Source organism: Geotrypetes seraphini, chromosome 1, assembly GCF_902459505.1.
Source record: "Geotrypetes seraphini chromosome 1, aGeoSer1.1, whole genome shotgun sequence".
NCBI lineage: Eukaryota > Metazoa > Chordata > Amphibia > Gymnophiona > Dermophiidae > Geotrypetes > Geotrypetes seraphini.
The window spans coordinates 377,458,754-377,530,842 of record NC_047084.1 but is presented as its reverse complement, the minus strand read 5'-3'; the positions used below and the strand labels follow the sequence as shown (position 1 = coordinate 377,530,842).

Here is a 72,089-nt window from a genome sequence, read left to right as displayed (position 1 = left end):
ATGTACATCTGAACCACAAAACAAGCTAAATATACAACTGAACACATAGAAAGCTAAATGTACACATCAACTACAAAGCAGCTAAAATGTACACATGAACCACAAAGCAGCTAAGTGTACAAATGAGCTACAAAGTGAGAACAAATCAGAGCGGGTTTTATACCACTGCAGGAGAATTGTTAATGGGGTCTGCTTAAAGGCAGGAGTGTAGCAAGGACAAGAGAAGGAGGAGATAGAGAGAGAAATAAGGAAAATATGCATCGACTTTGTTGTATATTATAAATTTAGCTATTGTGGCCTCCTCATCTCCCCTTATAGCCACACCCATGCCTCCGAGCACTTTTAGAATGAACTACAAAGCAACTCAATTTACGATGAACTACCAAGTGCGGGTTAATTATGCCAGCGCAGGACAATTGTTAATAGGGTATGCTTAAAGGCAGGAGTGTAGCAAGGACAAGAGAGGGAGTAGGTAGAGAGAGAAATAAGGAATACAAGCATTGACTTGGTAGTACATTATAAATTTAGCTGTTGTGGCCTCCTCATCTCCCCTTATAGCCACACCCACACCTCCAAATCTTTTAGAATAAACTACAAAGCAACTAAATTTAGAATAAACAACAAAGTTGGAAAAAATCAGTAGTTTTTAGGCCAGGGCAGGAGAATTGTTAATGAAGGGGGTAAGAGAGTAGCAAGGCAAGAGAGGGAGGAAGTAGAGAGAGAAATAAGAGGTCAATGTAGAAATGAACCACAAAGCAGCTCAATGTACACATCAACCACAAAGCAGCTCAATGTACACAATAACCACAAAGCACCTAAACATACACAAGAACCAGAAAAAACCTAAACGTACACAAGAACCAGAAAACACCTAAAATGTACATCTGAACCACAAAACAAGCTAAATATACAACTGAACACATAGAAAGCTAAATGTACACATCAACTACAAATCAGCTAAAATGTACACATGAACCACAAAGCAGCTAAGTGTACAAATGAGCTACAAAGTGAGAACAAATCAGAGCGGGTTTTATACCACTGCAGGAGAATTGTTAATGGGGTCTGCTTAAAGGCAGGAGTGTAGCAAGGACAAGAGAGGGAGGAGATAAAGAGAGAAATAAGGAAAATATGCATCGACTTTGTTGTATATTATAAATTTAGCTATTGTGGCCTCCTCATCTCCCCTTATAGCCACACCCATGCCTCCGATCACTTTTAGAATGAACTACAAAGCAACTCAATTTACGATGAACTACCAAGTGCGGGTTAATTATGCCAGCGCAGGACAATTGTTAATAGGGTATGCTTAAAGGCAGGAGTGTAGCAAGGACAAGAGAGGGAGTAGGTAGAGAGAGAAATAAGGAATACAAGCATTGACTTGGTAGTACATTATAAATTTAGCTGTTGTGGCCTCCTCATCTCCCCTTATAGCCACACCCACACCTCCAAATCTTTTAGAATAAACTACAAAGCAACTAAATTTAGAATAAACAACAAAGTTGGAAAAAATCAGTAGTTTTTAGGCCAGGGCAGGAGAATTGTTAATGAAGGGGGTAAGAGAGTAGCAAGGCAAGAGAGGGAGGAAGTAGAGAGAGAAATAAGAGGTCAATGTAGAAATGAACCACAAAGCAGCTCAATGTACACATCAACCACAAAGCAGCTCAATGTACACAATAACCACAAAGCACCTAAACATACACAAGAACCAGAAAAAACCTAAACGTACACAAGAACCAGAAAACACCTAAAATGTACATCTGAACCACAAAACAAGCTAAATATACAACTGAACACATAGAAAGCTAAATGTACACATCAACTACAAAGCAGCTAAAATGTACACATGAACCACAAAGCAGCTAAGTGTACAAATGAGCTACAAAGTGAGAACAAATCAGAGCGGGTTTTATACCACTGCAGGAGAATTGTTAATGGGGTCTGCTTAAAGGCAGGAGTGTAGCAAGGACAAGAGAAGGAGGAGATAGAGAGAGAAATAAGGAAAATATGCATCGACTTTGTTGTATATTATAAATTTAGCTATTGTGGCCTCCTCATCTCCCCTTATAGCCACACCCATGCCTCCGAGCACTTTTAGAATGAACTACAAAGCAACTCAATTTACGATGAACTACCAAGTGCGGGTTAATTATGCCAGCGCAGGACAATTGTTAATAGGGTATGCTTAAAGGCAGGAGTGTAGCAAGGACAAGAGAGGGAGTAGGTAGAGAGAGAAATAAGGAATACAAGCATTGACTTGGTAGTACATTATAAATTTAGCTGTTGTGGCCTCCTCATCTCCCCTTATAGCCACACCCACACCTCCAAATCTTTTAGAATAAACTACAAAGCAACTAAATTTAGAATAAACAACAAAGTTGGAAAAAATCAGTAGTTTTTAGGCCAGGGCAGGAGAATTGTTAATGAAGGGGGTAAGAGAGTAGCAAGGCAAGAGAGGGAGGAAGTAGAGAGAGAAATAAGAGGTCAATGTAGAAATGAACCACAAAGCAGCTCAATGTACACATCAACCACAAAGCAGCTCAATGTACACAATAACCACAAAGCACCTAAACATACACAAGAACCAGAAAAAACCTAAACGTACACAAGAACCAGAAAACACCTAAAATGTACATCTGAACCACAAAACAAGCTAAATATACAACTGAACACATAGAAAGCTAAATGTACACATCAACTACAAAGCAGCTAAAATGTACACATGAACCACAAAGCAGCTAAGTGTACAAATGAGCTACAAAGTGAGAACAAATCAGAGCGGGTTTTATACCACTGCAGGAGAATTGTTAATGGGGTCTGCTTAAAGGCAGGAGTGTAGCAAGGACAAGAGAAGGAGGAGATAAGAGAGAGAAATAAGGAAAATATGCATCGACTTTGTTGTATATTATAAATTTAGCTATTGTGGCCTCCTCATCTCCCCTTATAGCCACACCCATGCCTCCGAGCACTTTTAGAATGAACTACAAAGCAACTCAATTTACGATGAACTACCAAGTGCGGGTTAATTATGCCAGCGCAGGACAATTGTTAATAGGGTATGCTTAAAGGCAGGAGTGTAGCAAGGACAAGAGAGGGAGTAGGTAGAGAGAGAAATAAGGAATACAAGCATTGACTTGGTAGTACATTATAAATTTAGCTGTTGTGGCCTCCTCATCTCCCCTTATAGCCACACCCACACCTCCAAATCTTTTAGAATAAACTACAAAGCAACTAAATTTAGAATAAACAACAAAGTTGGAAAAAATCAGTAGTTTTTAGGCCAGGGCAGGAGAATTGTTAATGAAGGGGGTAAGAGAGTAGCAAGACAAGAGAGGGAGGAAGTAGAGAGAGAAATAAGAGGTCAATGTAGAAATGAACCACAAAGCAGCTCAATGTACACATCAACCACAAAGCAGCTCAATGTACACAATAACCACAAAGCACCTAAACATACACAAGAACCAGAAAAAACCTAAACGAACACAAGAACCAGAAAACACCTAAAATGTACATCTGAACCACAAAACAAGCTAAATATACAACTGAACACATAGAAAGCTAAATGTACACATCAACTACAAAGCAGCTAAAATGTACACATGAACCACAAAGCAGCTAAGTGTACAAATGAGCTACAAAGTGAGAACAAATCAGAGCGGGTTTTATACCACTGCAGGAGAATTGTTAATGGGGTCTGCTTAAAGGCAGGAGTGTAGCAAGGACAAGAGAAGGAGGAGATAGAGAGAGAAATAAGGAAAATATGCATCGACTTTGTTGTATATTATAAATTTAGCTATTGTGGCCTCCTCATCTCCCCATATAGCCACACCCATGCCTCCGATCACTTTTAGAATGAACTACAAAGCAACTCAATTTATGATGAACTACCAAGTGCGGGTTAATTATGCCAGCGCAAGAGAATTGTTAATAGGGTATGCTTAAAGGCAGGAGTGTAGCAAGGACAAGAGAGGTAGTAGGTAGAGAGAGAAATAAGGAATACAAGCATTGACTTGGTAGTACATTATAAATTTAGCTGTTGTGGCCTCCTCATCTCCCCTTATAGCCACACCCACACCTCCAAATCTTTTAGAATAAACTACAAAGTAACTAAATTTAGAATAAACAACAAAGATGGAAAAAATCAGTAGTTTTTAGGCCAGGGCAGGAGAATTGTTAATGAAGGGGGTAACAGAGTAGCAAGGCAAGAGAGGGAGGAAGTAAAGAGAGAAATAAGAGGTCAATGTAGAAATGAACCACAAAGCAGCTCAATGTACACATCAACCACAAAGCAGCTCAAAGTACACAATAACCACAAAGCACCTAAACATACACAAGAAACAGAAAAAATCTAAACGTACACAAGAACCAGAAAACACCTAAAATGTACATCTGAACCACAAAACAAGCTAAATATACAACTGAACACATAGAAAGCTAAATGTACACATCAACTACAAAGCAGCTAAAATGTACACATGAACCACAAAGCAGCTAAGTGTACAAATGAGCTACAAAGTGAGAACAAATCAGAGCGGGTTTTATACCACTGTAGGAGAATTGTTAATGGGGTCTGCTTAAAGGCAGGAGTGTAGCAAGGACAAGAGAAGGGAGGAGATAAAGAGAGAAATAAGGAAAATATGCATCGACTTTGTTGTATATTATAAATTTAGCTATTGTGGCCTCCTCATCTCCCCTTATAGCCACACCCATGCCTCCGATCACTTTTAGAATGAACTACAAAGCAACTCAATTTACGATGAACTACCAAGTGCGGGTTAATTATGCCAGCGCAGGACAATTGTTAATAGGGTATGCTTAAAGGCAGGAGTGTAGCAAGGACAAGAGAGGGAGTAGGTAGAGAGAGAAATAAGGAATACAAGCATTGACTTGGTAGTACATTATAAATTTAGCTGTTGTGGCCTCCTCATCTCCCCTTATAGCCACACCCACACCTCCAAATCTTTTAGAATAAACTACAAAGCAACTAAATTTAGAATAAACAACAAAGTTGGAAAAAAGTCAGTAGTTTTTAGGCCAGGGCAGGAGAATTGTTAATGAAGGGGGTAAGAGAGTAGCAAGGCAAGAGAGGGAGGAAGTAGAGAGAGAAATAAGAGGTCAATGTAGAAATGAACCACAAAGCAGCTCAATGTACACATCAACCACAAAGCAGCTCAATGTACACAATAACCACAAAGCACCTAAACATACACAAGAACCAGAAAAAACCTAAACGAACACAAGAACCAGAAAACACCTAAAATGTACATCTGAACCACAAAACAAGCTAAATATACAACTGAACACATAGAAAGCTAAATGTACACATCAACTACAAAGCAGCTAAAATGTACACATGAACCACAAAGCAGCTAAGTGTACAAATGAGCTACAAAGTGAGAACAAATCAGAGCAGGTTTTATACCACTGCAGGAGAATTGTTAATGGGGTCTGCTTAAAGGCAGGAGTGTAGCAAGGACAAGAGCAGGAGGAGATAGAGAGAGAAATAAGGAAAATATGCATCGACTTTGTTGTATATTATAAATTTAGCTATTGTGGCCTCCTCATCTCCCCTTATAGCCACACCCATGCCTCCGAGCACTTTTAGAATGAACTACAAAGCAACTCAATTTACGATGAACTACCAAGTGCGGGTTAATTATGACAGCGCAGGACAATTGTTAATAGGGTATGCTTAAAGGCAGGAGTGTAGCAAGGACAAGAGAGGGAGTAGGTAGAGAGAGAAATAAGGAATACAAGCATTGACTTGGTAGTACATTACAAATTTAGCTGTTGTGGCCTCCTCATCTCCCCTTATAGCCACACCCACACCTCCAAATCTTTTAGAATAAACTACAAAGCAACTAAATTTAGAATAAACAACAAAGTTGGAAAAAGTCAGTAGTTTTTAGGCCAGGGCAGGAGAATTGTTAATGAAGGGGGTAAGAGAGTAGCAAGGCAAGAGAGGGAGGAAGTAGAGAGAGAAATAAGAGGTCAATGTAGAAATGAACCACAAAGCAGCTCAATGTACACATCAACCACAAAGCACCTAAACATACACAAGAACCAGAAAAAACCTAAACGTACACAAGAACCAGAAAAAACCTAAACGTACACAAGAACCAGAAAACACCTAAAATGTACATCTGAACCACAAAACAAGCTAAATATACAACTGAACACATAGAAAGCTAAATGTACACATCAACTACAAAGCAGCTAAAATGTACACATGAACCACAAAGCAGCTAAGTGTACAAATGAGCTACAAAGTGAGAACAAATCAGAGCGGGTTTTATACCACTGCAGGAGAATTGTTAATGGGGTCTGCTTAAAGGCAGGAGTGTAGCAAGGACAAGAGAAGGAGGACAGAGAGAGAGAAATAAGGAAAATATGCATCGACTTTGTTGCATATTATAAATTTAGCTATTGTGGCCTCCTCATCTCCCCTTATAGCCACACCCATGCCTCCGAGCACTTTTAGAATGAACTACAAAGCAACTCAATTTACGATGAACTACCAAGTGCGGGTTAATTATGCCAGCGCAGGACAATTGTTAATAGGGTATGCTTAAAGGCAGGAGTGTAGCAAGGACAAGAGAGGGAGTAGGTAGAGAGAGAAATAAGGAATACAAGCATTGACTTGGTAGTACATTATAAATTTAGCTGTTGTGGCCTCCTCATCTCCCCTTATAGCCACACCCACACCTCCAAATCTTTTAGAATAAACTACAAAGCAACTAAATTTAGAATAAACAACAAAGTTGGAAAAAATCAGTAGTTTTTAGGCCAGGGCAGGAGAATTGTTAATGAAGGGGGTAAGAGAGTAGCAACGCAAGAGAGGGAGGAAGTAGAGAGAGAAATAAGAGGTCAATGTAGAAATGAACCACAAAGCAGCTCAATGTACACATCAACCACAAAGCAGCTCAATGTACACAATAACCACAAAGCACCTAAACATACACAAGAACCAGAAAAAACCTAAACGTACACAAGAACCAGAAAACACCTAAAATGTACATCTGAACCACAAAACAAGCTAAATATACAACTGAACACATAGAAAGCTAAATGTACACATCAACTACAAAGCAGCTAAAATGTACACATGAACCACAAAGCAGCTAAGTGTACAAATGAGCTACAAAGTGAGAACAAATCAGAGCAGGTTTTATACCACTGCAGGAGAATTGTTAATGGGGTCTGCTTAAAGGCAGGAGTGTAGCAAGGACAAGAGAAGGAGGAGATAGAGAGAGAAATAAGGAAAATATGCATCGACTTTGTTGTATATTATAAATTTAGCTATTGTGGCCTCCTCATCTCCCCTTATAGCCACACCCATGCCTCCGAGCACTTTTAGAATGAACTACAAAGCAACTCAATTTACGATGAACTACCAAGTGCGGGTTAATTATGCCAGCGCAGGAGAATTGTTAATAGGGTATGCTTAAAGGCAGGAGTGTAGCAAGGACAAGAGAGGGAGTAGGTAGAGAGAGAAATAAGGAATACAAGCATTGACTTGGTAGTACATTATAAATTTAGCTGTTGTGGCCTCCTCATCTCCCCTTATAGCCACACCCACACCTCCAAATCTTTTAGAATAAACTACAAAGCAACTAAATTTAGAATAAACAACAAAGTTGGAAAAAATCAGTAGTTTTTAGGCCAGGGCAGGAGAATTGTTAATGAAGGGGGTAAGAGAGTAGCAAGGCAAGAGAGGGAGGAAATAGAGAGAGAAATAAGAGGTCAATGTAGAAATGAACCAGAAAGCAGCTCAATGTACACATCAACCACAAAGCAGCTCAATGTACACAATAACAACAAAGCACCTAAACGTACACAAGAACCAGAAAGAACCTAAACGTACACAAGAACCAGAAAACACCTAAAATGTACATCTGAACCACAAAACAAGCTAAATATACAACTGAACACATAGAAAGCTAAATGTACACATCAACTACAAAGCAGCTAAAATGTACACATGAACCACAAAGCAGCTAAGTGTACAAATGAGCTACAAAGTGAGAACAAATCAGAGCGGGTTTTATACCACTGTAGGAAAATTCTTAATGGGGTCTGCTTAAAGGCAGGAGTGTAGCAAGGACAAGAGAGGGAGGAGATAGAGAGAGAAATAAGGAAAATATGCATCGACTTTGTTGTATATTATAAATTTAGCTATTGTGGCCTCCTCATCTCCCCTTATAGCCACACCCATTCCTCCGATCACTTTTAGAATGAACTACAAAGCAACTCAATTTACGATGAACTACCAAGTGCGGGTTAATTATGCCAGCGCAGGAGAATTGTTAATAGGGTATGCTTAAAGGCAGGAGTGTAGCAAGGACAAGAGAGGGAGTAGGTAGAGAGAGAAATAAGGAATACAAGCATTGACTTGGTAGTACATTATAAATTTAGCTGTTGTGGCCTCCTCATCTCCCCTTATAGCCACACCCACACCTCCAAATCTTTTAGAATAAACTACAAAGCAACTAAATTTAGAATAAACAACAAAGTTGGAAAAAGTCAGTAGTTTTTAGGCCAGGGCAGGAGAATTGTTAATGAAGGGGGTAAGAGAGTAGCAAGGCAAGAGAGGGAGGAAGTAGAGAGAGAAATAAGAGGTCAATGTAGAAATGAACCACAAAGCAGCTCAATGTACACATCAACCACAAAGCACCTAAACATACACAAGAACCAGAAAAAACCTAAACGTACACAAGAACCAGAAAACACCTAAAATGTACATCTGAACCACAAAACAAGCTAAATATACAACTGAACACATAGAAAGCTAAATGTACACATCAACTACAAAGCAGCTAAAATGTACACATGAACCACAAAGCAGCTAAGTGTACAAATGAGCTAAAAAGTGAGAACAAATCAGAGCGGGTTTTATAACACTGCAGGAGAATTGTTAATGGGGTCTGCTTAAAGGCAGGAGTGTAGCAAGGACAAGTGAGGGAGGACATAGAGAAAGAAATAAGGAAAATACGCATCGACTTTGTTGTATATTAAAAATTTAGCTGTTGTGGCCTCCTCATCTCCCCTTATAGCCACACCCATGCCTCCAATCACTTTTAGAACGAACCAGAAAGCAACTGAATTTACGATGAACTACCAAGTGCGGGTTAATTATACCAGCGCAGGAGAATTGTTAATGGGGTATGCTTAAATGCAGGAGTGTAGCAAGGACAAGAGAGGGAGTAGGTAGAGAGAAATAAGGAATACAAGCATTGACTTGGTAGTACATTATAAATTTAGCTGTTGTGGCCTCCTCATCTCCCCTTATAGCCACACCCACACCTCCAACTCTTTTAGAATAAACTACAAAGCAACTAAATTTAGAATAAACAACAAAGTTGGAAAAAATCAGTAGTTTTTAGGCCAGGGCAGGAGAATTGTTAATGAAGGAGGTATGAGAGTAGCAAGGCAAGAGAGGGAGGAGGTAGAGAGAGAAATAAGAGGTCAATGTAGAAATGAACCACTAAGTAGCTCAATGTACACATCAACCACAAAGCAGCTCAATGTACACAATAACAACAAAGCACCTAAACGTACACAAGAACCAGAAAGAACCTAAACGTACACAAGAACCAGAAAACACATAAAATGTACATCTGAACCACAAAACAAGCTAAATATACAACTGAACACATAGAAAGCTAAATGTACACATCAACTACAAAGCAGCTAAAATGTACACATGAACCACAAAGCAGCTAAGTGTACAAATGAGCTAAAAAGTGAGAACAAATCAGAGCGGGTTTTATAACACTGCAGGAGAATTGTTAATGGGGTCTGCTTAAAGGCAGGAGTGTAGCAAGGACAAGTGAGGGAGGACATAGAGAAAGAAATAAGGAAAATACGCATCGACCTTGTTGTATATTATAAATTTAGCTGTTGTGGCCTCCTCATCTCCCCTTATAGCCACACCCATGCCTCCATTCACTTTTAGAACGAACCAGAAAGCAACTGAATTTACGATGAACTACCAAGTGCGGGTTAATTATGCCAGCGCAGGAGAATTGTTAATGGGGTATGCTTAAAAGCAGGAGTGTAGCAAGGACAAGAGAGGGAGTAGGTAGAGAGAAATAAGGAATACAAGCATTGACTTGGTAGTACATTATAAATTTAGCTGTTGTGACCTCCTCATCTCCCCTTATAGCCACACCCACACCTCCAAATCTTTTAGAATAAACTACAAAGGAACTAAATTTAGAATAAACAACAAAGTTGGAAAAAATCAGTACAGTTTTTAGGCCAGGGCAGGAGAATTGTTAATGAAGGAGGTAAGAGAGTAGCAAGGCAAGAGTAGCAAGGCAAGAGAGGGTAGAGAGAGAAATAAGAGGTTAATGTAGAAATGAACCACAAAGCAGCTCAATGTACACATCAACCACAAAGCAGCTCAATGTACACAATAACCACAAAGCACCTAAATGTACACAAGAACCAGAAAGAACCTATACGTACACAAAAACTAGAAAATACCTAAAATGTACATCTGAACCACAAAAAAGCTAAATATACAACTGAATCACAAAGAAAGCTAAATGTACACATCAACCACAAAGCAGCTAGAGAGTAATAAGGAAAATACGCATCGACTTTATTGTATATTATAAATTTAGCTGTTGTGGCCTCATCTTTCCTTATAGCCATACCTATACCTCCAAATCTTTTACAATGAACTACAAAGCAACTAAATTTAGATAGAACGATAAAGTTGGAAATAATCAGTAGTTTTTATGCCAGTGGAGGAGAATTGTTAATGGGGTATGCTTAAAGGCAGGAGTATAGGAATATAGGAGAGGGAGGAGGTAGAGAGAGAAATAAGAGTTAAATTTACAAATTAACCACAAAGCAGTTCGGCCAGCCGCAGGTCGCTGCCTCAGCTTGCGCAGTACAAAAATTTGCCTACCTCCGAACACCTGTGTCTGACTCAGCTGATCTTCTGCTATGATCTCATACACCGCTGAAATCCTGCCTTCTTCCTATGCTGTCGGTAAAGAAGGGCTACTGCTGGACTGGGGGAAGGGGGCCAGGTTCACGGGGTTGGGGGTCAATCGGGGATTTAGGGGGCCAATCCGGGGTTCGTTAATGTGGGGGTGCATCGCGGGCAGGAGGGCCTAGGATCCATCCTGCCCATATTTTAGGGGGGTCACTGTTGGCATGAAGGATTGGACTCCCTCCTGCAAATATTGTTTCAGGGATGGGAGTCGCCATGGACAGGAGGGTTTGGGCTTACTCCTGCCCATATTATTTCAGTGATGGGAGGGTCACCGTGGGAAGGAGGGATTTGCTCTCCCTTCTGTCTGTATTGGTTTGAGGTTAGAGTGGATCACAGCAGGAGAGATTGGGCATCTCTCCTGCAGCGAGAGCAATTACCTCTTCCTTCCAAACTGGCATGAACCGCGGCAGGAGAGATTGGGTATCTCTCCTGCCACGGGTCGAGTGAGATGAGGCATCTCTCCTGCCACGATTGTTGCAGTGGGGTGTGTGCAGGTTGCCGCTGCTGCTGAGCTGATCGCAGCAGCCGCAATCAACTCAGCGGCCCCTTTTTGGTACTTATACCTGTTTTGACTTGGTCTAAGTTAAAATATAAGTACATAAGCATTGCCTCCGCTGGGTCAGACCTGAGGTCCATCGTGCCCAGCAGTCTGCTCTCGCGGCGGCCCAACAGATCCAGGACCTGTGCAGTAATCCTCTATTTATACCCCTCTATCTCCTATTCCAGCAGGAAATTGTCCAATCCTTTCTTGAACCCCAGTACTGTACTCTGCCCTATTACTCATTCTGGAAGCGCATTCCAGGTGTCCACCACACATTGGGTAAAGAACTTCCTGGCATTCGTTTTGAATGTGTCCCTTTTCAACTTTTCCGAATGCCCTCTTCTTATATTTTTTGAAAGTTTGAAGAATCTGTCCCTCTCCACTCTCTATGCCTTTCATGATCTTGTAAGTCTCTATCATATCCCCTCTAAGTCTCCTCTTCTCCAGAGAAAAGTCCCAGTTTCTCCAATCTCTCAGCGTATGAAAGGTTTTCCATACCTTTTATCAGATGTGTCACTCTCCTCTGAACCCTTTCGAATAATGCCATATCCTTCTTAAGGTATGGCGACAAATAATGGACGCAGTACTCCAGATGCGGACACACAATCACCCGAAACAACGGCAGGATAACTTCTTTCGTTCTGGTAGTAATACCCTTCTTGATTATACCCAGCATTCTATTCGCTCTCTTTGCGGCCGCTGCGCACTGTGCCGTCGGCTTCATTGTCATGTCCACTATTACCCCAAAGTCACTTTCTTGGGTACTCTCCTTCAATAACATCCCTCCCATAGTATAGCTGTACCTCGGGTTTCTGCTTCCCACATGTAGTACTTTACATTTCTCAACGTTGAACTTCATCTGCCATCTCGTCACCCATTCCCCTAGTTTGTTCAAGTCCCTTTGCAATTCTTTGCAGTCCTCTTTAGTCCGAGCTCCACTAAATAGTTTTGTGTCATCATCAAATTTTATTATCTCGCACTTCGTCCCTGTTTCTAGATCTCCTGGTATGAAGGCTTACTAACCACTTGGCACTATGCTGTACATAATGTTGGTGAACTTTCTGACAGCTGGCACCCTCCCAGTGGGATCCCCCAAGGATCCCCACTTTCACCTTCAGTATTCAACCTTCTAATGCAATCTTTGGGAGTCAACCTAGATTTTGCAGGAATAAAACATTTCACCTATGCTGATGACATAACGATCATGCTACCTGTAACAGCTGCATTAACCAACACCCTCACCACTGTCAAAAAATATGTCCACCTTCTCTGACAATTTCCTGTTTCCACTGGGGCAGGCCGCAGTGGAGAGAAGATGCAAGGACTTACGGCAGGGAATAGTTAACGCCTCTCACCAACTTTTACAGAAAACTAAAGAGGTAAGATGCGGTCGGGGGGAGGGGGTAAAATGAGAAAAATTATGATTGTGGGGAGAAGGGTGAAAGCATTAGATTCCGGAAAAGGCAGAGAGGACTGGCAGTAAGATGCTGCTCCTCATTATAGGGCTGCCCCTGAGCACTGCATCATAGATCAGGAACCCAGAGATAGTAGTGAACATAGATGAGCTCAAGCACTTTCTGCTAACAGAGACCACAGAAGTCCCTTCATATATGTTCAGACTAGGAAACCTGCTCAACTTTTGGTTATACCTGCTGTACGACTAAGTCTAGGTCAGCCCACTTCCCGGGCTTTTGCCTCCTATAAAAACGCCTCTTTTCACTCTAGGCATTTAGAGGCAGGGGAAAGGCCTAAGCTGGGTTTAGATACATCTAAAACCAGCTTTGATTATCAGTACTTGGACGATCTGGCTTTTTGATCATCCAAGTACCGATTTAGGCCCCTTTTTGGACTATTTTTTTTATTAAAAGCCTCATAATGGTTAACCATAAAATTAAACTACACAAAGCACACTGTGGCCTAGATTCTCTATAGTGCGTCTAACCTTAGGCGTGCTTTAGACGTCCGTAAAACGGAAGAACCAATTAGCGATACAAGACGTCTCCTAGACATCTGTATAGACGCTGAGCACAAGTTAGATGCGGCTTTCTGAAACGTCATCTAGACTTCTCTACATGGCCATACTTAGACGCCAGATAGACGTCCCTACGACGTTCATGTTATATATATATATAAGTACTCTTTACTGATTTATTATCATTGTTTCGACATTGTAAGCTTTCACATTATTAACCCAAAGTATAGGATGATTAAAAGGATAATCAAAACACAGATACCATTTTGTAAACTATATATTTTTGTAATATATTAGTTTTAATGGGAGTTGATCTGAAAATATCAGTGAGTATATTGAAAAGGATGACATGCTAACCGCTGTGCTAGACAACGAACCAAGCAATAATAGCTATTCTGATTTGATTATGCTACGCCTTATAGGTAGGGAATAGCAGTTAATTCTGATTTCAGAATTGTAGTTTACCAATAATACAAACTAAAAAAATATGTTATGTTTAAAAGGAGAACTAGAAGATGAAACGTACCGAGTGGGTGTTGAACTTACATTATCAGTATGGAAGGTAGAAAACTGTAGATGTATGCTATAGAGAAAGTTGTACAGTAATGTTATATTCACCTCCTATTAGAAGTGGAAAGGATAGGACTTTGAACACCATATAGGCTTCTGATAAACCTAGTTTATGTTCCACAAAGACTGGCAGGAAAGGCACCCTAAGTCATCCAATGAGCTTTCTCTGGATTTCCCAGCGACATTACTTGAGAGAGGATAGTTTAGAAGTGATATCTTGCTCTAAATAACACTCTCCTGGTCTTAAAACATTGCTACAATCAGCTCATTCTTCAGACCAAAGGTAAATCCCATAACTTACACTGGCCCAACTTAAAAACAGAATAAAAACACAGATCAGACCTGAATGTGGCTTCTAGTTCATAGGAAGAAGAAGTAGCCAGCAGCACAATGCTGATCTCATTGTGACATCAAAGTGCATCTGGAAGGTAGATGTGCCACAAGTAAAAGACAAGCCGGGAGTTGAACCCACAACCTCCGGAAGATCGGTGCAGCACTTTTACTCACTGAGCTATAGCATCTTTTACTCCAGTGTCTCTGGCTCCCCTGTCATAGCATACCTTAGTGATGTGCTAAGGTATAATCTACTCAGCTATCATCTCAGTCAGTTGAGACAAAAGACTGGTAGCTCAATGGTTTAAAGCACTGCTGTCACGGACGCAAAACCCATATTCTTAGGTATAGTTCAATAAATGTAACACGGAGTCAAATTATGCTGGTTTTTTTATCAAACGCAAGTTCAACTTTGTAATGTATTGTGTATAGTATTGCTAATGTGTTTGGAATGAAAAAGAGATGCGATAGGTCTATATCCTATATAATAAAACCCTAGCCGTGCATGCGCACTTACCTGTGTGCTTCCGTGATCTCCGATCTGTGTTCAGTAGGTCTGTGGCCAGCAGGAGTGCAGATGCAGCAGCCAGGCAACTCGGAGACACACAGCACAGCCGGCGACTCCCCCCCACCCTCACTCACCGCCAAAACCACCACCGCCAAAGCCTCCTCCTTCTGCCCAGCTGGGAGGAGGGCTCCGAGCCGCTGAAGACTGTCCCTGATCAGCTTACACGGACCCTAAAAAAATGAACCTTTTCATCTGGGAAACGCGAGGCTGAGGTGACCTTCCTCCCCCGGCTCACTAAGGTTCCGTCTTGAGAAATTCAAATGTGATGTTGAAAAAGCAAGTGACCGGAGGACGCTGGGAGAGAAATTGAGCGGCCTGACAAAATGACATCGAGGCAGTCCGACTTTGAAGAGGACAATGATTTGCCCCGCGTTTTCAGTGATGAGGTCATTAAAAAGGATTTCATTTTCTGATTCCGTGCCCTAAAATCTGAAATGAAAGAGGTACCTATGAATGTTGAGGCTGCTTTGATAGAGATTTGCCAAGAATTGAGTGAGATTGGCAGGACAGTTGAGCAGGTGGAGAATTGTGTGGATTTAGTGGAACACCTATCCGACTACTGTGTCCCAACATCAAAAGGACTAGCAGTCAGGGAGAGAAACAGACAGATAGATAGAAAGGGAGACAGAAAGAAAAGAAGAAAGACACAGGGGCAGGGAGAGACACAGAAAGACAGCAGGAGGGATAGACAGACAGACATATAATTCTAGAACCCGGCGAGGGCTTCATTTAGCCGAGATGTCTGCTACTTTTGCCGTTGGGTGAGAGCCGTCACTTGCTTGGTTTAGAAAAGTATGCAAGGCTGACAGGCGTGCCCATTTCTGCCTTAAAATATAAGCATAAGAATAAATGGCCACTTCATAAAACTTTGGGGAGAGGCTTCTGTTTTGGGTGTGGGGGAGGGAAGTGGAGGAATGCCTCCACTTGGAGATTTCCATTTTTGACCCTTATTTGCCTTTTTTGTCAGGGGGGAGATAAAACAAAGGAAGAAGGGCTGCTGTTGGATAAGAGGAACAGTGAAGGGGTGATGGTGGACACAGGGGAGGTAAAAGGAAGCGAGAATGGACAGGGGGAGCAGGCAAGGGGTGGTGGTGGACAGCCAAGGAAAAAGAAAGACAGAAATATAGAAAGTGACTAAGGAGAGAGAGAAAGAAATAAAGACAGACACACACGCATATATTCTAGCACCCATTAATGTAACGGGTTATACGACTAGTGAAGTATAAATTTGTAAGTATTGTTCTGTTTCACATAGGCATCGGAAGCGGAAAAATCGGCGTTAATTGCGTTTTGAAATCAGCGTCATTGTGGATTTGTTGTCTCATTAAATCTTCTAAAACCTATGAACCTGTGAGGAGGGAAACAAAGAAGTGACACGTGTTAGTATTGTGAGAATATAGATAACTAATTTTCTAGGCCGTTACATTAACGGTTGCTAAAATATGTCTGCATCTCTTTATTTCTCTTTCTCTTCCTCCTGCTGTATGTCTCTCTCCCTAGCCCCCTTTGTCTGTCTGTCTTCCTGTGTCTCTCTTCTTTTATTTCTATCTGTCTCTCTCCATGCCTTCTATGCAGCAGCATTTCTCTCCCACCACTTCCAGTTCAGCAGCCACGGTAGCAGCATTCCCTCCCCCTCCATTTCCCTCCACCCACACTACTTCCCTGTGCAGCAGCAGCAGCGTTTCTCCTATCCCCCCTTTCCCTCATCCTCCCATCTGTCTCTCTCTCCTCACCTCCTACCTCTGTGAAGCTCTCACAGCTCCTCCTCATCCTCCTCCAGCCAAACCACAGCCAACTGTCGCCGCAGCTTGCCGCTGCCAACAGCCACTGTGGTCTGCAGCCACCGACAGCCGCGGCAGCCGACATCCGCCTCGAGGGATTCTTTCCGAGGCTGCCTGCACCGACACCGGCTGCCTCAACCCACCTCAAGTGGCCCTGGACCTGGCCCACTCCTGGCATTGCTGGCACCGCCGCCATCCATGCTGTGCGGGAAGGTGGGCTCTATGAGAACAACAACTAGAATGAACAGAAGCAAATTTAAAACAATTCTCAGCAGCCTGTTCTCTGTCATCCTAGACCCCCTGCCCCACCCCAACACACACTCCTGCAGCATAAAACCCTAGCCCTAATCCTAATGTTATAATCAAGGTGCACCTGGAAGGTAGCTATGCCACAAGTAAAAGACTCACAACCTCCAGATGATCAGTACAGCGCTTTTATTCACTGAGCTACAGCACCAACCCTAACCCTAACCCTAATGATGAAAACAGCAAAGTCCAATATATATATATATACTCCTTTGAGAGCTAATAGGAGCTGTGAAAAAGAGGGTTGGTGAGAGTGGGAGTTGAACCGGTGACCTTGAGAGGTTGGACCAGGCGCAATAACCTGGTAAGCCAGAAATGCTTTCTTTGAGCTTAGTGTGACATGATAGCTAATGAGATGATACATAGGCAGGTCAGTCAAGTATGATATGAAAGGGCAGTGAGATGCACCTCAATAGAAACTGGTGTAGCTCTATGGGTTAAAAGCCTGTGCTAGTCATACAGAAGTTGTGAGTTCTACACCCAGCCCATCTTTTTAATTGTGGCATACTACCTTCAAGGTGTGGCTTGATGATCTCACAATGAGGTCTGCTAGGAGACAAAATACTGCTGTTTTAGTATTTTCTTCATGGATTTTCTTCATATATTTTCTTCATGGATTTCAGAATGGTATACCTTACCATTATGAAAACTAACAACATATGCCATGTTTAAAAGGAGATATATAAGATGAGTTGAACTCAAATTATCAGCATGGAAGTTTAGTTTTCATGCTACACAGAAAGTTCTACAGTAATGTTATAATCAACTCCTATAAGAGGTGGAAAGCATCATCAAGGTGCACCTGGAAGGTAGATATGCCACAAGTAAAAGACAAGCCGGGAGTTGAACCCACAACTTCCGGAAGATCGGTACAGCGCTTTTACTCACTGAGCTACAGCACCTTTTACTCCAGTGTCTCAGGCTCCCCTGTCATAGCATACCTTAGTGATATGCTAAGGTATAATCTGCTTAGCTAGCTATCATCTCACAGTTAGCTAACACAAAAGAATGGTAGCTCAATGGTTTAGAGCACTGCTTTCACTGACCCCCAAACCCATATTCTCAAGTTTGGTTGAATACATGTGACATGGAGTCCAAAGGTGCTGTTTTGAGCAAATGCAAGCTCAATTTTTCTAATGTTTTGTATCTGGTATTGCTAATGTGCTGTTTGAGATGAAAATGAGATGCGATTGGTCTGTATCCTGTAATTTGTATTCAAATGAATATTGTGTTAGCTGAAGGAGTTGAGGGAGTCCAAACCGGACCATGATCAGACACAAATCTTTATTCACTGTGCTACTGAATGAATCTATTCCGTTTAGGCTTTTTTGTATGCGAAAAAGAGGCGTTCTGGTGAGCAAATGGGAGACATGACAACCCCTAGTTCCCCCCCACACCTGTTTGCTACCCCACTTTTTACCTTTCCAATTTGGCCCTCAGACAAAGATCAATGTGATAAGAGTGATCAATTTACAGCGGTACCTAAGGAAACTAATGCCTGTGCACTACTCAATGTATCTGTCTGGGCCCTGGCATTCTTTTGGTAAGTAATCACAACATCCACAAATGGTTTAAGATTTTTATTGTAGAATATCATGTCATTTCTTCAACACTCAAATGTACAATCCTTGCACACTCCAGAAAAGCGGTGTGCAAGTGTAACATGCAACTGCAGTTCGCTGAGATGGATCACAGCTACACCGGTATACAGAGTAAGCCACTCCTAGGTCCAATTCAACTGCCAGCCTATAGGAGGAAAGGGTACAAATGTCAGTGCGCTTTTAATTATTAAGATTTCCTCACGGACCCCCTGGTAGGATAAGGCAGGTTGTAGGAAAAGGAAGATGGATTCAGAGATGTAGGATGTTCTTCGGTGCACTGGAAGAAAGGGAAGTAAGGAGGTCAGAGAATAAAAGCCAGAGCTTTATGCCATTGAAGCAAGGGAAATAAAAGCCGTCTTCCTTGTTACAGAGTTCATATGCGAACTAGGAACCTACACACACTGTTTGGAATGTTGAAGGTTAGTGGAAGTGAGCACAAATATCTCGTACCTACCTGTGCACAAGTATCAGGAATAGGTCACAGGATCTGCCCGTATCACAGGAACAGCTTCACAATGACATGCTAGCCACAGGAGGAGGTCAGCTGGGCCTGAACACCTGCAAAGAGGGGAAGCATGTTAATACATTGCAACAGTCCTCCCACCTCAAACTGTCACAACACCTACAATCAGTTGAACTTGACGTACCAGCATGGAAAAGGGGGGGGGGGGGGGTGCGCTTTAGTCTTATGCTACACAGAAACATGTAGACCAATACCATCATTGACTCATACAAGACGTGGAAAGCTGAGCAGCATATAGGCTTCTGATAGCCGTAGTTTAAGATTTTAGCAGTATAGGTCATCCAATCAGCTTTCTATGAGCTTCCACTATAGATGTCATTTATACCTAAAACTAAGGGGGGTGTTCAATCAACACATATGCTAACTAACACCAGCATGTGCTGATTTACGAGTTGTTGGTAAAACAACAAAAAACCAAGAGGTCCTAAACTGCTAGCTCTTACCAGGCCATCAAGAAGCACATTATGATGCCCTTGTATGGTGACGATGAAAGTCTTGGACATCCAACCTGCAACAAGAGTATGAAAGCTGTTAGCTATTTGACATGTGGGCAATTCATCATAAAGCCTGCTAATGGAATGATATACAGGAGCAACAGTGAATGAGGCCAAAAACAAAGATAGCTATATTCGATTCTCACCTATTATTCCACCTTTAATACTTGAGCTGCTACCAATAACTTCTTGCATTGCTGGTCAGGGACATCTGAGCTTTAACTGCTGCCTAGAGAAAGAGGCATGATCAAATTCAGTCACATAAGACAGAGACAGACAGAGAGAGAGGCTCTTTGGGGTTCACATAAATATACTCACCATTATCCCAAGAAATCGGCTCTTATTAGGTTGTCCCTGACCACCTGCCCTCTCCAACACTCCTCTTGCTCAGGTAGAGGCCTGCGTCTAGGTTGGATGTCCTCGTCATCGTCACTGTCTTGGACCGGCTCAGGAGGGTCTGGCATCCTTCTTCTTAGCGCTAGGTTATGTAGCATGCAGCAGGCAACAAACATTTTGAATACCTTGTCATGGCTGTAGAGCAGTTGTCCTCCTGAGCGTGTAAACATCTAAAGCGGGACTTGAGCAAACCAAACGCACGTTCTACGATGGTCCTTGTGGTGCTCAGAGCCCGGTTATACTGCTCCTCCTCCGGCTGTTGGGGACGCACAATTGGGGTCATCAACCACGTCGTCAGGGGATAGGCATGATCACCTGCAAGGAGAAACATTATTAGAAAAGAAGCACATATCTGTTGTCCATTGTTCTGCATCATACTCCAAAGTTAGCCATGACCCTGTGGTAAAATGAGAGAAAGGCGGTTAATGTAGCAAAGCTTTATCTGCAGTAGTACGTTAACTCACCAACCAGCCATCCACCGTGGATTTTTCCCCTCTGGAACCTGCCGCCTAGGCCGGAGTGGGCCAGGATATAAGCATCGTGGCAGGACCCTGGGAAATTGGCACACACATCTGTCACCTCCATGGTAGCACTACAGACCACCTGCATATTCATGGAATGATAGGCCCACCGGTTCCTAAATTGCCTTTCAGTCTCAGCAGGTGGTCTGAGTGCTACGTGTGTGCAGTCTATAGCTCCCAGGACAGAGAGGAAACGTGCCAGTTGAGCAAAACTCCTCATTGTGCGTTGCCGCTCTGCCTCACTCATCGGAAACTGGATATACATATACGCCTTAAAGACTTCCAAAAACTTATTGATGATCCTGGATACAGACGGTTGACTGATACCAGCCCCAGCTCCCAGGGGCCTTTGGAAGGTTCCTGTAGCCAAAAAGCCCAGGGCTGTAGTTTCTTGTACATAAACTGGAAGGGAATGTCCCCTAAGAGTGGTGCGCTCCAAATCCTCCTGCAGTTGCTCACAGAGATGAACTATGGTCTCTCGATTAAATCTAAAGAGACCAATACACCGCTCATCTGTCATATCAAGGAAGTTGGCCCTGGGCCTATATACCCTGGGGGCCTGGCGTCGGCCTGGGCCTCTGCCTCTAACCTGGCCACGCCCCAGGGCTGGGGCCAGACCCCTTTCTCTGCCTCTAAGCTGGCCACGCCCCAGCGCTGGGGCCAGACCCCTTCCTCTGCGCAACAATCTATCGCGGGCAACTACACGTACGACAAACTCAAAGTAGTCAGCCATCTCTCAAACTAACACTAGATCAAAGACACCAACTGACAAGTACACAACAAAAAGGAGAAGATGGGGGAAAGGAGAAACAGTGAGATCACAGCACAAAGTCACAATATCACAAATCAAGCATCAGAAGCACGAACGCACAGGAGTCTAAAGGAGACAAAAATATGATGTTTTACAGTCCTCTATATACTGAGCATGTCTAATTAGCGAAATTTGGGCGTTGTAAAACCTTTCACAAGAATGAGGGTTAGGGTTAATATAAAACCAGGCAATACTGGAACCTGCATTTGAAAACAACTTTTCAATTTTGTGTTGTATTACTAATGTGCTGTTTGAGATGAAAGTTAGATGGGATTGCTAAGTCATATTAAAATAAGTTATGTGTAATCTGAAAGAGAGTGAGTGGAATGGAAATCATTCTCAAACGGTAATTTTCATTAGAATCTGTGTGCCAATATAACTCTGTTCCGCATAGGCGTCGTATGCGGAAAAACGGCGCCATTTGCGTTTTGCGATCAGCGTCATTGCGGTTCTATTAACACGCCTAAGCGGTGCCGATTGATGTCATGCCGTTTCAGCATTGTGACGTCACAGAATCGCTGATTTTTACAACGCAGTTCATTTTGCTAAACATGGTTGCTAGAAGAAGCCCCAACTTTAGCACAGCTGACTCCAGGATCCTAGCAAGCCTGTTCCTCCCGAAGGAACATCATTTTTTTAAGGTAGAAGGTCGGAGGAGGACCTTCCTCCAGTATTGTGCCTCCTGGGAGCGGCTGACCAGGAGGTACAACAGACTGGCATCCTTTCCCCGGAATGTAAGTATTCATATTCAAGTGATCAAAGAATAAAGTAAAAATATTTTCTTTACATAAATCTGTACAGAATATTGTTTTCTTTTTAAACCCCTCCCCCCAAAGGTAGCAGAGTAGGATGTGAACCTACAACCTCCAGTTCTTAATCATGGTCATTCATAAAGTGCAACTTTTAATCTTTGTGCCACATGTATGTGAATCCAAACAGCTCATTTATAGTACAAACTTATTGAAATATTCAAGTATGCCTGCCTGATTACATATATGTACCGGTAATTTCTCTTTGCCATATATATACAGCAATATATCCCAGCACACCCTCAGCACCTTGGACTTGTAAGTTCATAACCATGCTGCTGCTTCTCATCCTAGCCAACCCATTTAATTGGCACACCAGGATAAGAGAAGAAGCCTGAATGCATTTATTTAAACTATTGCCATAATGGTGTGCAAACCTAAATTTACTCATGTTGCTTCCTATAGCCCAGGCCGCAGCATTGTGGCCTGCTTACATTCATGTGTGCTCCTTATCCTATTATCACTGAAGGCCAGCAAATCTTGTCACCCATTTTTCTGTGTTATAGAGGTCAAGACATAAATAAGACAGTTAGGTCACACTGCGATATGACGCTCATCCTCTCTCTCCCCCTCTCCTTCTCCATTATGCAGATGGAGTACCTCCGCAAATGTGGCCGGCTCCTGAGACAGGAGGAGCAGGCCTTTCTCCAGGGGGTGCGGCGTGAACTTGCCGCTCAAGCTGGTGAGTAATAATATTGGAAACCATTCAGTGAGCACAGTAAACATAACCTTTTCCCACCGCATGATCCCGTTTCCATGAGCTGTAGGGCCCCGCAGGTAGGAGTGCACATGTGCGCTTAGGGTTCTGTTTACTGTTTGTTGTTCGGTCTGGCCTGCTCCCTGCTCACCTAGCTGTATTGTACTTTTTAGTTGAAGTACGCGGCGGCAGCTCCTCTCACGATCCCCGCCTGCGTTGGACTTCCAACGCAGGTGGGGATCATGAGAGGAGCCACCGCTGCTTCTTTCAACTAAAGAGTACAATAGAGCAAGGCGAGCAGGGAGCAGGCCAGACCGAAGCTCCGAATTTAACTGCACGCATGCACGTGGATCTACTCACTGTCTCCCAGATGTCGGCTTGAGTCGGCTGGAGGGCAGACGCGAGGTAAGGGGTGCTGCTGGACAGGGGAGCAGTGAAGGGGTGGTGGTGGACACAGGGAAGGTAAAAGATTTGGCCTCTTCAAAAACAATATGCATGAGAGAGATTTGCCTGCACTGTCTTCTTGGTATGCAAATCTCTTGTGCATATCCTGAAAACCTTGTCTACAAGAAGATGTCGAGGACTGCAATTTCCCACCCTCTCTCTTAACCCCTCTTTTTTTCATGGCCAAATGTGGGCAAGGTGTAATAGTAGAAATCTAGTAGAACTCATTGTCTGTTGTCAAGACTTTAAGATTTTGTCTCATTCCTCACAAATAGGCACTGCTTCGGCACAAGTAGAGCTAGCAGCAGGGCTTGCAGACATCACCGGGTATTGTCTGTCTCCCAAATTTTATAGAGTTCCTTTTAGGAGGTACATGTTTTGCAATTTTATTAATATTTCAAGGAAAAAAAGCAGTAAAAGAATGCCATGTTCAAAAGTTTACTTCACCTACCTGATGGTATCCTGTTTCCTTCCTGTCTAGACGAAGCAGCAGCTGCACCAACACCCCCTGAGAGTCCAGGAGCCGGCCATGAGGTGGCCATGGAGGCTGAAGAGAGGGAGGCTCCGGTGGCAGAGAAGCAGGCCTGGGAGATGGAGCAGGCCCAGGAGTTGGAGGAGGCCTGGGAGGCTGATGAGGCTGAGGCCCAGGAGATGGCCGAAGCCCTGGGCGAGGGCACTGCCCAGAGGCCACCAATCCCACACCCTTTCCCCCCATCACACCCCTTCCCCCTCCTCTCCTTCTATTTTTAGACCCCACCCCATCCCCTTCCCTTTCTGGCTCCCCCCCAGAGCAGCATGACCAGCCTCAGGAGGCCGGCCTCCTCCATGCACCCTCAACCTCTCCAACCCAGACGGTCCCAGGATTAGAGACTGTGTTGGAGAGGTTGAGGATGATAGAGGAGGCCCTGATCACCCTCATTCAGGAGATCCAGTCATTGAGGGAACGGCTGGCTAGGTTGGAGCATTCCCAGGGACTCCAGGATGGGGAGGGAGGGCATGCGTCCACCCATGTGCCACCGTCCTCTCAATGACTGACCTTTTGCATACCTCCCAACTCCTCCTGAGGTAGCTCAAGCTGCTCTTGGGGGGGCACCCACCACCCACCCTCTCTGTCCCAACCTCTCTTCCCCTTTGTATATAGTTTTATTTTTTTGCAAAGTTTTAAAATATATTTTATAGTTTTATTAAAAAAGTTTATACTGGTTTATAAGTTTCCTGTGTGGGTTTCTCTTTGGAAGTAGTGCTGAATGGGCCCTGCCATTCCCTTTCAAAATAACAAGGTGACTTAGTAAAGGTGTATAGGCCCTGATATTTATAATCAAAAAATATATAAGCACAAGGAGAAAAATGGTATATGATTTTAATTGGACAGGCCAGGAAAACAGCATGGAATCATGCAGCTGCAGTTCAAGGAAGATGGATTGAGACAATGAAGAGTTGATTGGTTAATTTCTCTTTGTAAAAGAGAGCTTAACACTCACCCATGTACAGTTGTCTCATTAAATAACTGTGAAGGGAAAAAAAGTGTAAATAATTAATCACAAGGGCAAAGAAAGGTTGCATGACATCTTTCTCACCTATTTTAGTTGTTGGTACTTGAGCTCTGGCCTCTTGGAAAAACACAAGGCCACACTGTGCTGGGGACAGATAGCTTTGCTTGGGATGGGTGGTGGTGGGGGAGACAGAAAGATACAGACAGCAGCCAAGGAGAGAGAGATAAAGGTGTACCTCAGGTATAGTTCTAACAGTCAAGTGAAGAATCGTAGAGTAAGCAAATAAACGTTACCATATAGCTTTCTCACCTACAACTGTTTGGCCAGGTGCAAGTTGGTGTGCTGAGCTGCTCTTCTGGTTTCTGGCAAACACACGGGGGGGATGAGCATAGTCAACCTGAAATTAAGAATAGAGAGAAACATGTTACAAAGACCTATGTCTCCAAAATTAAACACTGAAGTTGTGGCAGAATGTCACATCAGTCTCCAACACACAACTAGAAATAACAGAAGTGCTAACATACCTTTGGACTCTGAAGTAAAGGCTGCTTTGTTTACCTCATTGGAATAACTACAAGACGGCATTGTATCTTCCAAAACAGACAATATTCGTTTATTGTTAGTATAAAAACTATAAGTATTACAGCAGCAAAGGCATATTAGAAAAATGTATTGTCAGTTCAGAATATGCAATGGAGAGAAGAATTTGCACCCATATGCTTAGCAGGGGGCTAGCAGTTCCCCATAGCATAAGTAAGTGAATCTCTCTGGCTCTACCTAAAATACACGTGATTTTTATACAGAGAAATTCTTCCTTTGTTCCAAAAAAGTCCATCCCCGAATTCTGGTTATGTAATTCCCTATTGGTACATAAAATAATGTATATTTAACTCCTCCTCTCAGTCCACGCCTCTCTCTCACCTCCAGTAGAGGGGGGGCCTAGCAGAAAGAGAACTCTTGGTGAACTTTATTCTTTCAGCACTGAGACATGTAGATGCTAATTAGTGGTTTTACAATTCTGTGCATATTCGGGATGGTGTCCTTGTAAGCTGAAAGTTGGCAAAGGTGACCTTTCAACAATCCAGCTGCTTGGTTCCCATAGCTTGGTTCAGAGACAGGGAGAAAATGTTTTGGTACCAAGTTCTTTCATCTCGTTACACCCACATGAGCAGGGATTCTTGCTCATTATAAAAGTTTTTATGGCTTTCCAGGGTGCCTGGCAAATGAAGTCATACAGCACTGATAACAGTTCAGCAGAACCTTGGATAGATATCCCCCCAGCAGGGAATGGAAACAAGAACATCATTGTTAGCATTGCAAAGGCTGCAGATGTTTACAGACAGCAAGGTACAGGCTGGGCCTGGCTATGGGAAAATATAGGTCTGTAGTGTCCAGCATACACAAGTGAGAATATAGGTCTATAGTGTCCAGTTGAATCATCTGTATGTCCAGGGTATGCATGTCAGTCCCCTCTTGGCGGGCTGAAGGACGGCAAGTCGTAGGCCCGCCACGCAAAAGGTAGCAGAGAGAGGAAGAAACAGAGGCGTGGTGGAGGGGCAGCCTTTCCAACTATCTAGCTAAACTGAACAACAGTACATGCCAGAACCAGAGGATGTAGGCACAAAAGGCTAATATGTGAACAATAAAAACAACAGTGGGCAAAAGCAGAGGCACAGAACATAACGGGCATAGATTGCAGAACTGGGAGTCATCGTACACAGCATGAAAATTGGGATGCAGTGTCTCAGCAGGATTCCACAGCATTCAAGACAACGCAGTAGTCATTGCTAAGTAAAGAACAGCATTGAGAGACATTAAAAATATGAGAACCAGACCATAGGAAGCTATGAAAGCAATATATATATACAGGACATATGTGTGACTGTTCAGGTTGTAGTATAAGAGGCAAGCTATCAAAATATAAATAAAGCAGTAAAAGAAACGAATGACATGGCAGTAAATAATAAAAAATAAAAAATAAAAAAAAAACGGACAAACTTGACAGGTCCATAACCTAGCCTAGGCATCACAGCATAAAAACTATAATGTAACTTAAAAAGAATATACAGAATAAAACAATCAGTCCTCCACAGAAATAATGTCCTGAGCCAAAACTGAAGAAAAGATAAAGTCCAGCAAACCGGCAAAACGGGCATAAACAAAACAAGGGAGAGAAAGTGTCCAAGAAAGTAAAAGTTCAACTGATACGGGGCACACTCTGAATGAAAGGGGTCTGCACATACACCATCTGGAAAGAAGTCCAGGTATCATCAACCAGCAGCCGAAATTCAGTGAAGAGAGTCAAAGAAAAGAAAGAGAGAGAACAGGTTGCCTGTACTGAGGGCGGCAACAAGGGACAAAAATAATGCATTTACTGGTCATAAGTACAGTAAGAAAGATACAAGATTCAAGTACACAATATGCAGAAGAGGACATGTTACATGGTGTAAACTCAGTGGAGTGCACAGAAAAATACCATGAAGTCTAGAGAACCTTTTCTCTAAATAAGATAACCCCTAACGGAGAAGCACTCAGGCCATGAAAGAGAAAAAAAAAATAAAAATAAAAAATAGTGCGCAATTGAGATAGGAAAAAACAAAAATGCAAAAAGGGAGAGAAAAATCTCCAAAAATGGCCAATGGTATATTTGGTTTCCCCGGGGTACCCCACAAACCAAACAGAGAGACAACACAAAGATTACAGGGCACAAACATAGAAAACACAAAGGTACAGGCGTGGAACTTGTCTTCCATCTGTCAAAGATTCAGAGCTGAACTTTGATCTGCAGAGAAATGCACAGTTATACAAAAACAAACATCCATCATAGCACGAATCATAATTGTGTGCACACAGTGGCAAAGTAAAGTGCAATATAACACATGGCATAATAATCACATAATCATAAAAGGCATCTAAATGGTTATTGGAACTTCTGAAAGAGAAAACGTAAGAATGTGATCATTCTGACTCAGTGCCCTGCCTATTTCATTCATAATGCAGACAGGGACGCAACTGCTAGGGTGTGCTTCAATCTTGAAAAATAAGCAAAACTTACTAGGTAAAGTAAGATACAGTGTACAATGTTAAATACAGAGATAATCTGAAGTATGGCAATGTCAATTCAAAGGGAAAAAAGAAACAGGTTATATGTTAAGTGCAAGGTCATTTCAAGGTTACTGAAAGCAGAACATTGTCCTTCTCTGGGTTAGAAAAAGGCTCCTTGTAACAGGTCCAGAACAGCTCTGTATGCATGACTGCTAAGACAAAGAAGAGACATGTGAACTTGACACCACCCCTGAGGACACGGAGCCATGTGCCCTGCAGGCAGGAACCCTTGTCTGCCACCTGGGACCCGCTACACTCTGAAGAGTGGGCACTGCTGCAGACTAGATGTAGCAACTTTAGTCTGCACTGTCCTTACAGAAGAAGTACCCCCTTCCTCTGGAGTTTGAACTACCAAGGTTATTTTAAAGGTATTTCTGTTTCCAATTGTATTTAGAATCTGAATGATAATAACACTGTATACAAACGGGCATTGGAAGAAAGAATTCATAAAGAACACCAGGAGAAAGACACAAGATGGGAAAGCAAGGGAGACCGTTAGCACAAAAGAATTAATCTCAATCCATCCGTTATCAATAAAACTCATTCATAAAGCAAAAAAAATTTTTTACCACGTTACACCGCTATTGATTAAGTCCCATTGGCTACCTATTAGCCACCGAATTACTTTTAAGATAGTATTCTTGGTTTTTAAAGTTCTAGCTTTCAATGAGCCTCAATTCATGTCTAGAATGATCATTCCTTATTATGCCCCTCATTCTCTACGATCATCATCACAAGACTTATTAACTGTCCCTTCCTTAAAAATTGCGGGGACAAGAAGAAATGACATGTTTTCTGTTACAGCTCCACAAATGTGGAATGCACTGCCACTTTACATCAGAAAAGAAAAAGATCTTATCTCTTTAAAAAAACTCTTAAAAACTTTTTTATTTAACGATGCTTTTATCAATTAAACTACAAGACTGTTTATTAATGAAATGCAGAACTTAAATATTTTTTTCCTTCCTGTGTTCTTTCCTCTTTATGTTTGTCTACCTGAGCAATTCTTCAATGGAAATGAAGCAGAAAAATTAACATCCATGGAAGTGAGCCTTGAAGATGTGCGCAGGCAGATAGAAAAACTAAAAACTGACAAATCCCCGGGTCCAGACGGAATCCATCCAAGGGTTCTGAAGGAATTAAAGGAGGAGATAGCAGAACTACTGCAGCAAGTTTGCAACCTATCCCTGAAAACAGGTGTGATACCAGAGGATTGGAAGATAGCCAACGTCACGCCCATCTTCAAAAAGGGATCAAGAGGTGACCCGGGAAACTACAGACCTGTGAGTCTGACCTCGGTTCCGGGGAAAATGGCAGAAGCGCTAATAAAAGAAAACATCGATGAACATTTGGAAAGAAATGAACTTCTGATACCAAGCCAACATGGTTTCTGCAGGGGGAGATCGTGCTTAACTAACTTATTGCACTTCTTCGAAGGAATCAACAAACGGACGGATAAAGGAGACCCCATAGACATCGTATACCTAGATTTCCAAAAAGCCTTTGACAAGGTGCCTCATGAGCGTCTACTCCGGAAACTGAAGAACCATGGGGTGGACGGAGATGTGCATAGATGGATCAGAAACTGGTTGGCGGGTAGGAAACAGAGGGTAGGGGTGAAGGGCCACTACTCGGACTGGAAGAGGGTCACAAGTGGTGTTCCGCAGGGCTCGGTGCTCGGGCCACTACTATTTAATATATTCATAAATGATCTAGAAATAGGGACGACGTGTGAGATAATAAAATTTGCAGACGACACCAAACTATTCAGTGGAGCTCGGACTAAAGAGGACTGCGAAGAATTACAAAGGGACCTGAATAAACTAGGGGAATGGGCGACGAGATGGCAGATGAAGTTCAACGTTGAGAAATGTAAAGTACTGCATGTGGGAAGCAGAAACCTGAGGTACAACTATACGATGGGAGGGATATTATTAAATGAGAGTACCCAGGAAAGGGACTTAGGGGTAATGGTGGACATGACAATGAAGCCGACGGCACAGTGCGCAGCGGCCGCTAAGAGAGCGAATAGAATGCTGGGTATAATCAAGAAGGGTATTACAACCAGGACGAGAGAAGTTATTCTGCCGTTGTATCGGGCGATGGTGCGCCCGCATCTGGAATACTGCGTCCAATATTGGTCGCCGTACCTTAAGAAGGATATGGCGATACTCGAGAGGGTTCAGAGGAGAGCGACACGTCTGATAAAAGGGATGGAAAACCTTCCATATGCTGAGAGATTGGAGAAACTGGGTCTCTTTTCCCTGGAGAAGAGGAGACTTAGAGGGGATATGATAGAGACTTATAAGATCATGAAGGGCATAGAGAGAGTAGAGAGGGACAGATTCTTCACACTTTCAAAAAATAAAAGAACAAGAGGGCATCTGGAAAAGTTGAAAGGGGACAGATTCAAAACGAATGCTAGGAAGTTCTTCTTTACCCAACGTGTGGTGGACACCTGGAATGCGCTTCCAGAGAATGTAATAGGGCAGAGTACAGTACTGGGATTTAAGAAAGGATTGGACGGTTTCCTGCTGGAAAAGAGGATAGAGGGGTATAAATAGAGGATTTCTGCACAGGTCCTGGACCTGTTGGGCCGCCGCGTGAGCGGACTGCTGGGCATGATGGACCTCAGGTCTGACCCAGCAGAGGCATTGCTTATGTTCTTATGTTCTTATGAGAGAATTGTAACTTTACCCTTCTTTTCCTTCTATATCATGTCCGTCTTTAAGCTACATGTATGAAGAAATTTGTAATGTGTTATAAGTATATTAACTTTTTACTTGTGTCTTAAAATTGTTTGTCCTCTAAAAAGTTGTTTTTTTTAAATTGTTCATCGCTTAGAATGTTTGTATAGGCGATTCATCAAATAATAATAAAACTGGAAACTTGAACTTGAATTATCAAGCCCATGTTTAGCAAATATTTCAATTTTCAGAAAAATATGGATACTTAACCTCTATCATTGCAACACTGGGATACAAAGGCAGTGATGTGCCCAACACAAACCCCACATGTCTGACAAATGGTCGCGTTTTAGTTTAGTGGAATAGCACTATACATAAAAGAAAGCATACAATCGACAAGAATGGACATAGCAGAGACGGCCAACAAGCTAGAATCACTATGGGTTAAAATACCGGGAAGGAAAGGGCCTGAAATAAAGATAGGCCTATACTATCGTCCTCCCGGACAAACCGGAGAGATCGATGAAGAAATGGAAGCTGAGATGAAGCGAGAATGCAAAAGCGGTAATACGGTTATTATGGGAGACTTCAACTACCCTGGGATAGACTGGAGTCTTGGAAGCTCAAGCTGCACTAGGGAGACAGAATTTCTGGAGGCTGTACAAGATTGCTTCTTGGAGCAGCTTGTTAGAGAACCAACGAGAGGAATTGCCACTCTGGACCTAATCCTAAATGGACTGAGGGGACCTGCAAAGGAGGTGGAAGTAGTGGGACCGTTGGGAAACAGCGATCATAATATGGTCAAGTTCAAGGTGGAACTAGGAATACTGAAAGGAAAGAGAACCATAGCGACAACTTTTAACTTCAGGAAAGGAAACTACGAAGCAATGAGGGGAATGGTAAAGAAGAAACTTAGGAACACTTCCAAAAAATGGCAGACGGTGGAACATGCCTGGTCCTTTTTCAAGGACACGGTGAACGAGGCACAAAATCTGTATATCCCCAGATTCAGAAAAGGGTGCAACAAGAGTCGAACAAAAGACCCGGCGTGGATAACTAAAATAGTGAAGGAAGCGATAGGCAATAAGAAAAATTCATTCAGAAAATGGAAAAAGGACAAATCTGAGGGAAACTTGAAAGAGCACAGGAAGTATCAAAAAGAATGTCACCATGTGGTTCGAAAAGCCAAAAGAGAGTATGAAGAGAGACTAGCCAGGGAAGCATGAAATTTCAAACCATTCTTTAGATATGTTAAAGGCAAACAGCCGGCTAGGGAGAAGGTGGGACCGCTGGACGACGGAGACCGGAAGGGAGCGGTGAAGGAAGAGAAAGAGGTCGCAGAAATTTACAAGCGAAGACACAACCAACATACCGGAACCCGAACAAATCTTCAATGGAAATCAAGCACAAAAGTTAACATCCATGGAAGTGAGCCTCGATGATGTGTATAGGCAGATAGAAAAACTAAAAACTGACAAATCCCCAGGTCCGGATGGAATCCATCCAAGGGTTCTGAAGGAAATAAAGGAGGAAATAGCGGAGCTACTACAACAAATTTGCAACCTATCTCTGAAAACAAGTGTGATCCCGGAGGATTGGAAGATAGCCTACGTTACGCCCATCTTTAAAAAGGGATCAAGAGGTGACCCGGGGAACTATAGACCGGTGAGTCTGACCTCGGTTCCGGGGAAAATGGCGGAAGCACTAATAAAAGAAAACATCGATGAACATTTTGAAAAAAACGAACTTCTGATATCCAGCCAACATGGTTTTTGCAGGGGAAGATCGTGCCTGACTAACTTATTGCACTTCTTTGAGGGAATTAACAAACAGATGGACATAGGAGACCCCATAGACATCATATACCTAGATTTCCAGAAAGCCTTTGACAAGGTGCCTCATGAACGTCTACTCCAGAAACTGAAGAACCATGGGGTGGACGGAGACGTGCATAGATGGATCAGAAACTGGTTAGAGGGAAGGAAACAGAGGGTAGGAGTGAAGGGCCACTACTCGGACTGGAGGAAGGTCACGAGTGGTGTTCCGCAGGGCTTGGTGCTCGGGCCGCTGCTTTTTAATATATTCATAAATGATCTAGAAACAGGAACGAAGTGTGAGATAATAAAATTTGCGGACGACACCAAACTATTTAATGGAGCTCGGACGAAGGAGGAATGCGAAGAATAGCAAAGGGACTTGGACAAAGTAGGGGATTGGGCTGAGAGATGGCAGATGAAGTTCAATGTTGAGAAGTGTAAAGTATTGCATGTGGGAAACAGAAACCCGAGGCACAATTATACGATGGGAGGGATGTTATTGACTGAGAGTACCCAGGAAAGGGACTTGGGGGTAATGGTGGACATGACAATGAAGCCGACGGCACAGTGTGCAGCGGCTGCTAAGAGAGCAAATAGAATGCTAGGTATAATCAAGAAGGGTATTACAACCAGAACGAAATAAGTTATCCTGCCGCTGTACCGGGCAATGGTGCGTCCGCATCTTGAGTACTGCGTCCAGTATTGGTCGCCATACCTTAAGAAGGATATGGCGTTACTCGAGAGAGTTCAGAGGAGAGCGACACGACTGATTAAGGGGATGGAAAACCTTTCATAAGCTGAGAGATTGGAGAACCTGGGTCTCTTTTCCCTGGAGAAGAGGAGACTTAGAGGGGATATGATAGAGACTTACAAGATCATGAAAGGCATAGAGAGAGTAGAGAGGGACAGATTCGTCAAACTTTCAGAAAATAAAAAAACAAGAGGGCATTCGGAAAAGTTGAAAGGGGACAGATTCAAAACGAATGCTAGGAAGTTCTTCTTTACCCAACGTGTGGTCGACACCTGGAACGCGCTTCCAGAGGACGTTATAGGGCAGGGAACAGTTTCGGGGTTTAAGAAAGGATTGGACAATTTCCTGCTGGAAAAGGGGATAGAAGGGTATAGATAGAGGTTTACTACACAGGTCCTGGACCTGTTGGGCCACCGCGTGAGCGGACTGCTGGGCGCGATGGACCTCAGGTCTGACCCAGCAGAGGCATTGCTTATGTTCTTATGTTCTGTTTATTTGTGTTTTTCTTTTTTATTACCAGCAGACACACTTTTACAACTGCATGAACATGGAAACTATCTGGCTCAATTCTCTTTAAATTACTCACTGCCTGTAACAAATCCAACGCACGCAACATATCTAAAATCACAGTCCTTATTCTCGTTCATCAGTGCAAACTCACATTCTTAGTCACATGCATTTTACCCTATTTAGCAACTTACACTATCCTGTCTGCAACTTTCGGCAACAATCATGCTGTCTTGCTTTACCAACCTTTCCCAGGTTTCCAACCTAAATGTTTTTTCCATCTCCCTGGGTAATTTCGAAACATCACCAATTTCTCATTCTCTGTATCTTGTGTTTTTTTATTATTGTTTATTTATTTATTTTATCAATTTGACGAGTATGGCAAAAAGTTGATTAAATTCCAAATACTAAGCCTCTGACAACAATAAAAATAAGGGTGAAGAACACAATAAAGAAGTTAATCCAGTCCAAGCATGACTGTGTAAAAGCCTGAACCAATGCAGAACTAATGAGCATACCTTATTTTATTTATCATAGGCAAAATACATTGCAATCCCTAAAGCCAAACACTAGTGTTTGTTGTTCCTGTCACATCAAAATCTAATCTAAAGAAAAAATACACATTACGGTGTACAAATTTTATATAACCAACGCAGAAAGGTCTGCCATCAGAAACTGATGCTAGAAAAAGTCAGACACCCACAGCGGTATAAACGAATTATAATGTCTCCTAAAGTCAAAAGATATCCTAAAACTAGTAAGTCAGAAATAGTTTATATAGATCAGAAAACTAGTTTGTGGCTCCCACAACCACAGGTCTAGCTAGCTAAGTGTTTTGTTTTATTAGTATTCAAACTCAGTTAACATTGAATCTCCATAATTACCCAAATAAAGATTGCATTGTATTATATCATCGTCTGCAAGCCTGCCATAACTGGCAGGTTTGAGATGTTACATCTCATGATGAAAAGCAGGCCTATGTACGCTATGTATTCCCCCCTCTTGTAAGAAGAAAAAGAGGGACAGTCAACAACAACAAAAAAATAAAAGAAAAGAAAGAAAGAAAGAAAACACTTTCCTTATTATCTCTAGACCCATTCTGTTTAAAATAATATATACCACTGTTTTCAATTCTTTTTCCAACGTAATAGAACAATTGTCCACTGTGAGGGGTTAGCTTGTTTGGTGGTTTTCCTCTCTTACTGAAAGCAAGATAAAGGCACCGATTGACAGTGTAACTGTAAATCCATAAAAAACAGAATTTAAAATACTATGTCATTTATAGACATGGGAAATTCTATCATAGTTATAGTGACCTGCTTAAAACTATCCAGTGCAATCCTCCTGCCTCTACAATGTGCGTGGCACCTCGGTTCAAGCATAAATTAAATACTAGGGCATAAGTAAACTTTTTCCTCTTTTCCCCACTCTTGCTCGCAGGCTCTAGCGTAAAGCGGGAAGCAAGAGAAGATTCCTATGGATTTATGACATTTCACATACGGTCACACAAACAAAAACATGTTGCACTCAGTAAAGCGTCGTATTACAAAGATCTCCATGTCCTTAGTTCAAATGGGCCGACAAACTCTCTAAAACCCATAAATCAAGTGTCAAGTTAAGTAAAAGACTTTTTAAACCGCTTAATCAGGTTTCTAAGCAGTGTACAATGTAAGGGTATCGGGCAGCTTAACAAGCTTTCCCTAACTCCTATTGCTCCACAATTGTCCAAGGTATACAAACTACGTTTGCTTTTCAGTAAAGGAAAATATAGAGATATAAAGGCAGCAAACTGTACAGGACACTCCTGAGCTACAATTTTAGCCTCCATGCCACCTCCCATCTCTGTTTAAGGCATCATCTTAAATTATTCTTTTTCCTAACTTAAAAACTTTAAGGGGTCTCATGGGCAGCACCTCTTTGCAAAGCCCTTTGTTTTTCAACAGGAAAACATTTCTAGCTTCCTTAGTTCTGCATGCAATTCTCCTACAAATTGCAAAATTTGACAAAGCCAATTGTTTTGGTTTTTTTTTTCTTTTTCCACACTAAACTTTTCTCTTAATACTGAACACACTGTCATTATCACTGCAGGATCTTCTCTAAGGGCTTTTCCAGAGGATTGCTGTCTGGGGAGGTCTCTCACTTCTGCTTTACCCCTATTCTATCCCCTTGAGCCACCCGCAATCAACAGAAATCTTTTGCTTTGTCCTTCTCTGGCCATGCCCTTCACAGGACAATGGAAACGCAAATAAGGACTCACTCTCGCTTCGTGTCCCTGGCACGTCTCAGACACACACAATTGCAGGGAGAAAAAACTGCAGGGAGAAAAAACTCAATCCAGATCTTGACTCAATCCTATTCTTTCCCCTAATATATATATACATATACATACATACATATACATATACATATATATACATATACATATATATACATATATATACATATATACATATACATACATACATATACATATGTATACATATACATACATATACATACATATATATACACACAAATGTACAATGTCAACTGTTTTTCCCTATCACTAGCCTGATGTCTAATATATAAAAATTAAAATAAAAGGTTGTACTTACAATTTGTACAGTATTAATTCCGTACGGTCTCTAGGTGACTAGAAATATGTTTTGGCTCACCCAGGAGCACCCTCCGTCCAGCACCAAGGCGAAATACTTACGCCCCCTGAACGTGTTTCTCTTTGAAGTTCACCGGAACACCTTATAAAATAAAATCTGTTAATCATGCAAGCGCGTGAAACCCAAGCATGATCACGTCGGGCAGTCACCACTGAAGTAAAGGCTGCTTTGTTTACCTCATTGGAATAACTACAAGACGGCATTGTATCTTCCAAAACAGACAATATTTGTTTATTGTTAGTATAAAAACTATAAGTATTACAGCAGCAAAGGCATATTAGAAAAATGTATTGTCAGTTCAGAATATGCAATGGAGAGAAGAATTTGCACCCATATGCTTAGCAGGGGGGCTAGCAGTTCCCCATAGCATAAGTAAGTGAATCTCTCTGGCTCTACTTAAAATACACGTGATTTTTATACAGAGAAATTCTTCCTTTGTTCCAAAAAAGTCCATCCCCGAATTCTGGTTGTGTAATTCCCTATTGGTACATAAAATAATGTATATCTAACTCCTCCTCTCAGTCCACACCTCTCTCTCACCTCCACCCCCCCTCCCTCCCCAGTAGGGGGGGGGGGGGGCTAGCAGAAACAGAGAACTCTTGGTGAACTTTCTTCTTTCAGCACTGAGACATATAGATGCTAATTAGTGGTATTACATTTCTGTGCATATTTGGGATGGTGTCCTTGTAAGCTGTAAGTTGGCAAAGGTGACCTTTCAACAATCCAGCTGCTTGGTTCCCATAGCTTGGTTCAGAGACAGGGAGCAAATGTTTTGGTACCAAGTTTTTTCATCTCGTTACACCCACATGAGCAGGGATCCTTGCTCATTATAAAAGTTTTTATGGCTTTCCAGGGTGCCTGGCATATGAAGTCATACAGCACTGATAACAGTTCAGCAGAACCTTGGATAGATATCCTCCCAGCAGGGAATGGAAACAAGAACATCATTGTTAGCATTGCAAAGGCTGCAGATGTTTACAGACAGCAAGGTACAGGCTGGGCCTGGCTATGGGAAAATATAGGTCTGTAGTGTCCAGCATACACAAGTGAGAATATAGGTCTGTAGTGTCCAGTTGAATCATCTGTATGTCCAGGGTATGCATGTCAACTCCTTATTGAAATAAACAGCTACAGCTGACCCCTTTTTATAATAAAGATGCCTAACCCATTAGACACTCATTAGGAGTTTTACACCTGAACTATGTACACTGATTGGATGTCCATTGAATGGCAGTGTTCCCCCCAACACACCCGAGCTATTGTTAACAATGAGTTAGTACACAGAACCATTCCTCAACTGATTGTAACTTGCCTGTAATTTGATTCTACAAAGAATGAACTTTAACTCTGAGTAAAACCTCTCAGATGTGTGAACACATACATTTTACTTACATATCCATTTTGCTGCCACCATAATTTCTTACAGCATGGGTGCTCTTACAACAAACACACCTTGACTTGAATGTGTTATCACTCTTTTTTGTCAGCCCTGTGGAATGGAGAGTAGGAGATATCAGAAGTAGAAGAACTATTATAAACAATAACACACAATGAAAGTCCATAAAAAGAAATCAGTTCTTGCTGGTTGGTTTCTTTGGTTCTATCATAGACACCTAAGTAGCTTACAAAATATCATTCTCACCTGGACGTACTATCTGAGCTGACTAGCAAGCTGGTGCTGTGAAGCTGCTTCTAGAAAATATAAAACATATTAGAATGACATGTAGCTGTTAATGGCTCTGTGGAATAGAAAGAGGTGGGAGGCAGAGATAGGAAAGAAAATGTAAAAGAGTAAGACAGAGTAAAGTCTCAAACGTCTGCATAAGCGATAGGACAGAATAGAAAGGAAATAGAGAATGACACGGTGAAAAAATTGGTCCCCGTCACCGCCCCGTCTCACCATCCCCGTCACCGCCCCGTCCCCGTCTCACCATCCCCGTCACCGCCCCGTCCCCGCCACTGCCATTCCATTCACCGCCCCGTCACCGTCACTGCTGCATACATAAAAGCCTCAAACGGGTACGATTTTATATACTTTTCTAATATCTCCCCTATATATCTGCCATTGCCCCCCCCTGTGTCCATATTCCATCCACATGGCATGTCCCCTTTTTGTCTCTGTCCCTATGCCCCAATGCACATAATTTCCCCTCTTTCTGTTACCTTCCTGTGTCCAGATTTCCCCTATCTTCCTCTTCCATACCAGTGTGTCTCTTCTTTTCAACCCTATCTAGCTTTTTTCCCTCTTTCTTCCCCCCCCCTGCTTCTAGCATCTGGCTCACCTGCCTGTCCTTCCCTTTCTTTCCTGCTGTGGGTTTTTCTTTCCGTTTTCATCACCTTGGCCCAGAATCCTTTTCCCTTTCACTCCCTCCTTACAGTCTGAGCCGGGAACACTAGCGATCGCACGGTCCTCGCAGCCCCCACCCGCCTGCCCAATCGATCCTAGTGTTTAGCCAGCTCTCTCCCTTCTCCTCACCTTAATTTGCAGGCTTTTTTTCAGCGACCTGCACGCTTTCCCAAAGAGCCGCACACGCGCGGCTGCTCAGTGTTCAATCTTCTGCTCTGCTGCAACTTCCTGTTTCCGGTTGCGTCAGAGCAGAAGATCGAAACTGAGCAGCAGCGGGTGCGCGGCTCTCTGATAGCGTGCGGGTCGCCGAAAAAGAAAATCTACAAACTAAGGTGAGGAGAAGGGAGAGAGCTGGCTAAACACTAGAATCGATTGGGCAGGCGGGTGTGAGCTGCGGGGACCGTGCGATCCTTCATGCCTCACTGTGGGGACAAGACCCATTCACCGCCCTGCGGGCGGTGAATGGCCTTGTCCCCGTCGCCGCAGCGACTGCTAGTTTTCTTCCCCGTTTTCGGCGGTGACCCGCGGCTAAAATACGGTGGCCGCGGGTAAACTCTACTCACCTGTACCTTCTTATACCCACTTAACCACACCCACCACACCTCATTGGTTGTGCTATGGGTGTGTGTTTGAACGTGTTCTATAGGTAGCTTCAAAAGCTGGCTGCTCCTTGCAACTCTATGTTCTAAACAAAATTCCCTCTATAGCTCTATGCCTTAAGGCACTGCTTTTTATCTTCCATACATCAGGGGTTCAAGTCTTGAGTAAGGTTGGCAAATAGTTTATATTAATATTTCAAGCAGGAAAACTGGTAACTTTTTAGCCATCCCTTTACTTAAATATATTTTGCTTCAGCTTTTATTATCTGCAGCCATTGTCTAATTGTTAATGCAACCTGTTCTCTCTCATGCTGAACACCCTCCCCCACCCCAACATCCCCCCACTAACTGTCAAGCCAAACTGCATTTAGCAATACTAATGTGTGTAGGATCCATCTCACCACATGTATCATCCTTCAACACCTGTCCAAGCCCTCTGAAGTTTGATTTAACTCATAGCTGTTGGCCAATGCCTATATTGCATCAAAAGAAACACATTCCTACTAGAATGGCTTGTAGTTGGGAGCAAATGAAAGTATCTCATGCACCTGTAGCTGCAGGATGCTGATGAGAAACAGCAAATTCCACCACTTATAAGAGCTAATAGGAAGCTTTGAAAAAGAGGTATGCTGAGAGTGGGTTTTAAACCGGGTAGCATGAGAAGATGGACAAGGCGTAATAGAGCACATTAACCAGGTGAGCCACAAATGCCATCTTGCTGGCAGAGGAAATGTTTCCTCCCATGACAGCTTAGGATGTCCTAGCCATGGTAAGGAGAAAATATGCTTGCCTGAAAAGGGAAATGTGCACATAAATAACAGCTGTTATAACAGCTAATAGGAAGCTGCTAGGACCTTATTAAAATGAGCAAAGGTGGGAGTTGAACCGGTGAGCTTGACAGGTTGGACTAGGCGCATTAACCTGGAGAGCCAGAAATGCTTTCTTTGTGCTTATTGTGACATGATAGTTAATGAGATGATACATAGGCAGCTCAGTCACATATGACGGTGAGATCCATCTAAGCAGAAGCTGCTGTAGGTATATGGGTTAAACTCCTGTGCTAGTTGTACAGAGGTTGTGAGTTCTACACCCAGCACATCTTTTCATTGTGGCATAATACCTTGAAGGTGCTAGATAACAAACCATACAATAGCAATTTTGATTTGCTTATACCGCTTCTTATAGGCAGTTAATTCTGCCAGGAGACAAAACACTGCTGTTTTATATATGTTTTCTTCATGATTTCAGAATTGTATACTTTAACATTATAAAAACGAACAAAGTATGCCATATTTAAAAGGAGAAATATAAGATGAGTTGAACTCAAATTCTTAGCATGGAAGGGGGGAGTTTATTTTTCTGCTACACAGAAAGTTGTACAGTAATGTTATAATCAACTCCTATAAGAAGTGGAAAGCATCATCAAGGTGCACTTGGAAGGTAGAATGCCACAAGTAAAATATAGGCCGGGAGTTGAACCTACAACCCCCGGATGATCGGTACAGCGCTTTTACTCACTGAGCTACAGCACCTTTCACTCCAATGTCTCTGGCTCCCCTGTCATATCATACCTTAGTGAACTGCTAAGGTAAAAGCAGCTTAGCTATCATCTCACAGTAGGCTGAGACAAGAGTGGTAGCTCAATGGTTTAAAGCGCTGCTTTCACTGACCCCCAAACCCATATTCCCAAGTATGGTTGAATACATGTGAAGTGGAGTCCAAAAGTGCTGTTTTGATCAAATGCAAGCTCAATTTTTCTAATGTCAAACCCAGACCATGCTCACATAATAATTTTCATTCTAAGCACTGTACTAATAAATGTATGACTGTAAGTAATCTGTTCCGTTTAGTCATCATATGCGGAAAAGCGGCATTCTTTGCGCTTAACAATCGGCATCATTTGTGCTGCAATTTCTTAATACATATTTGATATTTGTTTTTCTACCAGAAAACCTTCTAAATCTTTAGGCATTCCTTTGCTTAAACTTATTTGAGTTAATCCTTAAAATGATCTGCAGCAATTCTCAGCAGCCTGTTCTGTCATCCTAGACCCCCCTCCCCCACCCCCACCCCAACCACAACACACACTCCTGCAGCATAACATCCTAACCCTAACCCTAACCATGAAAAACAGCAAAGTCCACCATATATATATATACCACTTTGAGAGCTAATAGGAAGCTTTGAAAAAAGAGATATGCTGAGGGTGGGTTTTGAACCAGGGAGCATGAGAAGATGGACAAGGCATAATAGCACATTAACCAGGTGAGCCACAAATGCCATCTTGCTGGCAAAGGAAATGTTTCCTCCCATGACAGCTTAGGATGTCCTAGCCATGGTAAGGAGAAAATATGCTTGCCTGGAAAGGGAAATGTGCACATAAATATGGCAATGTCCACCATGTAGACCCTGTTATAACAGCTAATAGGAAGCTGCTAGGACCTTATTAAAATGAGCAAAGGTGGGAGTTGAACCAGTGAGCTTGAGAGGTTGGACCAGGCGCATTAACCTGGTGAGCCAAAAATGCTTTCTTTGTGCTTATTGTGACATGATAGTTAATGAGATGATACATAGGCAGCTCAGTCAAGTATGATATGAAAGGGCGATGAGATGGACCTAAGTAGAGGATGCTGTAGCTTTATGGGTAAATATGCTGTGCTAGTCGTACAGAGGTTGTGAGTTCTACACCCACTGCATCTTTTAATTGTGGCATACTACCTTGAAGGTGCAGCTTGATGATGTCACAATGAGGTCAGCTTTGTGCAGCTGAAGAGCTCCATTTTGCAATGAGGGAAGACGAATGTTAAGGTGTGTATCTGTTTTTTCTCTTTAAGTGCTGAGAAATGAAGTAATGTGTGCAATAATGATATGTGTTTCCTGTTCTTTCTTTGCTTTCAAAACAGAGCTGATTGCAGCGCTGTTTGTTGAGAAACAAAGGGGGTTGTTTTTAAACAGGAAAGCCAAAGGTGGTGTAATGAGTAAATTATATTATTGTTTGGGCAGAAATGTACTTTGTTATCCATGCAATATATTGATATGGTATCATTAAATTTATTAGGACAGAGAAAAGATGAAAAATATCTATTCAAACTCGCTATTGGAATTATAATTGCAAAAGCACATAGGACATCTAACTCGCGTCTAACGGGGAGCCGGAATTAAGAAAGTTGAAACTGCATTGAAATGAAGCAAAAACCACGTTAGACCAGCGTTTTGACCTACATTTTAGACGATATTTAGAAGCGGTCTGCCACCTAAGTAGCGTTTAAGTAGTGCCTGCCCATGTTACGCCCACGTCTATACAAGTAGACGCGACTATGCTTTCCTTAGACTTCTGCCCTACGTCTATCTTTTCTGGACGCCTAGCTACGTCTATCTCTCAATTAACGCTTATTAAGACCCTTAACTCCGTAATTATCCAATTAAGTCAGACGTCAAAAGCACGCCTAAGGTTAAAAGCACTATAGAGAATCTAGGCCTGTATGCTTTTCAACATTCATTCCTACCTATGCAAATACAGGACCAAAAACTAAAAGTACTAATATATACAAATGAAACCCTAAGATTCAAGACTCTGCTTGCAGTACAACCCCAGAGAAAAAGAAACAAATACATTTCTTCCTGAACAGTGCAAAATATAGACAGCAGATGAAAATTCTTAAAAACTAACACAATTCAATCACTAAATTCAAAATAAAATCATTCCCCTTACCTTTGTTGTCTTCCTCCCGCCATGCTGTGCCTCAACTAGGTGCCTCCCTCCAGCGGCTGTATTATCTTATGGATGACTCCCGCCTGGCCGTTTTATGCAGCTTGTGGTATGATGTGCGTTTTCATTGCCACCCTCAGTGTTATCTTCTTGTCGGCTCCCTCCACCTCACTACCGCAGTGTGCACAAAGCCACGGGCAGCGGCTCCTTGCATGTCCCGCATCTCATCCAGAAGCCTTTCTTCTGATGCGACATCAGAGAGAAGGCTTCCGGTTCAGGCATAGGATGCGCGTAGGAGCCACCGCCCGTGGCTTTGTGCACTGCAGCGGTGAGGAGGGAGCCGGCCAGAAGATAACACCAGGGGTGGTAATGAAAATGCTGCATCACTCTGTGGGCCTCATAAAACAGGCCAGGTGGGCCAAATTCAGCCCTGAGTCCTTGAGTTTGACACCTGTGATATAATGCATCAAATAATCAGAACATGACGTGAATGAAAACATATTGTGAATTAAAAACAGTGTAATTTGATGCATGTTCAAAGAAAGTATGTATAAAACCAAACAAAAGGAAAAAAAACACATGACATTTAAAGCATAACATGAATAGAAGCATGGCATAATTAAACACACAATAAAAGTTTATAAACATAAGCAATGCCTCCACTGGGTCAGACCTGAGGTCCATCGAGCTCAGTTATTACAGGTGAATACAAGAGTGATAAAGAAACCAAAATCAAAACGTAGATATTAATCATCCGCTATAATAAAACCCTTAGCACGCATGCACACTTCAAAATCTGTGCGTCCATGCTCCACATGAACAGAACAATAATTCGCCTGCTGCCGATCACCTGTGCCTGCCTCAGCTGATCATCTGCTCCGATGTCAGACGCCGCTAACTTCCTGCCTTATGCCTAAGCTGCCGGGATGCCTCTTCTTACTCCCGGACCAGCAGCGGCAGTAGCATCTGTTTCATCAAGCAGCCATGGGACCTTTGCTAGGCCGGCCCACTTTGATAATGCAAGACGGGCCGTCCCAGCAAAAGCCCACAGACTTTCCCCATCAGAAGCACAGGATATGCCAGGATGTGTCAGGATGTACCAGGATCCTGCAATTCTGATCCCAGGAAGGGCTGCATCTATATGATTTGAGCACCCTCAACCACTTATAAGGCAGAAAACATCCATTCCATACACTCTTTCCCTATCAGAAGTACAGGATACGCCAGGATGTACCAGGATCCTGCAATTCTGACCCCAGGAAGGGCTGCATCTATCTGATTTCAGCACCCTCAACCACTTATAAGGCAGAAAAACATCCATTCCATGCACTCTTTCCCCATCAGAAGCACAGGCTATGCCAGGATGTGTCAGGATGTGCATGATTTTTAGGATATCCAGGATCCTGCAATTCTGACCCCAGGAAGGGCTGCATCTATCTGATTTCAGCACCCTCAACCACTTATAAGGCAGAAAACATCCATTCCATGCACTCTTTCCCCATCAGAAGCACAGGATATGCCAGGATGTGCAGGATATCCAGGATCTAACAGGATCTGTCAGGATCCTGCAATTCTTACCCCAGGAAGGGCTGCATCTATCAGATTTGAGCACCCTCAACCACTTATAAGGCAGAAAACATCCATTCCATGCACTCTTTCCCCATCAGAAGCACAGGATATGCCAGGATGTGTAGGATATCCAGGATCTGTCAGGATCCTGTAATTCTGACCCACAGGAAGGGCTGCATCAATCTGATTTCAGCACCCTCAACCACTTATAAGGCAGAAAAACATCCATTCCATGCACTTTTTCCCCATCAGAAGCACAGGATATGCCAGGATGTGTCTGGATGTGCAGGATATCCAGGATCTGTCAGGATCCTGCAATTCTGACCCCAAGAAGGGCTGCATCTATCTGATTTCAGCACCCTCAACCACTTATAAGGCAGAAAACATCCATTCCATGCACTCTTTCCCCATCAGAAGCACAGGATATGCCAGGATGTGTCAGGATGTGCAGGATATCCAGGATCTAACAGGATCTGTCAGGATCCTGCAATTCTTACCCCAGGAAGGGCTGCATCGATCAGATTTGAGCACCCTCAACCACTTATAAGGCAGAAAACATCCATTCCATGCACTCTTTCCCCATCAGAAGCACAGGATATGCCAGGTTGTGTAGGATATCCAGGATCTGTCAGGATCCTTCAATTCTGACCCCCAGGAAGGGCTGCATCGATCTGATTTCAGCACCCTCAACCACTTATAAGGCAGAAAACATCCATTCCATGCACTCTTTCCCCATCAGAAGCACAGGATTTGCCAGGATGTGTCAGGATTTGCAGGATATCCAGGATCTAACAGGATCTGTCAGGATCCTGCAATTCTTACCCCAGGAAGGGCTGCATCGATCAGATTTGAGCACCCTCAACCACTTATAAGGCAGAAAACATCCATTCCATGCACTCTTTCCCCATCAGAAGCACAGGATATGCCAGGTTGTGTAGGATATCCAGGATCTGTCAGGATCCTGCAATTCTGACCCCAAGAAGGGCTGCATCTATCTGATTTCAGCACCCTCAACCACTTATAAGGCAGAAAACATCCATTCCATGCACTCTTTCCCCATCAGAAGCACAGGATATGCCAGGATGTGTCAGGATGTGCAGGATATCCAGGATCTAACAGGATCTGTCAGGATCCTGCAATTCTTACCCCAGGAAGGGCTGCATCGATCAGATTTGAGCACCCTCAACCACTTATAAGGCAGAAAACATCCATTCCATGCACTCTTTCCCCATCAGAAGCACAGGATATGCCAGGTTGTGTAGGATATCCAGGATCTGTCAGGATCCTTCAATTCTGACCCCCAGGAAGGGCTGCATCGATCTGATTTCAGCACCCTCAACCACTTATAAGGCAGAAAACATCCATTCCATGCACTCTTTCCCCATCAGAAGCACAGGATTTGCCAGGATGTGTCAGGATTTGCAGGATATCCAGGATCTAACAGGATCTGTCAGGATCCTGCAATTCTGACCCCAGGAAGGGCTGCATCTATCAGATTTGAGCACCCTCAACAACCTATAAGGCAGAAAACATCCATTCCCTGCACTCTTTTACCATGGAAAGCATAGAACCTGCTAGAATCTTGCTGGATATGCGAGGGTTCTTTAATCCGAGTCCAGCTGTCTTCCTTCAGCACAGCTAGGGCTGGCATTAGGGGAGGGAATTCATGAAAGCTGCGCAGTGCCCCTCAGCTCCAGGGGGGCCCACAGTGAGGGCATCTCTTCCCTTCATCAAGGCATCTCCCTCCCTTTCTATCACCTTTGTGGGAGCTTTTCAGATTCAGTTTTCTCTCTCTGAGGATGCTGCAGCCATTCTCACAAGCCACGCATGGCTACTCCAAAGCTTCTCCTCTGACATAAGCCGCCCAGGCGGAAACAGGAAATTGCACCAGAAGAAAAGCTTTGATGGCAGACATGAGTGACTTGTGAGAATGGCTGCCGTCTCCGGCCCCTCTGAGAGAGAGAACTTTGATTCTGAAAAGTGCTTGCCAAGGTGACAGGAAAGGAGAAAGATGGCCTGATGAGGGGAAGAGTTTGAGTGGAGCTTAAGGGAAGTGGGGAGGGGAGAGAGAGGGGAGCATACGCTGAAAGGAATTGGAGCTAGAAAGTAGAACAGTCACTGGATGGATGTGGGGAAGGGAGAGAGGGGAACAGACACTGAAGGGAAGTGGGGAGGAGAGAAAGAGGAACAGATGCTGGATGGGAGGGGAGAGAGAGGGGAGCAGACTCTGGAAGGAATTGGAGAGGAGAGAGAGAGAGAGCACATGCATGGAAGGAGGGGATAAAGAAAAAAGGGCACATGCTGGATTGGGGGAAGAAGTTAGAGTTAGTGAGATACTGGAAGAAGTGAGGGAAAGAGGTGGCAAGCTGTAGGTAGACACAATAAAAGGGAAATTGAGGACTGGAAAGTAAGTAGATAAAAGGTAGAAAACAAATTGAGAAGCAAGAGCAGAAAAGAAAAGGAAAGCGAGAAGAGAGAGATACCAGGGTAGGGGGAGGACAGGAGGAGAGAAATGCTAAAAACCACCTGGGGGAGGGGTGGGAGGGATGGAAGGGAAAAAGACAGAGATGCCAGACCATGGGGGGAGCGGAGGGAAGAAGATGGGTGCCAAACCAATGTGGGGAGGGAGAGGCAGACAGTTTCTTGAAGAGGCATAGAAAGAAAGCAGATAACACATCAGTAAAGGAAAAAAATGATATTAATACAATTAGACCTCTCCGCAGCATTTGACCTAGTTGACCACACCTTATTACTACAAATTCTCGACGCCATAGGAATCTCAGGCAAGGTCTACAAATGGTTTCAGGGGTTCCTCAAATCTAGAACCTACAGGGTAAAATACAATGATATCAAATCAGAACCATGGACAAATCCCTGCGGAGTTCCACAAGGATCACCTCTCTCACCTACGCTCTTCAACCTCTTTATCTCCTCCCTAGGAGCCACTTTAGATACCCTAGATGTCACATCTTTCAGCTATGCTGATGACATCACCATAATCCTCCCATTCGACCCATCAGAGACCACCACCACAACAAAGCTAGAAACAACCTTAGACACAGTAGAAAAATGGATGATGGATCACAAACTAAATTCTGAAAAAACTAAATTCCTTTTGCTCGAAAAAGCCCAAACTCCTACCATCACTGAACTGAAAATCAAAAATACCAAATACCCAATACAACCCGAACTAAAACTCCTAGGAGTTACGATAGACAGATGTTGCACAATGCAGCCCCAGATCAACAAAACAACCCAAAAAGCTTTTCAATCCATGAGAAATCTCCGTAAAATCAGAAAATTCTTTGACCAAGCACAATTTAGACTAATCGTCCAATCCCTAGTCTTAGGTCTGCTGGATTATTGCAACTCCCTATATCTTCCTTGTCCAGCCACTATGATAAAACAACTCCAGACCATACAAAACACCGCCCTCAGATTGATCTACTCACTCAAAAAATATGATCACATAACAACTGCCTTCTTAGACTCTCACTGGCTACCCATACAAGCACGAATCCAATTCAAATTCTACTGCCTGATATTCAAAGCATTACACGGCTCTTCCCCCTCCTATCTAAATAACCGCTTAAACCAAATCTCCACCTCAAGACACAGAAGAACATCGAACCCTTTCGCCTTCCCCCCACTCAAAGGCACACAACGCAAGAAAATGTTTGACAACCTTCTAGCAACACAAGCAGCAAAAATCAACCATTCCATCTCCAATCTTATGACAATATCAGACAACTTCAAAACATTCAGAAAAGAAATCAAAACCCTGCTTTTCAAAAAATTCATCCAAATATCTTAACCCCTCCTCTTTTACCTCCAGAAGATTCACCTACCTTCAGATAACCTTCCCCCAAATTACCCACCTTAACACCTTCCAATTAAACAAATACCATAAATAGATTGTAACCTACCCTCTCTAACTGAATTCCATATGTATTTTTCATACAGTTCTTCACTGTCAGTTTAATTTCCATCCTATAAATTCACATAGAATTTTTCTTTTTTCAACCATCTTTATTTTCTCTTCTTTATTAATTTCCAGGTACTTTAGTTAGATTGTGAGCCTTCGGGACAGTAAGGGAATTTTTTAAGTACCTTCTTACTTCTCATTTATAATCTTAATGTATATTTTCTTCAAACCGCTTAGAACCTAACGGATGTAGCGGTATATAAGAAATAAATTACATTACATTACATTACATATGGAAGAGGCACAGAGAGTGGAAGGAAGAGAATGATGAGGAAAGCAGAAACCAGACAACAAAGGCAGAAAAAAAATTTCTATTTGTTTTTTGTGTTTATGAAATAAGGCGACCCTGTTTATTGGACTAATTTTATTACATTTTTTACTAATTCACAGACCATAAATCATTTCCTCAGGACAGAACAGGGATACTGTATAGTTCACTGACCTGAAGAAAGAGGTTTTACCCTCTAAATGCTAATTGAGACATGTATTAGTCCAATAAAATGGTGGGCATTAAATTTTCTTCCTGTCATGTCCCATGCCTCCTACTCAAATGCAAAATATAAATTGGTGGGCTTCCCAAAGCGCTGCCAGCTGAAGATCTTTCTTTAGGAAGGAAGGGGGGATTTATTCAGAGATGTTTGGAGGTTGCATATAAGAAAAACTGTACACTGGCACTGGTATGGTAATCTTTGTTATTGTTTTGAATTTTAAAATAAAAAAGTAAAAAAGAAATAAAGTGGAAATAAAGAAGTAAATAAGAAAATGGGTAAGTAAATGGGGCGGGGCTGGGGGTGTGGGAAGAGGGGAATTTGTTAGATGGGGTGGAGGGAATGATTAGGATTTTGAATTTATAAACTAGTAAGGGAGAAAGGCAGACATACTGTACAACATGGAGAGGCAGAGGGAGAAGAGAGATGCTGTGGATAATGGGGAAAAAGCAGGGCGGATATTTATGAGATCAACAAGTGCATAGGAAGAACAGACATGCTGGACATCAAGGGATCCTGGAAAAAAGATGCAGGAAATTGAAGGGAATGGAGAAGAGACATAAAGGAGATCATGAACGAGAGAGAAATGCATCCCTCAGAGAGAAAACTTTAATTTTGAAAAGCACCTGCGAAGGGAGGAAGGAAAAATTATGTTCTTACCTGTTAATTTTCTTTCCCTTAGACGCAGCAGATGAATCCAGAGACCAATGGGATAGCACACATCTACCAGCAGGCGGAGATAGAGAAACTGATTAACAGGTGGTCCTATTGGCTGGCACTCCTCCTGAATCTCCAGTATAGCTCCTTGCCAAAGCATCCGTAACCATCAATAGGCATAGCATGGGAAAAAAAACTTCTTTCCCATAACAAATCTCAAAAGGCAATAATACAGAATACAACCCTCAATAATAACAAACTTCGAAAGTTGCGAAAGAAAAAACCGACAGACAATATCCAGAAAGGGTGGGGCTCTGGATTCATCTGCTGCGTCTAAGGGAAAGAAAATTAACAGGTAAGAACATAATTTTTCCTTCCCTAGCAACAGCAGCAGATGAATTCAGAGATGTAGCAAAGCAATCCTCAATCCGGGTGGGAAGCAAATAACGCCTCCGCAACAACCAAAGCACTAAACGCAACTACCTCATGCGCCCCCACATCCAATCAGTAACGCTGAGAGAAAACACTCTTGGAAGACCAAGTAGCCGCGAGACAAAACTCCTCCAAGGAAAAAACCTCTGGACCGAGTCCAAGAAGTAGCCAACGCTCCGGTGGAATGGTCATGAAGTTCTTTCGCCAACCGCTTCCCTGCCATCAAGCAAGCATAAAGAATGTCCTCCTGGACCCATCGAGCGATGGAGACTTTGGACGCCACCATATATTTGAGGCGTCCCTTGAAGAATACAAAAAGGTGATCTAAACAACTAAAAGTCAATAGAAACCTTGCTCGCGGAGAATGCTAAGCACTTTCAAAAAATGCAGTGAATAAAAGCACGGCTCCCCATTTCTCCTCCCAGGAAGGAAGGAAAAGTGAGCGTGTCATAAAAGAAAGGATGACACCTCCTTAGAAAGAATTGTAGTACCGTCCGAACTGATACCTCAGATTTTGGAAATCAGAAATAGGAATCCCCGCGGAACAAGGCCTGCAACTCGGAAAACTGCAGAAGCCATGGCCACAAGAAACCCCGTGTTCAACGGCACAAGTAGGAAATGAAGCCTTCGGCAAACTGCGAAGAAGTACCTGAAGATTGTACTCCGGACAGGGCTTTCTAAGAGGTGTACGAATATACCGTACTCCGTGTAGGAACTGAACTACATGAAGCTGAGAAGGAAGCAAAGAGCAATATACCTAGCCCTTGTAACAAGCTAAGAATGGCACTTGAAGCTGAAGGGAATTGAACGCTAAGCCCTCAGCAATACACCTGTGCCAAAAAGGAACTCTGGAAGGGTGCAAATGTTGAGAAGTATCCAAGAAAGGAAAAAACCTCCAAAAGGAAGCAGAAGCCACAGGTGAAGACGTCTGTAGCGCCTGGATAAGAGAAGAAACAACCTGCTTCGCATAACCCTTACACGTCAGTCATGACTTCTCAAAAGCTAGGTCGTAATACCAAAGTAGTACGAATATCCATGTTTATCAGACCCTAGGTGAGCAAATTCGGAGATACCAGGAAACTCCTTAGTCCAGCTGTCGAAAGACTCATCAGATCCGCATAGCAAGGATGGCGCAGCCAAGCCAGAGATTCTACAAATACTGTGCCCGAAAAGCAAGCTTGAGATGGCAAATCCAAGCCATCATCAGCCAGGGGAAAACACTGAAAAAGAGAAACCAGAGGCGAGAAAGAAGCCACGCTGCTATCCCCTCTAACTCCCACTCCCTGTGCCCGCCGAAGAAGCTAGGAAGCATTGAATTGTGAGACGAGGCCATGAGGTCTAGTTCCAGGAGATCTCACGTCCATTAAAAAAACTGGAACGCCTGAGCCAAAATTCCCAATTCCCAATATCCAGGATGTAGAAGATTTCACTATTACCAACGTTTACACTTTCTAGAGCGTACACAGCGCTGTACACTGTAACATGCAATAAATGGGCCATGCTCAGATTTCGCGGAGAGAAAGTCTATCCAAACTCTTTTCCTGACCAATAAAATGATCTGCCAACAGAAGAGGAAGATGAGGGTCCACCCATTGAAGTAGAACAACAACTTTACCTGGCAACTGAGTAATTCACCTACTGCCCAAGCTGTAGAGAAATACCGACTGAAAGGACCCTCAGCGGCATTCTGGAAGAATGGTCTGAAGCTCCAGAAAGGTAGCCTGACCATGTTCAAGAGAAGAAGAATGAACAAGTACTGAGTCGCCTCTTAAGACCAGACTCCTGGAGTCGAGGATGGAAGGCACCGAGCCCTCCAACCCGACATGTTTGGTGGCCATGAGCTAGTCCAGCAAAGACTGAGGCATGCCTTTGAAAAGAGAAATCTCGCTGAGCCACCAAATCATAGAGCGAGGCATGAGGAGCCTACCAAATAATTGGAGCCCTGAGATACCGGGAACAAAAGCGACTGCTGTAGCGTTATAATGGGAAATCAAGCCAAAATTCCCAGTGGACTCAGCAACATGGATCCTATAACCTGTACAGAATCCCATACTCTTGGTCATGGTAACCGAAGAAGAATGCAAACCTGAGACTGTGACCCATCGCCCTAGTCTCTGGGAAGAAACACATTTCTCTCCTATATGAATAAAAACATCTCCCCGATATACCTATAAATAGTACAGGAGAAAAGAGCGCTGTGCAAATTTGAAGATTCACATCCAATGAACTGAGGAAAAGAAACCACCCTTTTCGTGTCAGCCAAATGGCCCGACTGGAAGACGTCTGAATCAAGCAGTCAGTCAAGAAGAAATTAGGTGAATCACCTGGTAGCGCCAAAACAGTACCACTGCCCACATTTTCTAAAATGTTCCTGAAGCCTTGGGTAGGTGAAATGGCATGTGCCAAAGCCGAAAGCGCTGCTCAAAGAGAGGCAAGCAAACCTAGTGCTGATTCAGAGTCCATAGTGAAAATGTAAATATTCTCCCAGTTTTTCTACAGAAATGTGTAACCCTGAGAAACTAATTCAGCAGAATGGGATCCATCCTGCCCAATGCTCCCATCTTGGGCACCATGCAGTAAGTGGAACAATGTCCCTTAGTTCCTGAAGAACTACAAGAACTGCCCTGAGGACCAGTAACACTGAAAAGGGAAACACAAAACATAGAGACTCCAAGAACGAACTGGAAACCTGAAGAGGATGCAAAGTTGCAAGCATCCTGAAAAATCTTCACAGCCCCCTGACCTGATATTATAGCGTCTTTTCCCTCATGAAAAAGCCTGAAGAATCATTGGAAGAAGTCAAGATCCCCTCAGAATGAAGTACAGAAGGTCAGGGAACGGCAGGATGAGAACTGTAGGATCTGCAAGAAGATTCTCCTAGGAAAAATCAAGTTTCACAATGTAAAGAGGAATATACTGGAACCAAGAAAACAGTACTTCAATGCAACATGAGCAAAATACGTATGTCCTTTAAAGTGAATACGTACTAGACTCAATCAAGATGCTGCATCTACCACCCCGTGGAAAACAACAGCATCCTAACAGGTATCAGACAAAGCTCACATCGCTAATGAGATGAGGCTAACAGCCACATAGCGCGTGATCCTCCGCGGATTTGATAGAAGAGGTAACTGGCTCCTGGTTAAAAGGAGCTGTACAGCTCTTCCTGTCTGGTCGGGGGGCCCGTCTAGCATGTGCCAGGAGAAAATGGCGACAGGAGAAACCAGCGTGATAAGCATGGAAATCTGAAGTCCAGGCCCCCTCAGAAATAGAGAAAGAGAGTCCTGGCCGCAGGAAGATGCGAAGTGTCATTATGCCCATAGAGACAGCCCGAACTTGGAAACTGTTTGTACTACCTTTAGGCATATATATCCTGTGCCACTACTAGACACAGCACAGAGGCCCAAATAAGGACAGTTATCAACCGACAAAGGCTCAATCTGCAGGGACCCCAAGAGAGACAATGAGATACCTGTGTGAAATACTGTTGATCTCACCGTGCCGTGAGTTGCCATATGTCGCCCCAGTCCGGAGACAAACCGAGACTGGGTGACCTAGCACAGGTCAGAGTCTCTCTGGTAAACCCCTTGAGCGGAGTACCTCAAGGCTCCCCACTATCACCCATACTCTTCAATCTTTTCATTTCCTCCCTTGGCACTCTGTTAGACAAACTCGAAGTAACCTCATTCAGCTACGCAGACGATATTACCATACTCCTCCCTTTTGACTCACAAAACCCCACTACAACAGATAACCTGGTAAAAACTCTAGAAGCAGTGGAAAAATGGATGTCAGAACACAAACTGAAGCTCAACCCAGATAAGACTAAATTCCTACTGCTTGAACAGGACAAAACCCCTTCTACAACCGAACTAGAAATAAAAACCACCAAATACCCCATACAGCCCGCTCTCAAACTCCTTGGAGTAACATTAGACAGACGTTGCACTCTTCAATTGCAAATCAACAAAATCACACAGAAAGCATTCTTCACCATGCGCAACCTTCGCAAAATCAGAAAATTCTTCAACAAAGAACATTACAGACTCGTAGTCCAATCCCTAGTCCTAAGTCTAATGGACTATTGCAATATCCTCTACCTTCCTTGTCCCACCTACTTAATAAAACAACTACAGACCGTGCAAAACACTGCCCTCAGACTGATCTATTCCCTTGGAAAATTTGATCACATCACCAACGCCTTCCTAGATTCACACTGGCTTCCAATACAAGCCCGCATCCAATTCAAACTCTACTGCATATTATTCAAAACATTAAACGGAACGGCACCCGCCTACCTAAACAACCGCCTAAACAGGAACCTCTCATCCAGACAGAGGAGAACCCAATCCCCTTTCTCCCACCCCCCTTTTAAAGGAACCAAGCGCAAAAAGATGTACGATAACTTACTAGCAACACATGCAGCTAAATTGGACCCCTCAATCACCAACTTACTGACAGCATCAACTGACATCAAAGTTTTCCGAAAAGAAATCAAAACCCTGCTATTTAAGAAATTCATCCAAATTTACTAACCCCTTTTCCCCACTCTCCCCCTCTCACTATCCTCCTTTCAAAATGGCTTCAGACCTAACGCTCTTAATTGTATTCATCTTCCTGAAACGTCTAGCTATCTTCTTGATGTAATAGGCCCATTGTCTTTAATTGTATCCCTCATCCTGGAAATGTCCAGTTATCTTTTGATGTAATCCGCCTAGAACTGCAAGGTACAGGCGGAATAGAAGTCATTAATGTAATGTAATGTAATGTTAACCCCAGAGTCCAATTAAACCAGAAGCTTCCTTCAAGGGAGTACAGCAGGAACACCGACATAGACATATAAACCTGCCCAAGCTTGTCCCAAAGCTGGTGAAACACATACAACTTGTCTGAACTGGAAAGGAGAGAAGCCCCGGCATACCCTGACCAAAGTCAGCTGGAAACAAACTACAGGAACGGTGCAGCTCTCCCGCCATTGCCAGAAACATAGTCTGATTCAAGCCCCGCAAAATTTATCCTGCTGCGGCTTGCATAGAAAGAAAATCAGACTCGGGGAAAAACCAGAAGAACAGGCCCACAGCGCCTGAAAAAACATGTCCCATCTCATGCGCGTTGCTATAAACCGGCACCTGCATAATCAGCTGCACATGGCCGTGACAAACACCTATGAAAGAGAGCCTCAGAATAAACAGGACTGCTGCACTGAAACCCAACAATGAGAACAAATGTGAGCATGAAATCGCACTGCTACTGCCGCGCTGTAACCAACAAGGAAACCAAGCGCGTGCATGCAAAGGGCGAGAAGTCCCAGCTCCCTCCATGGATTTCTAGTCATAAAACTTAGCCTCAATAAAATATCCATTCCCAGTGGCGTACCTAGGGTATGTGGCACCCGGGACCCATCATTTTTTGACACCCCCCCCCCATGTAAAAAAATATTTTTTGTAATGACCATGAAACAGAATAAATGGTCAGAATAGAAACAGGCGGTGAAAATTTTCTTATATTCCAAACATAACATAACATAAATTATGTCTGAATTGTCATGACATCAGAAGTACATATGGAGTAGTTGCAGGTGATGCTTGGGACAGTTCTGGTTGTGTTAGTTCGGTTTTATGTGTTTTTTGAATAGAAGGGTTTTTATTTCTTTTTGAAGGTTTTGCAGTCTGTGGTCGATGTCAATTGGTTGTAGAGTTGGGAGTCGAGTGTTGCAGCTCGAATGGCTAGGAGGTTGTCGAACAGTTTTTTTCTTTTGACGTTTTTGGTTGGAGGGTGTGTGAATGGTGCGTGAGTTCTCCTATGTCTGTTTGAAGTGGATTGAATTATTTAGCTGAAGAAATTAGTTACCCCCTCATCCCACACACATTAATTCTCTTCCATTTTTGTTCCCATTATAAAAAACACTGATAAGTTCCCAGAAAAAAAATACATTAAAATAAGAAGTGAAAACAAAGGCCCCTACAGATGAGAACATAACATAAGAATAGCCTAACTGGGTCAGACCAATGGTCTATCATGCCCAGTAGCCCATTCTCATGGTAGCCAATCCAGGACACTAATACCTGGTCAAAACCCAAAGAGTAGCAACATTCCATGCTACCGATCCAGGGCAAGCAGACACTTCCCCCATGTCTTAATAACAGACTATGGACTTTTCCTCCAGGAATTTGTCCAAATCTTTCTTAAGACCAGCTACACTATCTGCTTTTACCATAACTTCTGGCCACTTCATTTTTAAGTTTAGATCTTTCCTTTCAAACAGAGACCTTGCTAGATGTCAAATACAGCACAAGGTAACTTCACATGGACTTAGCTGTGCAGGAAATGTGACTCTTCTCATACACCCACCATATAGTGCAAAAATGTGCAAAGGTCTGTTTTTTTCTTTCGATCACTACATAGCCTAATGCCACACAAGCAGCGCTGTTACAAACATATTCTGTAGGTCAATGCTAAGGATAACAAAGTTTCCTTCCTTGGACCAGAAGGAGATAAACCACTGGAAGAGATCCCAAAACAACACCCAAAGACCCACTCAGTGTGTGAACCAGTTGAGTGGAGTGGACTAACTGGGGGGTGGAAATGGGCCCGGAGTTTGCTCAGCAGAATTTCCCAGACCACCTCTTCCTCTCAACACATTGACACGCTGCCACCATCACCACTAGGAACACCTCACTGGGTAGGCCAGCTATGCTATAAACTTTATAAAACACATTATTATATTTTCTTATAAAGCACATATTTTAACTGAACTCTCCGACATCCTCAGCCTTTCCATTCACAAAAATAGAAGGAAGAAAAGTTCCCATTTCCTGCTGTCTCATGTCCCCGGCCTATACAATATTTTTTTTCTGCAGACCCTTCAAAAGTCTAACCAAATCCTCGATTCACTTGCATTATAAAGTACTGAGGATGCCATCTCTCCCCAATCCCAGGTCCTAAAGTCATTAATGTAATGTAATGTAATGTTAACCCCAGAGTCCAATTAAACCAGAATTAAACCATCTCATGCAAACTAATGCTGCCAGATTCAGGAAAAAAAATTTCGATTCGATTCAGCCTATTGAATTGGTTTTTCAATTCGATTTTCCTGCCCAGTTGGGTGATTTTTTTCAAAACTCCTGGTGGGTTTTATAGCTTTTTCACCCCCTTTGGCTTCTCCTAACCACACTGGCGCTGTGGTGTAAATAAAATAAAGAAACAAAAAGGACTTTTCCTCTCTCTGTTAAATCCTAGCTCACGTTTGCAGTCCAACACCAGCTCTGTCAGGATATACATTTCAAATCTGACATATTATAATCACAAAACAGAAAATAAAATTAATTTTTCTACCTTTTGTTGTCTGGTTATATTTCAAATCTTGTTGGTCCAAGGCTCTGGTTTTCTTCTGATAACTTGCTTGCCAGGGTCTCCTTCTTTCTTCTTTCTGCGTGCTAACCATCCATCTGCCAACTCTGTCCTCCCTTTCCATTTCCCTTCCCTCCCCAGGAAGTCTGGTATCTTTCCTTTTTTTCATCTCCCTCCACAGATCCACCTTTTCTTAACTACCCTTTCATCCGGCATCTCTCCCTCCTTCCCCACCACCCCAGAGTCCACCATCTCTCCCTTTCTTTTCCTAATTACCCTCCTATCCAGTATCTCTATCCCTCCTCCACACCATCCCTTGTGTCCAATTTCTCTTCCTTTCTGTTCCTTCCCTCCCTAAATCCCATGGTCCATCATCTCTCTCCCTCTCCTCTATTTTCAGACCCATTATTTCTTCCCCCCCCCCAAAGTTTGGCATATGCACGTCTCTTTGAACACCCCCTTCCCTCCGTGTACTTCTAAATCATGGTCCCCCCAAAGGCCTGTCCCCCCTTAAAGGTCTGCCTGTCCCCCCTTGAAGGCCTGCACCCCCCTTGAAGGCCTGTCCCATCCCCTGGTAGGCCTGTCCCCCCTTGAAGGCCTGCCTTCCTGTCCCCCCCTTGAAGATCTGCACCCCCGAAGGCCTGCACCCCCCCGAAGGCCTGTCCCCCACTTGAAGGCCTGTCCCACCCCCTTGTAGCTTCTCCCCCCCTTGTAGGCCTGTCCCCCCTTGAAGGCCTGCCTGCCTTTCCCCCCCTTGAAGGCCTGTCTCCCCCTTGAAGGCCTGCACCCCCACTTGAAGGCCTGCACCCCCGAAGGCCTGTCCCCCCCTTGAAGGCCTGCCTGCCTTTCCCCCCTTGAAGGCCTGCACCCCCTTGAAGGTCTGCACCCCCCCAAAGGCCTACACCCTCCCAAAGGCCTGCACCCCCCCAAAGGCCTTCCTGCCCCCCCTTGAAGGCCTGCACCCCCCCCCCGAAGGCCTGTCCCCCCTTGAAGGCCTGCCTGCCTGCCTGTCACCCCCTCCCCCTTGAAAGCCTGCCTGCCTGCCCGCCCGCACCACCCTGAGGGCCTGATGCCCCGACCCACCCCGATGGACCGCTCGCTCCCCTGGCCTCCCCGCACCACCTATGAAGCAGCCGCAGCAGGATCGCGAAGTCAGCGTCAGCGATCCCTGCGCTGCTTCCTGTGCCACGGTCCCACCCCTCCTCTGACGTCAGAGGAGGGGCGGGATCGCGGCGCAGGAAGCAGCGCCTAAGCAGCGCAGGGATCGCTGATGCTGACTTCGCGATCCTGCTGCGGGCTGCTTCACAGGTGGTGCAGGAAGGTCAGTGGGGCGAGCGGTCCTTCGGGGGTGGGGGGGACTGAACGGCAAGGCCGGGAGCACCCCCTTAGGGCTAGCACCCGGAGTGCACCGCCCCCCCGCCCTCCCTTGGTACGCCACTGTCCATTCCTTAAACGTACGTTGACCAAACCCACATTACTAAGACTCCCAAACAGAACCTGAAGTTCAAGCAACAATAAAAAGCATAGACATATTCACAAGCTTGTTGTTAGGGCTGGTTGAAACCAGTTAAAGCTGTTTGATCAGCAATGTAGCAACTGTGGTCTCTTTTTTTTTTTTAAACAGAGAAGGGAAAGAAGAAAAAAATTGAGACCCAGTCAGACCCTCTAGCAATGGAGGGAGGGTGAGGCAGGGACCTGGGGGGGCCCAGGTGTAACCCCTAAAGCCGGCACCATTCAGCCGGACACCCCTGTCTCACTGAAGAGAAAATCTCAACAGGAGAAATAGCATCACCATCTTACTGAAGAGAAACCTCAACAGGAGAAACAGAATGGCAGTCTCACTGAAGAGAAACCTCAACAGGAGAAAATAATGTTCCAGTCACAGCTAGAATTCAGGAGCTGGGAGATAGAGAATACTAGAGATACAGGAGGAGTGCCAGCCAATAGGACCACCTGTTAATCAGTTTCTCTATCTCCGCCTGCTGGTAGATGTGTGCTATCCCATTGGTCTCTGGATTCATCTGCTGCTGTTGCTAGGGAAGATGGCCTGATGAGGGGAAGAGATGCCCAAACTGTGGGACCCCCTGGAGCTGTGGTGCCCAGGGCAGCTTCCCTGTTTGCCCTCCCCTAACGCCGGTCCTGGCTGTGCTGAGTGAAGACAGCTGGACTCAGATTATGGAACTCTACAAGATTAGTACTGTGACTCCACCTGCCCTGGAACTGAAGAACTGGTATACTACCCTGGAAGAGGAAGAGATGAGAGCATCCCAGGGAGAGTAAGGACCAAAGCTTGAAATCCCTAAAATTTCTGGATCCGTGACCACTAGGAGACGTAAGGTGGTGGTGGTTGGCAATTACCTTCTGAGGGGTACAGAATGTCCATATGCAAACCAGACAAGATGTCCCAGGAGGTACGCTGTCTACCTGGTGCCGAAATCCAAGATGTTACGGAGAGTTTGCCAAGACTCATCAAGCCTCTTCAAGACTATTATCCGATGCTGCTCATCCATGTTGGCACTAATGATTATACCAGGTACCCCTGTAAATGTATCAAAAGTAACTGTTTCTCTGGGAGAAAAGATGAAGCAGTCAGGTATGTAGGTGGTATTCTCGTCCATCCTCCCTGTCTAGAGTAAAGTCCATGGCAGAGAAGCTCGCATCTCTGAGATGAATGCGTGGCTATGTGGATGGTGTCAGAGAGAGTTTTGGCTTCCTAGTCAATGTGATGATTTTCTAAGGGCTACTAAGCAGGGATGGTATGCATCTATCAAAGAAGGGAAGAAGTGTCTTCGGCAGCAGGCTGGCTAATCTACTGAAGAGGGCTTTAAACCAGAAGCAATGGGGCAGGTGCTTAGAGCCCTGGGTGAGTATAAGCCCTCAGGTAAGTAAACCACTGTATACCTCTACACCAATGATCTCAAACTCGCGGCATGGGGGCCACATGCGGCTTGCCAGGTACTATTTTGAGGACCTCAGTATGTTACCATTATTCTGGAACGTTGTCTGCCTCACTGCTGTAACCTCACGCAAGCACTTTCCTGCATCTGTATGTAATTGTGAGGTAGAGTGGAGAGGACAATTGCGTACAGACGCAGGAAAGCGCTTGTGTGAAGTTACAGCAGTGAGGCGGGCAACATTCCAGAACGTAAGGTAACCATTGGAGGCAGTGCAACTTGTGCATGTGTACGTAATCTCGTGAACTCTTGCAAAATTTGGCACCTCTCCTTGCGGTGACTGCTTGATGTAAGATGGTGGTTGTATCCCGGTACCGGAGGAGGTGAGAGCTGAAGGCGGTTGCAGAATCGACCACCGGACACTTAAGGCACAAGTTTTCCAGGCACAAGTTGGATATTGATTCTCTCCTCTACAAAAAAGCCTAGAGGACTACACCAAAATCTTGTCTCTTGCAGTTGATACTTTAGAATCTAAATCACAATTTTGCATGAGATAAAACTCTTTATAGTTTATAAATCTTTCCTTAATTGCTTCTGATAATTTCAGCTATACACAGCTGAAAGCAGTGCAACATTGTCACCAACATTCCTCAGCGCAGAGCTATCTTGTGACAAACACTGGAAATCTGGCGTGTCCCCTTTAATCAGGGGTATCTTCAGGACTTTTTGGTTGGCACTAGGCGACTGCCTAGGCCTAGGAGAGAAAAGGTAAGTATGGGTTCCCAAAACACCACCACTCAGACCAAATATTCCAAAGCAAAATAAGGTGTTTATTCTGACCTCAGCGGTCCAAAAAGGTGAAACATAAAAGGCAAATATTGGCAAAATAAATTCAGCTGAACAAAAAGGAAAATCAAAATATACAAGCAAAAATCCCATACAGGGTATCTTGTCAGAGTTCTTGCACTCTGATTCAGCAATATGCTTTATAATGGTATTCAAACATAACTCAAACTTCTTCTCAACAGTATTTGTTAGAAGCATAAAACATAAATAACTTCCAGCAGTCAAGACAGGGACTAAACAAACTTGTGTCACAGTAAAGGTTAGAAACTTTGTTTGGCAGTAAGCCCCAGCACTGCCTTGCAAAGAACCCTGGTCTCTTCAGCTACCTTCAGGAAGGCAAGGCAGCTGTGTGAGATCAGGTGATTAGCTGCCAGCAAACGGTAGCCACAGTATGTTTGCAAAATTCCAAACAAACTCATTCACATAGTTCACAGGTTCTATAATTTCAACCTTTACTTTTAGAAAAACATCAGTTGCCAGCATTCAGGTAAGTCAATTTCTGAAATCAAACTATTAGTTAGCTTCAAAAGCAAATGGCAAATTCTTCAGGCTTTCTGGCACAAAAGGAAAGGCAGAGAAAAAAAAACAAAAAACCCACATTCATTGCTTTCCAGCTACTCACTGCCTGGCTCAATTTGTGTCCATAAGTTCTAGCTGGTTCTCATGTACAGGACCAGCAACTTGTACCTCCATGCTTTCCACACAATCAGGAATCTGAAAGCTTGAGGTGGGGAGGATTTCTTCCACCTCCTGCATGGGCCAATTTGGAACTTCTGGCTCTGCTGCCTGGCTCCACAGCTCCTGCCCTGCCTTGGGCTGTGGGAGTGACTCACCCTGGTCACTCGCTCCTCCTCCTCCTCCTCCTCCTCCTGCTGGCCTCAGCCTGCTTTTAAGCATCTCAGAGCCAATCCCCTTCAGCCTGTAGAGGGGGATGGGCTTTGGTTCTAAAGCAGCCTTTCTCTGCCTGAGTTTACTCAGTGCAGCTACATTCCTTCTGGCTTCTCTAGCTGCCCTATAGCCTGGAGGCTGCTGTTGCCAGTCTGCCTGCCTCTGTCCCATACCACTATTACTCTGAATATAGGGGCAAGAGGGGTCAGCCTCAAGTTGACCGCCAGAATCAACCTGGTCAGCTCTTCTGCACCGGATCTTACCAGGGGCAAAACTAGAGCTGATGCTGGGTTTGTCACAACATGCAGAAAGTGAAAAACTATCTAAACTTCACTTTCTGCATGTTGCACTGCTTTCAGTTGTGTATAGCTGAAATTATCAGAAGCAATTAAGGAAAGATTTAAAAACTATAATGAGTTTTAAATCATGCAAAGTTGTCATTTCTTTAATATGACATTAACTATATTTTTGGTGGCCCTCCAAGTACCTACAAATCCAAAATGTGGCCCTGCAAAGGGTTTGAGTTTGAGACCGCTGCTCTACACGGATGGGAAAAGGGGACAATGTCTGGAAAGCAGTATATACTAATGTTTGAAGTATGGAAAACAGGATTCTGGATCTAGAAGCTGTGATTGAAGAACATTAGTTGGATATAGTGGTGATCACAGAGACCCATGACTGGGATGTAGTTATACTGGGCTATAATCTGTTCAGGAAAGACACGGTAAGAAGAAAAGGAGGGGGAGTAGAATTATATGTTAACGATCTTATTAAAGCCACACAATTGCAAGATCTGCAGGGCAAGGAAGAGGAAGGCAGGATTAATTCTTCGAGGGCCCCCTTCGAGGCGTACAAGTACACTGGGCCCCCTATCCCTATCCCTGCCCATGCCCCACCCCGCCCATAAGGAAGAGTCTACTTAATCTAATCATGTATTTGGTATAACTTATGGGCAGACTGGATGGACCATTCAGGTCTTTATCTGCCGTCATTTACTATGTTACTATATTAAACACGACGTCCCCTACTACCACCCCGTCTGCAGCCAGCGTTCCCTAGACAGTTCCCTACCTGCCTGCAGCTCCCGCCCTCCCCGGATCCCATGACACAATCCCTGGGCAGAGCCTCACTTACCTGCAGCTCGCCTTGCTCTCCAGGCTGTAACCAGCCAAAGACACCACCGCAGGATTCACTTTAAAATCTAGTCCTCCCAGAGCAGCCCGCGGAACTGCGCCCTGTACCACAGAGAGAGAGAGAGAGAGAGAGAGAGAGAGGGGAGATGCCGATGTCACAAGTGTGTCATTTTTTTCAAAGGGAAAAAGCAAAACCTCAGCACAGTGGCCTAACCAGCATATGGGACACCCGGGGCCCATAATTTTTTTGATACCCCCATCTGTATGAAAAACATGATTTTTAGAAACAATACACAAGTCGCACAAGAGTGTACCTAGAAAAACTGCAGTGAGCAGTACAACATCAATACACCCATTGTAAAGCTAAACAAGCTAGACTAGTACAGATCAATCCTGCACAGTCAATCCTAACAGAAAGCCATGTCTTTCGAACACACAGAACACAGAAAACATCCTCACCTAGTATGGAATATGTAATCACAAATTAACCCCTCCCCCTTTTACAAAATTGTAGTGTGTTTTTTAGCCTTGGTGGTAACAGCTCAGATGCTCATAGAATTCTGAGCATTGGAGCTGTTACCACCACGGCCAGCAGTAAAAAATGCAAAAGTGGGGATAAAATAGAAATACATAGACAAAGGTTAAATTGAACCACCAAGAAGCTGAACTCTGCAAAAAATGCAACACCACAGAAACAGTGATGCATCTCCCCTAAAGCAAAAAAACAAAACAAAAATATTTTTTCTATCGTGTCTTATCTGGTTTCTGCTTTCCGAATCTTCTTGTCACTCTTCATTTCATCCACTGTCTACCCTCTTTCTGCCCGTTCTATATGGCATCTTCTCTCCCTTCACCCTCATTGGTCTGGCATCCATCTTCTTCCCTTCCCTGGCATCTCTTTCCTCTCCTTCCCTTCCCTCTTCCACACCAAGGTCTGGCATTTCACTCTCCTCTCCCTTCCCACCTCTTCCATCAGCATCTGCCCCCTTTCTTTCCCTCCAACCCAATTCCCTCCAGTATTTTTCCCCCTTATGTCCCTCTCCTCTTTCCCTACACACCAATTCCATCAGCATCTGCCCTCTTTCTCTCTTGCCACCACCCTTCCATGCTCCTTTCTCTCTCCCTCCAAACAAATGCAAGGTCCCGTGCTTCCGGCTCTATTCTGAGCCTTTTGGCAAAAGGCAGCCCAAAAGCAGAAATCATTAGAACAGCTGGCGGTATGAACAGCAACGCGGTCGACAATGCTCCAGGAAGATCCATCCCCTTCCGACATCACTTACTTGCTTCGGAAGAAGTGACATCGGAAGGGGATGTACCGGCAGACGCAGTCATCGCGGGACCTTCCTGGAGCAGAGCCGGCCGTATTGCCGTTGACGCTGGGGGGAGGAGCTTGCACCGTTGATGTCACAGGGGGAAAGGTCGTTTCCGTTTGAAAAAAAAATTGCAAGGTGAGTTGACTTTTTACCTTCCTATAGTGGCCCCCCCCTCCCGACAGTTTTGGGCCCTAGGCACGTGCCTACTGGGCCTACCCATTAATCCAGCCCTGGGAAGAGGCAATGCGGATCAATTTGAAAAGAGGGAATGGTAAATATAATTACATTAATGGGAGATATGATAGAGACATTTAAATAACTATGTGGCATAAATGTAAATGAGTCAAGTCTCTTTCATTTGAAAGGAAGCTCTGGAATGAGAGGGCACAGGATGAAGTTAAGAGGTGATAGGCTCAGGACTAATCTAAGGAAATACTTTTTTACAGAAATGCTGGTAGATGCGTGGAACAGTCTCTTGGAAAAAGTGGTGGAGACAGAGACTGTGTCTGAATTAAAGGAAGCGTGGGATAGGCATGTGGGATCTCTTAGAGAGAGGAAGAAGAAGAGAAAATGGTTACTGCGGATGGGCAGACTGGAATGGATTTTTGGGCCCTGATTCTGCAAAGTGCTCCCAATTGTAGGCAGTGTAGGTGTCCTACAGCTGTCTAATCAGCCAATCGGGAGGCACTTGTTCTAAAAAAAAAAAAAAATGCTCCTCAGGCAGGCTGCCTATATTGAAGGCATCTCCAGGGAACCCAGAGAGGCCCGCAAGCCCGCCTAAGGCTAGGAGGTAGCATTAAGCGAACCTAGTCGGCCCGACGCGTCTCCCTAGCAGAACGGGAGATGCTTACAATTTAGGCTAGCAAAATGCTGGCCTACATGGTATGTAGACACGGCCGCTATAACTAATCGCGGCTAGGATCTCCCTGCCGTGATTAGTATAGCAGACGCGACTATGGCCGCAAGTCTCCCCTCCCCCCAGTGATCACAGCAGGAGGGTGCGCAACCCCTTCTGCCGACAGAACCTGACCTCCCTGAAGATAGTGGCAGGAGGGTACCCAACCCCTCCTGCCGGACTCCCCAACGACCTCCCGACGATCATGACAGGAGGGTACCGAACCCCTCCTACCAGCCCCCCAATGAACACCCCCAACCCTAGAACCCCCATTGGGCTTACCTGCAAGTTGGACCGGAAGGCTTCTCGCACGTCCGGCCAGCAGGCCCGCCTCCATCCAAATGAGGCGGGCCCATCCCTCCCCAACCCACATGATCCTAGGGCCTGATTGGTCCAGGCGCCTAAGACCCCTCCCACTATAGGAGGGGCCTTAGGTGCTTAGGTCAATCAGGCCCTAGGACAGGATCCTGTGGGTTGGGCAGGGGAGGAATGGGCCCACCTCATTTGGACGGAGGCGGGCCTGCTGGCCTGACGTGCGAGGAGCCTTCTGGTCCAACTTGCAGGTAAGCCCAAGGGGGGGGTTTCCGGGGTGGTGGGTTCGTTGGGGGGGGTCCGGCAGGAGGGATTGGGCACCCTCCTACCGGCGATCTTAGGGGGGGCTGTTGGGGGAGCTGGCAGGAGGGTTTGGGTACCCTCCTGCCACGATCTTTGGAAGGGCCGTTGGGGATCCGGCAAGAGGGGTTGGGTACCCTCCTGCCTTGATCGTCGGGAGGGGGGCGTTTGGCATGTTAAACCCGATTCTGTAACCGGCATCTGCAACATGGACGTCGGTTACAGAATCGGGTTAACTTTGGGCGGGTGTAGGCCCGATTCTGTATAGGATGCCTGGGACTGGCATCCTATACAGAATCCGGGCCTTGGTCTTTTTCTACCACCATGTTTCTCTGTTTCTTGCAACCAGAGGATTGTTGCAGCTAGTGGGGCTTGGGGATTTCCCACAAGCTCAGGTATTTTTAATTATTTCAGTTGACATGGGGGGTGGGGATATGGAGACTAAATGTGCCCACCAGTTTGCACAGTGCCCCATCCAAAATTTGAGGGCTAATTATGCCTCTGCTCTCTTGTTCCCTATCACTCAAACTTCCTCTGTGATGTCCAGCATTTCTATCCTTCCCTCATCCCTCTCATGATGCCTAGCATTCCTCTCTTACTCTCCTCCTCTGAACTCCTTCTCTCTCCTTCCTTATCAGTTTCAACATCTCTCTCCTTCATGATCTTCAATATGCTCTCCTTCATTCCCTCACCTCAGTTTCCTGAATCTTTCTCTCTTGATTTCTTGTAGATCAGTGTGTCTTTTCTTCCTGATCTCATAAATATCTGCTCTACCTTCCCCCCATTATCCAAGTTTCCAAGTTTATTAATTTTTTAATATCCCGACCATCAAGTGAATATCTGGCCGGTTAACAATGTTTTGTATAGGCTAAAAATATTATAAGATAAAGTGAACATAGATGACATAGACTAGACAAACTGGATAGTGAGGAAAGTGGGGGGAGGAGGGGAGAAGTTACAAAATTTAGAGAAAAAGGGGGGGTGGGGAAAGGATAGAACGAGAGGGATAGGGTGGCATTGTTGAAGCAAGTACTTATTCGCAGTAGGAGGTAGAAAAAAGGAGAAGGAGAAACAAAAAAGAGAAGATTTGAAAGGAGAAAAAAGTGATCTAGGTTCAATTGAAAGCATCTTGAAATAAGAATGTCTTTAAGCCTGACTTGAATTTAATTAGATTTTGTTCGTCCCGTAGAAATTGTGGAAGAGAATTCCATAGTGTGGGGGCGGTTACTGCGAAGTTGGTTTTTCGGGTGTAGTAGAATTCTTTTAAAGAAGGAATAAACAGGAGTTTTTGGTCGGTAGATCTTAGTATACGAGGGGAACTTTGTGGAATTAGTAGTTTATCGAGGAATAGTGGTTGATGAAAAAGTTTAATTTTGAAAGCGAGTAAGATGATTTTGTAGGTGATGCGATGATTGATGGGAAGCCAATGGGCCTCTTTAAGGAGGGGAGTGACATGTTCATATTTGCCTTTTTTATATATTAGTTTTATTGCGGAATTTTGTATTAATTGCAGTCGTCGTAGTTCTTTTTGAGGGAGTCCGTTAAGGAGGGAGTTACAGTAGTCCAACTGGGAGATGACTAGGGAATGGGTCAAGATGTTGATAGAGTCAGTGTTTAGGATAGGACAGAGTGATCGGATAATCCGAAGTTTAAAATAACAAGTTTTAACGACCGAGCTTATGTGGTCGTGAAAAGATAGTTCTCTGTCGAAGATGACGCCGAGAAGTTTAATTTTGGTTAGCATTTGTAAAGGTAAAGATTTGATTGAAATTGTTCCCAACAATGATTCAGATGATTTGATGGGAAGAAGAAGTCCATAGGATTTATCAATGTTGAGTGAGAGTTTGTTTGAATGTAGCCAGTCGCTTATGGTGTTTAATTTATTGTTTATTTCGGTTATGTCTGAAGCGTTAGTAGTATTGATAGGATGAAGGAGTTGTATGTCGTCGGCATAAGCGTAGATAGTAAATCCTATGGATTGAGCCAAAGTAAGAAGTGGAGATAGAAATAAGTTGAAAAGTAGAGGAGATAAGATTGAACCTTGAGGAATTCCAAATGTTTGGGGTATGGTAGGAGCAGTTTCGTTTTTTGCTTGAACTTTGGAGCAACGTTCGTGAAAATAGGATGTAAACCAAGAGAGGGCACTTCCGGTTATACCACAGTCTTTTAATCTGAGGAGAAGAAGGGAGTGATCGATAGTGTCAAAAGCCGCGGACAGGTCGAGGGAAATTAAAATAGTAGATTTCTGATGATCCTGATAATAGTGTATGGTTGAGATAAGTCCTAAGAGTGATAGTTCTGTGGAGTGTGAAGAGCGAAAACCGGTTTGACATGGATGTAGTGCATGGGTTTTTTCGAAAAAATCAGTTAATTGCGAATGAATAATTTTTTCTGTAAGTTTAGAAACTAAGGGTAAATTAGCTATAGGTCTATAATTTTTAGATAGAGTGGGATCAGTATTATTTTGTTTGAGTTTAGGAAAGATGAGAGCTGTTTTCCAGGCAATCGGGACCAAGTTCTCGGAAAGAGATTTGGAAATCATTTCCCAAAGGTATGGGCCGAAGAAAGAGTAGAATTTTTTAAGGAGTATCGGAGGGATACTTTCCAAGGGGTTATTAGTGGGATTAAGAGATTGTAAATTGAGAGATAGTTGAGATAAAGTGGGCATTTTGAAGCTATTGAAGGAGCTAAAGGGAAGTAGAGTCGAGTCAGCTGAAGTTTGAACAGAAAGTGTAGGTGATGAAGAACCTAATAGTGATCTGATATCTTTGATTTTAGTGTCAAAGTATTGTGAAAGTTCCGCTGCTGAAGGTAGGGTTGAAGTAGGTGGGTTTTGTTTTTTTTTAGAATATTTAGAGAGCGACTGTGCAAGACTGAAAAGAGTAGAGGAATTACGGGTAGATGAAATGAGCTTAGCATAATAATCTTTTTTAGTTTGTTGGATAGTTTTTTTATAAGAGGATGCTTTTTCTTTGTACTGAATGAGGTGATTGTTAAAGCGTGTCTTACGCCATTTATTTTCTGCTGATCGCAATTGTTTGCGGAGAAGGGCTAGTTTTTCGTTGTACCAGGGGTGGTGGTTTTTTGTTTTTTTTATTTTGGAGGATTGATTGTTGGTGGGTTTATGTTCGGATTTGGGTGCCAGAGAATCTAGTAAGGAGGATGTATGTGTTTCCCAAAGAGGGAATTGTTCAGAGAGTGAAAGAGAAGAAAAGTCTTTGAGATTTATGTCAAAGGAAGACTGAATGGTCGGAAGTGTTATTTTGTTAATGTCTCGAGTAAAAGGAATATTAGGTATTTGTTGATCGTGCTGGGGAAGTAATAGTAGTTTTAATTGCCAAGTTTTAATAGCATCTCTCTTTTCCCTCTTGCCCCCTCTCTCCCCCGATTGTCCAGCATGTTTGGTTTTCCCTCTTACTAGTTTATAATTCCACTATCCAGCTTATTTCCTATCTTTCTTAACTCTTTCCCCACCCCATGTAGTTGAGGAGATCTATGCAGTTTGCAAATAGTAAGCCAGTGCTTATTTGCAGTCCAGATAATGAAGAGCTATTTCACCAGGATGAGGATGAGAATGAGGGTTAGGAAAAAAATACTGGAAGAACAATCGATTGAGATGGAAATCAGTGATGAACTTTGGTAGGAACTTCAGATGAGTGTGAAGCACAACCTTATCATGATGGAACACTATGAAAGGTGGATCCGTTACTAACGATTGAAGTTCACTTAATCTTCGAGCAGAAGTTAGGGACAAGAGAAATACTACTTTCCACACAAGGTATTTTAAATGAACCATAGACATTGGTTCAAAAGGAGGCTTCATCAATTTATTAAGAAACACATTAAGGTCCCAAACCACTGAAGGTGGCTTAAGAGGTGTTTTGACATTGAAAAGACTTTTCATACATCTGGATATTAATGGATGAGCAGAGAGAGATTTTCTATCCACTGGTTGATGAAAAGCATTGATAGCACTGAGATGGACTTGAATGGAAGTAGATTTGAGGTCAAAGTCAGAGAAGTGAAGCAGATAATCCAGTATTGAGGAGACAAAGATGGATTTCGGATTCTGCTGATGCAGGTACACCAAGAAGAAAAACTTGACAGTTTTCTGGAAGCTTCCGAGAAGAGGTGAACAGGCTGAGAAAAATGGAGATCAGCTGAGCTCAGCCCGATAGGTACCAAGCTGTCAGGTGTAAAGACTGAAGATTGTGATGCATAAGAGATCCTTGACACTGTGTTAGAAGAGAAGGAAAAATTGGAAGAGTTATTGGCTCCATGGAACTGAGTTGAAGGAGAAAGGAAAACCAAGGCTGTCTGGGCCATTGAGGAGCTATAAGAATCATGGTGGCCGATTCCTGTTTGAGTTTGACAAGTTTGTTGAGGACCAGAGGAATGGGAGGAAATACATAGAAAAACTGATGTGTCCAATCTAGTAGGAAAGTGTCCGCGTCCAGGTGATGAGTCAAATACTGTCTGGAGAAGTGGGGCAACTTGTGATTTTGGGGATATGCAAACAGGTCGATGTGAGGCATTCCCCATTAAGAAAAATCTGATGAAGAACAGGAGAGTTGATTGTCCATTCATAAGGTTGAAGAACTCTGTTGAGTTTGTCTGCTAATGAATTCTGCTTTCCTTGAATATAGATTGCTTTAAGAAAAATGTTCCAAGCAATCGCCCAGTACCAAATCTTCTGGGCCTCCTGACAAAGAAGAAGAGAGCCTGTTCCTCCTTGTTTGTTTAAATATTACATGGCCACTTGATTGTTCATGCGGACTAGAAGGACATGACCTGAGACTAAATGCTAAAAAGTCTTGAGAGCATTGAAAATCATTCTGAGTTCCAGTAGATTGATATGATGGTGCTGGTCCCGGGAAGACTAGTGACCTTAAATATGAAACCCTTCCATATGAGCCCCCCAAGCATAAGTGGATAAGTCCATGGTGAGAATCTTCAGATGTGGAGGTTCTCACCTCTAGAAAGATTGGAAGAGCTCATCCACCACTGTAGCGATTGTCAGAGACAACGTGACTGTAATGTGCTGCAAAAGAGGATCGAGGGCTTGAGACCACTGAGATACCAGAGACCATTGAGGCATCTGGAGGTGAAGCCTTGCAAATGGAGTTACATGAACTGTGGAGGCCATGTGTCCCAGGATGACCATCATTTGCCTGGCTGAGATGGACGGGAGTTGAGAAATTTGCTGACAGAGCTGAATCAAAGCATCTTGCTGCTGCTGGGGAAGAAACGCCCTGAGCTGAATAGTGTCCAATTGTGCCCCTATGAACTGGAGTGTTTGAGAGGGCGAAGTTGTGACTTGGGAAAATTGATCTCTAAGCCCAAATGTTGATGGACGAGTATTGTTCGATGGGTCACTGAAAGGATGCCCTGAGAAGAAATATCCTTGATGAATCAATCGTCCAAGTAGGGAAAAACTTGAAGATCCTGAGAGTACAAGGCTGCTGCAACTACCACCAGGCACTTCGTGAACACCCTAGGAGAGGATGCCAGGCCAAAAGGTAAAACCTTATATTGATGATAGTGTGCCACCTGAAACCTGAGAAACTTCCTGTAAGCTGGATGGATAAATGTGAGTGTAGGCCTCTATGAGGTCCAGAGAGCATAGCCAATTGTTGCGATCCAAAAGAGGATACAAAGTCGCTAGGGACATCCGAAACTTTTCCTTAACTATAAATTTGTTGAGGCCTCTGAGATCCAAGATCAGTCGATGACCTCCTTTCTTCTTTGGGACAAGAAAATAGCAGGAGTAAAATCCTCTGTTCTTCTGTGCTGAGGGTATATTCTCGATGGCATTGAGGAGAAAAGAATCTATTTCCTGAAGAAGAAGAGATATCTGATAAAGATTTGAAAAAGACTCTCTTGGAGGATCATCTGGAGGAACAGTGAGGAAATGAAGAGAGTACCACTCCTGAATGACCCTTAGAACCCAGAAGTCTATATTCATCAACTCCCATCGCTGAAA

The 72,089-nt window shown here is 43.6% G+C and overlaps 1 long non-coding RNA gene across 1 annotated transcript; it reads right to left on the bottom strand.

The window, feature by feature from the left end:
• Nucleotides 1–25,203: 25,203 nt before the first annotated feature.
• Nucleotides 25,204–63,388, bottom strand: LOC117360781. The gene is made up of 4 exons (XR_004539517.1): nt 63,288–63,388; nt 38,032–38,081; nt 37,782–37,878; nt 25,204–25,265 (listed from the first exon to the last, which is right to left on the bottom strand). It is a non-coding gene; the product is annotated as an uncharacterized LOC117360781 (long non-coding RNA).
• Nucleotides 63,389–72,089: the final 8,701 nt, after the last annotated feature.